General features: G+C 37.9%; 2 pseudogenes across 2 annotated transcripts; both read left to right on the top strand.

Annotated features, from left to right (window-relative positions):
- Positions 1-29,787: 29,787 nt before the first annotated feature.
- Positions 29,788-30,549, top strand: LOC311614970 (uridine-cytidine kinase 2-like; annotated as a pseudogene). Its single transcript has one exon. The product of its transcript is annotated as a uridine-cytidine kinase 2-like (transcript).
- Positions 30,550-44,936: 14,387 nt separating this feature from the next.
- LOC311615450 (ATP synthase subunit O, mitochondrial-like) lies at positions 44,937-47,330 on the top strand (annotated as a pseudogene). The gene is made up of 3 exons: positions 44,937-44,955; positions 46,538-46,961; positions 47,164-47,330. The product of its transcript is annotated as an ATP synthase subunit O, mitochondrial-like (transcript).
- The last annotated feature ends 24,759 nt before the right edge of the window (positions 47,331-72,089 follow it).

Here is a 72,089-nt window from a genome sequence, read left to right as displayed (position 1 = left end):
CTAGAAGAACATCACAAAGATCATACACCATGACCAAGTAGGATTTATTCCAGGAATGCAAGGATGGTACAATATCCGCAAATCAATAAACGTGATACATCACATAAACAAATTGAAAGATAAAAATCATATAGTCATATCAATTGACGCAGAAAAAGCATTTGACAAAATCCAACACCCTTTCCTGTTAAAAACTCTTAAAAAGGTGGGAGTACAAGGATCATACCTCAACATAATAAAAGCTATATATGATAAACCCACAGCCAACATTATACTCAATGGGCAAAAACTAAAACCATTCCCTCTAAGAACAGGAACAAGACAGGGATGCCCACTCTCGCCACTCCTGTTTGACATAGTTCTGGAAGTACTAGCCATTGCAATTAGACAAGAGGAGGAAATAAAAGGCATCCACATTGGAAAAGAAGAAGTAAAGTTATCCTTATTTGCAGATGACATGATATTGTACATAAAAAACCCAAAAGACTCCATTAAAAAACTAATTGACTTAATAAATGAATTTGGCAACGTAGCAGGATATAAAATTAATGCCAAGAAATCCATGGCATTTCTATACACCAACAGTGAAACTACAGAAACAGAGGCTAAAAAAGCAATTCCATTCACCATCGCACCAAAAAAATTAAGATACCTAGGAATAAATTTAACTAAAGAAATAAAGGACCTATTTGCGGAAAACTACACGACACTGAAAAAAGTGATAGAGGAAGATGTAAGGAGATGGAAGAACATACCATGTTCATGGATTGGTAGAATCAACATCATCAAAATGTCCATACTTCCTAAAGCAATCTATAGGTTCAATGCACTCCCCATTAAAATACCAACGACATATTTCACTGACCTAGAAAGAACTCTCCAAAAGTTCATTTGGAACAATAAAAGACCCCGAATAGCCACAGCAATTCTGAGAAAGAAGAGTAAAGTAGGAGGGATCTCAATACCAGACTTCAAACTATATTACAAAGCCACTGTTCTTAAAACAGCCTGGTACTGGCACAAGAACAGACAAATAGATCAATGGAATAGAATTGAGAACCCAGATATCAACCCAAATCACTATGCTCAATTAATATTTGACAAAGGAGGCACGAATATACAATGGAGTCAAGACAGTCTCTTCAATAAATGGTGTTGGGAAAATTGGACAGACACATGCAAAAGAATGAAACTAAATCACCAACTTACACCATTCACAAAGATAAACTCAAAATGGATACAGGACTTAAACATCAGACGGGAAACCATAAAAATACTAGAAGCATCCACAGGTAGCAAAATCTCAGACGTATGCCAAAAGAACTTCTTCACTGATACTGCCCCTAGGGCAATGGAAGCTAAAGAGAAAATAAACAAATGGGACTACTTCAAAATAAAAAGCTTTTTTACAGTAAAAGAAACCATCAATAAAACGACAAGAAAGCCCACGGTGTGGGAGATCATATTTGCAAATATTACCACTGATAAAGGTTTAATCTCCAACATTTACAGACAGCTTACACAACTAAATAAAAGGAAGATGAATGATCCAATTAAAAAATGGGCAATGGACCTAAACAGAATATTTTCAAAAGAAGACAGAAGGAAGGCCAAAAGGCACATGAAAACATGCTCAAAGTCACTAATTATCCGAGAGGTGCAAATCAAAACAACAATGCCGTACCATCTCACACCTGTCAGAATGGCCAACATCAACAAATCAACAAACGACAAGTGTTGGCGAGGTTGCGGAGAAAAAGGAACCCTCGTGCACTGCTGGTGGGAATGCAGACTGGTGCAACCACTGTGGAGAACAGTGTGGAGTTTCCTCAAAAAACTGAAAATGGAACTCCCATTTGACCCAGTAATCCCACTTCTAGGAATATATCCCAAGAAACTAGAAACACCAATCAGAAAGGATATATGCACCCCTATGTTCATAGCAGCACAATCTACAATAGCCAGAATTTGGAAACAGCCTAGGTGCCCGTCAGCAGATGATTGGATCCAAAAACTATGGTACATCTACACAATGGAATACTATGCTGCCATAAAGAAGAAGGAATTCTCATCATTTGCAGCAACCTGGATGGAATTGGAGAGCATCATGCTGAGTGAAATAAGCCAATCAATGAAAGAGAAACACCATATGATCTCACACATCGGTGAATGATAAAGGTCTTTATAAACTGATGAACCAAGAGACAGATATAGAGAAAGTAAACCAACAGGCAGACTGTCAAATTACAGTGGGGAGGGTAGGGATATCAGGGGGAGATAATAGATCAACCGAAGGACTTGTATAAATGCATATAAGTACAACCAATGGACATAAAACTATGGGGAGGGAGGGAATGTATGGGAGGGAGGGAGGGGGGCAATAAAAAAAAAAACAAGAAAATATGTAAAATAAATAAATAAATAAATAAAAAATAATAAAATAAAAAGTAAATCAAAAAAATAAAAATAAAAAAATAAAAAGAAAACAACACTGTATAATGGTTCCAGTATTTCCAAATCTTCACTAACACTTGTCTTCTTCATTACAGCCATCCTGGCTGGTATAAAGTGGAGTCTCATTGTGCTACTGATTTGCATTTCTTCTATAAATAATGATACTGAGCATCTTTTCATGTGTTTGTTTGTTATTTAAATATCTTCTTTGAAGAAATGTCTATTCAGCTTCTTTGCCAATTTTGAAATTGATTCATTTACCTTTATGTTTTTGAGTTGAAAGAGTTCTTATAACCTGGATACAATTCTCTTATCAGCTAAATGATATGTGAATATTTTCTCCCATTCATTTTTAAATTTTATTTATTTAATCAGTATTTTTGAGAATATTACAGATACCCCTTTTCCCTCATTACCCCCCCCCCCATTTGGTTCCAACTCCCACACCAGGTCTTCACCACCCTAATTTTTATGTTCATGGTTAATCTTTGCCAGTCCTTTCCACACTGTCCTCTGAGACTCATCAGTCTGTTTCATGTTCCCATGCCTCTGCTTCTATTTTATTCATCAGGTTTTGTTCATTAGATTCCTTATTTTTATTTTTAGATTCAATTGTTATGTATTTATTGCCATTTTATTATTCATTTTTAAATCTTTTTTTTTTTTCAAGAACACCCTTTACTATTTCATCTAATACTGGTTTGGTGATGCTGAACTCTTTTGCCTTTTGTCTGGGAAGCTCTTTAGCTGACCTTTAATTCAATTGTTGTTTCTTGTATGTGCCCTGACCAGGAATCCACCTGAAACATTAATGTATCTGGAAGATGTTCTAAACAACTGAGCAACCTGGCCAGGGCTACTTTTTCCTTTCTTTCTTTTTTTTTATGCAAATGATTTCCTCTTTTTTTTAAAAAAAATTAAAAATATATTTTGTTGATTTTTTTACAGAGAGGAAGGGAGAGGATAGAGAGTTATAAACATCAATGAGAGAGAAATATACATCAGCTGCCTTCTGCACACTCCCTACTGGGTATGTGCCTGCAACCAAGGTACATGCCCTTGACCAAAATCAAACCTGGGAACTTTGAGTCTGCAGGCTCTATCCACTGAGCCAAACAGGCTAGGGCTACATTTTCCTTTAGATGGGCTACATTTTCCTCCAAACATTTTGTTAACACATACCTAATGAGTTTAAATCATGTGCTCCAAATATATGTATATTTGTTGATAAGCTGAATAGAGGTTGTCAACCAATGGTCATTGGCACCAATTCAAACAGGAATCTCCAACTTGGGGTGCAGTGAAAAAGAAAACTTTAGTGCAAATAGCTCCATGATAATGCTGCATGGCCATGGAAATACCACTGCTGTGGAACAGCTCCACAGTGCTCAAGATGAGCTAGTGTGAAAACTGCATGGATGCACGGAGCAGAGTAACAGACCTCAGTGAGGTGGGATGGTTTGTGGGGAGGGGACAGGAAAAGATTAACCATAAAACATATATGCATAACACCTGGATACGGACAATAGCATGAAGACCTGGGATGGGGAGAGGGTGGGCTGGAAGGAGACTAAGAAAAAATAGGAGACCTGCACTACTTTCAACAACATAAAAATAGCAAGGCTGGTTTGGAAAACAAAACAAAACAAAAACAAACAAACAAACAAACAAACGAAAAACAGCATGGCTGTTCTCCTTGATCGCAGCTGCCATGAGGCTTGGAAAAGAAAAAAAAAAGAAAGAAAAAAAAAGTCCACCTTAGAGCTCCTTAGTGCTTGTGCATGGCTGCAGTGAAACCAGCATAGCTGGCCTGAGGATGCCAGGTGTCAGCCTGCTCCGCTGCTCCTCAGCTCCGCTGCTCCTCAGCTAGGCAGCTCTGATCTGATCTGGGTTGATCCTGTTCTACTCTGGAACATCTCCAGGACTTCATCTTCCGCTGGAAAAACCCAGTCTTTGAGAAAACTGCAGACAGAGGGGAACTGGCTTATATATACAAAAGTCCCCACCCCTGGTCCCTGATTGGTCAGAAAAGGACCACTCTGATTGGTCAGAGCTGTGTAGTTGTGATTGGATGGGGAAAGTCTCCATCCTATTGTTGAAATAGAATTCTAGGCACTCCTTTATAAGGTTTAGCACAGATGGAAGAAACACAGTGCAGTCAGGCAGTTAAGCAGTGCAGAAGCAGGCAGTGTAGCATGGAGGCTTCTCCATTAAATTAAATTTGTATGAGAGGCCCTTGTGCAGAAATGGCTGCTAGGCTCTGCTTTTTCTTTTTTCTTTTGAGCCCAGTTAGCCCCCAGGGACCCTCCTTGGCCTTCAGGGTTTACAAGGTACTACTTTATGTACATATAAAACACAAAAATCTACACTAATAAAATAGAAAAATGCTAATTGACTGTACCTTCACATTGCCCACAGCCAATCAGAGCGAGTATACAAATTAACCCAGAAAGATGGTGGTTAATTTGCATACACTGAGGGAGGGAGGAGTGAAGACTGAAAACAGCATAGAAGGGAAAGTGGAAAGGGAGGCGGCTGCTGGCTGGAAAGTGCGTGCAGCCACAGTGGTGTGTGGTGGTGGCTGGGTGGGCAGGTCGGGCAGGGCTCGCAACAGAAGGGGCAGTGCACACAGCTGTGGAGGCGGTGGCAGTGGTGGTGGCAGATGCAGCGGGGTGGGCAGGCAGGATGGGGCCCCCTCCCCTCCCTTGCCCCGCCAGCCACAGCAGGAGAGGTAGAGGGGCTGGAGAGGTGGCAGTGGCAGGAGTCTTCCTGCAACAGGTGCCTAGTAGAAATATAAAAAGATGAATGAAATATAAATGAAACTTCTAAGTCTTTTTCCTTGCAACCGAATGGATTCTTTTCCATAGCCCTTGCTGAAGCATGTGTACACCTCTTTGAACTAGCTTATAGTAATAATAATGATAATAAAATTAGTTTTAATGTATAAATTACATTAATTCAACAAATGTTAATAAATTCCAACTATACGTTATATACTTATCTAGACACTGGAGATACAGCAATGAGTAAGACATTCCTATTCTTGAACTTATATGCTAAGGTGGGGTAAATAAGACACTGGATAATAGTATAACTTGATTATAAACAACTTAAAGGGATGTACACAGTACAGTGATAAATAGCTAGGTTTTACAATTAGGCATACATGAATCAGATTCACAATTAAGTATTTACAAAGTCAGTGACCTGAGGCAAGTAATTTAACTCTAAACTTCTTTCCTGCAAAATGAGGATGTTTCATCTCAATAGCATGCTTTAATAATTAAAAATATATAATGGTTATACTTTCTGTCAGAAAGGCCTAATTGGTTGTACTTTTATAAAGCCTTTGCTGTCCCCAGCAACTCTGTTATGCTTCCTAGAATTTTAGAGTGGCCTTGTGTTCTAGGCGTCCTGTAGGGCCTAGTGGCACAACCTCCCCACTCACCTAAGCTGGGCACTCTAGGTGTGCCCCTTTGTGGGCTGTGTGCATTGTCCTGTAATTGAGCCTTGCTTGCTATTGGCATCACTGGGATGGATTGACCCCCTAGCCCACATGTGTCAAACACAAGGCCCGCGGGCCAAATCCAGCCCGCCAGGCCTTGCAATGTGGCCCGCACCGCGCTGTCATCACTGCACTCCGCTGTCAGTTTATGACATTGTCAGTTTATGACTGTTCAGTAAACCATTTGGCCCGCGATTTAGGCTGGATTTTAGATTTTGGCCCCTTCTCTGATTGAGTTCGACACCCCTACCCTAGCCCAATTGGCTGTGATGACCAGCTGTGACTACAGTGGAAGAGCTGCTGGGTAGGAGATACCCTTATGGAGCAGGACTTGCTTCAGTGGGCCTTTGGTGCTCTCTGAGTTGGCTCCTTGAATACGTCACTCATGGATGTGTTAGGGTAGTAATCTGGCATGGTCTGAAGCTGAACATTAAGTGCACTGGCTCTTGAGACTCCTGGTAGGTACAAAGTCAGCCACTGTCCAGGCCCTGCCTAGGATGAGCTATAAAGTGATCTGCAGATGGCTGCTACTTGTGTTGGGCTTGGAAAGACCAAGCTGTGAACCAAGGCCTGGTCCTAGTATTGAGCCTGGATCCTCTTATTGAGAGGTATGGGGCATACTGAAGCCAACTGTTGTTTGTTTTAGGGGTTTTAAAAATGTCTGAAGCCTGAGTCAGAATAGACTATTCATATGAAGAGACCACTGCAAATAGCTTAGGTGGGGCTACAAATTGGGTGAGGCAAGGTCTCAAGGAATCATCAGGGTAGAGCCAACAGTGTGAACCAGGTTGATGGAGACTCATATATGGCACCTGCCAGTCAGCTCTGTGACAGGGGAGGTCTCAGCATAGGAACAATGACCTCCACCAGCACTTTTGTTTGGGAGAAAGCTGACTCCCCTCCCCCCACTCCAGTTCTTGCCATGATGTCAGACAATTTAGCTCCTCCGAGTATGTCTCTAGATCTTTTCAAACTGCTCTCCTAGTGCTGGGGCTCAGAGGGAGAGAGTCTGAATAAGTCTATGCACCGGCCCTTTGTAGAGGAACATCTGGGACTCCAACAACCTCCATCTCACTCAGCCACAATTCATGCTGGTTTTTAGAGCCAGAAGTTGTGAAGGCTTCTCTTCCTGGCACTGGAAACCTGGTTTAAGGGGTCTGATATGGGGCTGGGACACCTTGCTCATTACTTAGTCCTCTGCAGCCAAGATATCCCTCCCAATTAAAAGACAAAACAAAACAAAAAAGCACATGTGAGTATCAGACAGCCCACTCTGAGCCTGTGCTCCTCCTACCAGTCTCAATGTGGCTGCTTTATCTCTCTACTTATAGGTTTTCCATTCAGCCAGATTTCAGGCAGTTCTTTTTTTTTTTTTTTAACAATTTTTATTTTTTTTATTTTTAAAATATAGTTTATTGATTTTTTACAGAGAGGAAGGGAGAGAGACAGAGAGCCAGAAACATCGATGAGAGAGAAACATCGACCAGCCGCCTCCTGCATATCCCCTACCGGGGATGTGCCCGCAGCCAAAGTACATGCCCTTTGCCGGAATCGAATCCAGGACCTTTCAGTCCGCAGACTGACGCTCTACCACTGAGCCAAACCGGTTTCGGCAGATTTCAGGCAGTTCTGAATGAAGGTTGTTATGTGGTTTAGTTGTAATTTTGATGTGGTTTTTGGAGGATATGAGTTCTGGGTTTACTTACACTGCCATCTTGACCAGAAGTCTGAAGTCTTTTTTGAGAGAAAATTTGAGAATTTTTCACTTGTATCTTGCTAAAACAGATTACATGTCAAATTACATCTGATTTTATATAAATCAGATTCCTCATGAAAGTTTAACACTTTCACTTTCTCAACTTTACTATTGACCTTTCCTGTTTCACTGACCTCAGTTTATACACCGAATTCTTTCTCTTTCAGAAATACAGGTCTTTCTCAATAATAAAATGCTTGTTCAGAGCATACTGGGTACTTGCTGATGGGCTGGAGGTAGCCCAGTACCAGCTCATAGAGAACTATAAATGTATGAGTTGATATCCTTCTTCCCTTGTTCTCCTGCTATTTCCTTTTGTGTTCCTGCCTTTTTCCTTCTTGTCATGTATTTTTGGTAGCATAAAACTAGGTATCTTCAAAAATGAAGTAAAAACTTAAAACAGTAGAAGAGTATTCCAAATACTTACATAATCAGCACCCTAATTGGTGGCCTGACGGCCAAGAGACCAGTAGCCTACTCTTAGGAGTTACTATTTTTTTTTGAGCACAGGGCAAATTGGGCCTCTGCTGATCCTGTTTAACAATCTCATTTCTTCAAAATATATGTTAGTTAGTGCTACCAAAAGAGTCCAGAAATATCTATAACAACATGATTTTAAATCATAACTGTCACAATATTAATCAGGTTCCCATTTTAGACCTTGGAGACTTCAACTTTTTTTACTTAACTTCTTATTTTGATATAATAGATTTAAATGCATTAGCAAGAAATAATACTGAGGAATTCCCTCCCTTTTATCAAATTTTCTCCAGTAGTACAACTTTTAAAATTGACAATATACCTTAAAACAAAACGTGGTTTAATAAAATTTCAAAGGAGAATCTTACACTTGATAACTTATTTTTGTTCCTTGTGAAAATTTAGCCACAATTTTTAAAGTGTATTCCATGAGAAGAATGAGAGCCCAATAATCTGGTCTTTCATCTGTATATTTACTTTCTTATCCCCTGACCATGCTTCATAGTGTCCCAACTTTATGTCATTGCTTATTTTGTCCCTATCATCATCTTTGTACCACCTCACAACTCTCTCAAATACCACATTCTTTTCAGGGTCTAGACTAAGTTCTTTCCCTTGACTTAACAGATCTTATTAATTATAACGCTGTTTTAGCCCATTCAAATCTCTTTGGGAGCAGGCAGAGTTAAATTTTATAAATGACTATAAAGCATGTTAAAATAACTAAAAGCATTTGTCTCAGACTGATCAGGCTGCCATAACAAAATACCATAAACTGGGTTTAGATTTAACCAATAGAAATGTATTTCGCACAGTTCTTGAAGCTAGATGCCTGATATCAGGGTGTCAGGATGGTCAGGTTCTGGTGAGGTCTTTCTTTCTTTTTTTTTTCTTTCTTTTTTTTTTTTTTTGAAATTATCATGTAAATTTTATTTTATTTATTTATTATTATTTTTTTATTATTTTATTATTTTTTTAAATCAATCTTTATTGTTCATATTATTACAAAGGTTCCTCATTTCCTCCCCCCTCCATCAGGTTCTCACCCCACCCTCTGCCCTTTCCCCACCCCCCATTGTCCACATCCATAGGTGCACAGTTTATGTTCAGTCTCTCCTGCATCCACCACTCCCCTTTTCCCGGAGAATTGTCAGCCCACAACTCTCCCGTATCTCTGATTCTATTATAATCAACAGTTAATATTGTTCATCAGGTTTTTTAATTTCCTTTTTTTATTAGTAAACTTTTATATTTTTAAGAATAAATTTTAAAATCTAATAATTTTATTTTATTTTATTATTTTTTATTTTTTTTAAATAAATTTTTATTGTTCATATTATTACAAGTGTTCCTTTCCCCCCCTTCCCACCCCACCCTCTGCCCTTTCCCCACTCCCCATTGTCCTCATCCATAGGTGCACAGTTTATGTTCAGTCTCTTCCCACATTCCTCTCTCCCCTTTTCCCCAAGAATCATCAGTTCACTCCCGTTCCATACCTCAGATTCTATTATATTCAACAGTTAATATTGTTCATCAGATTTTTTTTTTAAATTTCCTTGGTTTTTAGATTCACTTGTTGATAGTTACGTGTATTTGTTGTTCATAATTTTTATCTTTATTTACTTTCTCTTCTGAAAGAACCCCCTTCAGCAATTCATATAATTCTGGTTTGGTGGTGATGAACTCCTTTAGCTTTTTTTTATTAGTGAAGCTCTTTATCTGACCTTCGATTCTGAGTGATAGCTTTGCTGGGTAGAGTATTTTTGGCTGTAGGTTCTTGCTATTCATCACCTTGAATATTTCTTGCCATTCCCGTCTGGCCTGCATGGTTTCTGTTGAGAAATCAGCTGACAATCGTATAGGTGCTCCTTTATAGGTAACTACCTGCTTTGCTCTCGCTGCTTTTAATATTCTCTGTCTTTTGCTCTTGGAATTTTGATTATGATTTGTCTTGGTGTGGTCCTCTTTGGATTCCTTTTGTTTGGAGTTCTGTGAGCTTCCTGGACTTGTAAGTCCAATTCTTTCACCAGGTGGGGAAAGTTTTCTGTCACTATTTCTTTCAGTATGTTTTCGATATCTTGCTCTCTCTCATCTTCTGGGACCCCCATAATTCTGATGTTGGTTCGCTTGAAGTTGTCCCAGAGGTTTCTTACAATGTCTTCAATTTTTTGGATTCTCTTGCCTTCTTGCTTCTGCGAGGAGAGTCTTCTGGCTGTTTATGTTCCATATCTTTGACTTAATTCTTGTGATCTTCCATTCTGTTTTTAGGACTCTGTATAATATTTTTTTCAGACAATGTATTCTTTATTTCTTGTTGATCCCTTAACATTTCTTGTTGATCCCTTATCATTTCTTGTTGATCCCTTTTCATATCCTCATAGGTCTCATTTATTTTATCCGCCTTTTCTAGGAGTCTCTTGAAAAACCTTATAAGTGTGGTTTTGAACTCTATATCCAGTCGCTTTTTGTCCTCCATTTCTTTCGTTTGTGATCTATTTGGTTTAGGCATTTTCGCAGGCAGCTTTTCTGATGGGGCAGCGTTTCAGGGTGGAGCCTACAGCCTCGGCTTCCCTCAGCCCCGCCCTAAGCGACTCCTAAGACTCAGGGTCCTTCAGTACTTGTTGCAAGCACCTCTGAGAGAAAGGTGCCCTCAATTTTCGCCTGCTACCAAACAGTGTAAGCTCTCCCGCAATGGGCCCGAAACTGGGGTTCAGTTCAGTTGGAAGTGGAGTTGGAGGTGGCGTTCAGAGCAGTCTGGAGCCCCTGTCTCCTTCCTGCCAGGGCAGTCCTACGGCACAGCCGGCCGTCCCTTCTCTGCGCGCTGTGTGCGTGCCTCTGGGACCTCCTTTCGCCGCCTCCCCGGGTTCCGCCTTACAGCCCAGCTCCCTCTGGATGAGCCTGGGTCCCCGGGGTCTGGCCTAGAACGGGGGTTCAGAGCAGTAGGGGGCCCAGCACAGTCGGAGTGTTTATCTCCTTCCCGGAGGGAACGCCAGCCAGGCACTCGGCCTCCCTCCTCTCCGGCTCCGTCCTCTCCGTGCGCGCCGCGTGTACCTTGGGCTTTTACAGCTCCTCCGCGCTTCCTTCTGGTTTTCTCCTTGCTTCTCGTTGTAGAATTTCCAGTCAGTTGACTTTCCTGTAGTTCTGGGTAATGTCCATTTTATATTTTAGTTGTATTTTATTGAAATTGTTGCGTGCGGCTGCGGCTAGGTGTCTACCCGAGCAGCCATCTTGGATTCTCTAAAGAGGTCTTTCTTTCATATTTGCAGATGGCTACCTCATTACTATGTGCTCACATGACCTTTCCTCCATTAGTATGCCTTGTGAGAAAATCTCTATCTTATGAGGCCATCAATTCTATTAAATTAGGACCTCACCACTACTATTATAATATGACCACATTTAACCTTAATTACCTCCTAAAAACCCTATCTCCAAATACAATTACATTAGGTGTTAAGGCTTCAAGGTATAACTTTAGCCAGAGTTCCAATTCAGTCCATAGCAGTATGTTTCTGGTTTGAAAAGCAATCATGTACTACCTTGTAACATCTTTTTTTCTTAGGTGCAACTTTTAAAAATAAACCATCATTTTTCCCATTACAAGAAAACTTACGCTCCTAAATATTACTTACTTAAAAATAAGTAAAAGGAAGATAAGCTAAAAAAAGAAAACAAAAACAATAATAGTCTCATCACCCAAATAGATCAACTGCTAAGACTCTGTTGCACATATAAACATGGTATTATTTTAATGTATACATTCATAGTTTTAAAAATGGAAAATGTCATGTATGCTATGCCTGTTTTTATAACCTGACTTTTTATTGTTTGATATTCATAGTATATAACTTTTAAAGGTTGCATATAAAAACCATAACTTATTGAAAAACTTTCCTACATTTTACTTTTAATTTATAATTTTTATAAACATGAACATTTTGTACATTAATTTTACCCACTTATTCAATAATATCCTTAAGTTAAATTTATAATATTTAATTACTAAAAAAAAAGAGAATGCATTTTTGCAAAGTTTTTTTTTTCTTCATAGCATTGCCAAATTGACCTAATGAAGAAATGACTAATCTCTATAAACAATAGCTATGTAGGTGTCTAATCCAACCAATTCTAAAATTATTACTTTTAAATATTTGGTAATTTACTAGGACAACAAATATTTTCTCATTCTAATTTTCATAGTATTGATTTCTGGTATAAATAAACATTTTTTTTATATCCTACTGGGATTTCATTTATCTCTCTTTTTTTAATCCTCACCCAAGGATATGTTTTCATTGAATTTTAGAGAGAAAAGAAGGGAGAGGAAGAGAGAGAGAGAGAGAGAGAGAGAGAGAAACATCAATGTTATTGATTAGTTGCCTCTTATACATGCCCCAACTGGGTATGTGCCCTTACCAGGAATGGAACCCACCACCCTTTGGTGCATAGGACAATGATCCAAACAACTGAGCCACACCAGCCAGGGCTCTCTTGTTTTGAAATTCCTTGTTTATATGCTTTGTTTCTTTTATAAAAACCTAGAGGCCTGGTGCATGAAATTTATGCATGGTTGGGATCCCTAGGCCTGGTGGGTGATCAGGGCTGATCAGGACCTGAAGGTGCCAGCAGTGTTGGGAAAGGAGGTGACAGTGGCAGGTCTGGTGTGGAAGGAACAGATGATACTGCCCTTGGTGCCCCTCCACCCCACAGTTCCCTGCCTCCTCCCCCTTCCCTTAATGCTGTGCTGCCACCTGGGGGCCTGCTGGCTGGGGGAGTTGTGGGGGGAGGGGCCAGAGAAGGTTTCAATGATTCTCTATCATCATTGATGTTTCTATCTCTATTTCCCTCTCTGAAATCAATCAAATATATATATTTAAAATGCAAATGTGGAGAATTCCTGGATAAGCTGCAGATAGCATAGCCAAGCCTTCTTTTAGAGGAAGAAAGGTAGGGTAAGGGAGCTATTGACAGCGGGGCATTTGAGATCTTGCTCACATTTCAGAAAGGTTAACATAAGGTGGTCCTCAGGGGGTGACAGGTGAGGAGTGGCAGTGGGTGGAGCAGGGTACTGTGGGCTGAGCAACGGGCTGTAATGACTGGGAATACTTGTGACAGTGACACCGAGCCTGTGTTGGGGCCATCACTGGGATCATTCAGCCCCAAGAGGTTTTGATTCTGCATGGGAGGAAAAACACGGAAGATCAGTGGGCCTTTAGCCTAGAAGGTGATGCGAGCAACAGGAGCGGGCTGCCCTGATTCCCTACAAATGTAAACATACAGTGTAACTGCACATGGACATCAGTCAGCGGCCAAATCAATGCCAAGCCAGCGCTGGTGGCGGTGTCTTGCTACTTTCTAGCTGTGCTGTGGCGCTATTGGTTGCGGGGGAGGTGGGGGAGGGTGATGCCACGCCCCCAAGCGCACTTATTGGGTCGGCAGCTAAGTAATTGCGGGTTTCACACATATATGGCTTCAGTTGAATTTTTAGGTTTGCAGACGTAGTACAAATGTAAAACACATTTTGTTATTGATAGTTGGCTATTCAGCTGTTAATCAGTAAAAAAAGTTTTTTGATCTGTTTTGTAGTTTTCGTTTGGCGTTCGTTGAAAAATGGAAAATCAAAAGGAACATTTTCGTCATATTTTGCTTTTTTATTTCCGCAAAGGGAAAACGCATCGCAAGCTCATAAAAAGTTATGTGCTGTTTATGGTGACGAAGCCTTAAAAGAACGGCAGTGTCAAAATTGGTTTGCCAAATTTCGTTCTGGTGATTTTTCACTCAAAGATGAAAAACGCTCTGGTCGTCCAGTTGAAGTTGATGACGCCCTAATCAAAGCAATAATCAATTCAGACTGTCACAGTACAACACGTGAGATTGCAGAGAAGCTTCATGTATCACATACATGCATTGAAAATCACTTAAAACAACTTGGCTATGTTCAAAAACTCGATACATGGGTTCCTCACGAACTGAAAGAATCACAGTTAACGCAACGCATTAGCAGCTGCGATTTGCTAAAGAAACGTAATGAAAATGATCCATTTTTAAAACGACTGATAACTGGCGATGAAAAATGGGTTGTTTACAACAATATCAAGCGGAAAAGATCGTGGAGCAGGCCAGGTGAACCAACTCAAACAACATCAAAAGCTGATATTCATCAAAAGAAGGTTTTGTTATCAGTTTGGTGGGATTACAAAGGAATTGTCTACTTTGAACTCTTACCACCCAACCGAACGATCAATTCTGATGTCTACATTGAACAACTAACGAAATTAAACAATGCAGTTGAAGAAAAGCGGCCCGAATTGACAAATCGAAAAGGTGTTGTATTCCATCATGACAATGCAAGGCCACACACATCTTTGGTCACTCGGCAAAAATTAAGGGAGCTTGGTTGGGATGTTTTGCCACATCCACCATATAGTCCTGACCTTGCACCATCTGATTACTTTTTGTTTCGATCTTTACAAAACTCCTTGAATGGTAAAAATTTCAATAATGATGATGATGTCAAATCGTACCTGATTCAGTTTTTTGCTAATAAAAACCAGAAGTTTTTTGAACGTGGGATTATGATGCTGCCTGAAAGATGGCAAAAGGTCATTGATCAAAATGGGCAATATATTACAGAATAAAGTTATTTAGTTCCATGAAAAAATTGTCTTTGATTTTCTTTAAAAAATCCGCAATTACTTAGCTGCCGACCCAATAGTATGTGAATGGGTGGGCAGGAAGCCAAAGGCTGGAAGCCAGAGCTGATGTGGCACTATGGGCCAGAGAAGCTGAAGCCATGTCCCCAAGAGCATATACTATAGGAAGGGACTGCCAGGAAGCCAGAATCTGGAAGATGGAGCTGAGGCGGCCTGGCAGTGCTGCGTCTGCAATGGAGCTGGACTGGGAGCAGCTATTGGTGTGTCCAGCTTTGGAATCAGAATGGCTGTGTTTCCTGCATGTCACCGGTGAGTCCCTGTGAGCCTGCAGTGCACCAGCCAAGCAACAGGAGACCTGGGGAGGCCTTTCCCTCCTGGAGCTGTTCTTCCCAGGGTGGCAGCATCAGCTGCTAGTTATTATTTATTTATTTATTTATTTACTTATTGCAATTTATTTTTTTATTGGAAAGCAAGCTCTGGGATTGTGGTTCCTGGGATTCATGAGTCATAGCATGTGCCTCCAGGCCTCACTGCATCCCCTCCTCCTCCTCCTGCATTGAACGTCTGCCCCCTGGTGGTCAATGTCCATCATAGTGATTGGTCCACTGGTCGTTCTGATCCTTCCACAGTTATGGTCACTAGGGTTTTATTATATAGGATGGCATATTTGTTCTTCCTTTTTGCTTTGTTAAACATTGAGTAATTTCTTGAATTGCTACTAGTATTTTTATTGAGCATTTTGGGGGAACTAAAGCCTTCCTTTTCTGACAATATGGTAAAGTCACTAATATATGTCCTTTGATTCTAAATGATAGCTTTGTTGGGTAATCTTGGTTGTTGGCCCTTGTTTTTCATCTATTTGAATATTTCATACCTCTCTCTTCTGGTCTGCAAAGTTTCTGTTGAGATATTAGCTGACAGTATAATGGGAGCTCCTTTGCAATTAAAAAGTGATTTTCTCTTTCTACTTTTAAGATTCTCTCTATGTTTTTAGCCTTTTCCATTTTAATTATGTGTCTTCGTGTAAGATTCTTTGTTTCAGACTCTCTGCACTTCATGGACTTGTATGTCTATTTACTTCACCAGATTGGGGAAGTTTTCTGTCATTTATTTCAAATTAGTTTTCAATTCCTTGATCTCTCTCTATATCATTTGGCACCCCCATTATGTGAATATTGGTAGACTTAAAGTTATCCCAGAGGTTCCTTAAGCTATCCTCATTTGTCTGGACTCTTTTTTTTTTTTTTTTTGCAGTTCTGATTGGGTGTTTTTGCTTCCTTATATTTCAAATCATGGATTTCATACTCTCATATACTCTACTGTTGATTCCATGTAAATTATTCTTCATTTCAGTTCTTGTATTTTTTGTTTCTGACAGGTTCTTTTTTTCTATCTCCATTTTAATTTTTTCTTTCTCTTTGTTGAAGTTCTCACTGAGTTTACTGAGCATCCTTATAACCAGTGTTTTGAACTCTGCATCAGATAGATTTCATTTAGTTTTCTTTTTCTGGATTTTTGCTTTACTCTTTCATTTGCAATATGTTTCTTTGTCTCTTTATTTTGGCTACCTCCCTATGTTTGTTCCCACGAATTAGGTAAAATAGCTATGTCTCCTGGTCATGGTAGAGTGGCCTTATGTAATAGGTGTTCTGTAGGGTCTAATGGTACAGCCTTCCTGGTCATTGGATCTGGGTGCTCCAGGTGTGCTCTCCATGTGGACTGTGTGCATGTCAATGGGATTGATATGCATGCAGGCCAATAGGGAATGAGGGCTAGCTGAGACCACCATGGAGGATCTGTTGTGCAGGAGCTGACCCCAGGGAGCAGGGCTTGCTTCAGTAGGGCTCTGGAACCTGGGTTATCCCTTGACTGTGTCACTTATGGAGATGGTTGAGTGGTGCTTTGGCATAGTCTGAAGTTGTCCATCCAGTGCACTGGTTCTGTGACCTTATGGAAAGCTAAGGTTATCAGTTGCCTTTGCCCAGCCCAGGGCCACCTGGAATGAGCTACAAAGTAATCTGCCAGTAGATTCTACTTGTACTAGGCTTAGAGGTGTTGTGGGGAAGGAAAACTAAACCAAAGCTGACTGCTGCTAGTGCTGGGCCTGAGGCCACTTAAGAGATGGGGGCACACTGAACTCAATGCTGGTTATTTGAAAGATTTTAGCAAAGTTGAAACATAGGGCAAGACAGACCATTTGTATGAAAAACAAGCAAACAAACAAAAAACAACCTATTAGAAAATTGGGTTGGCCAGCAAGTTGGGTGAGACAGGGTCTCAGGGAATTGCCAGAGCAGGGTGAACAGTGTTAGACAGCTTGATAGAAACTTAGATATAGTGCCTGCCTGATGAATCTGTGGGGTGAGGGCATAACAAAGGAACAATGGCCTCTGCCAGCACTTCTGTCTAGGATAAAGTTGTCCCATCAGCCCTCATCATGATGCCAGACAATTCAGTTTCTCCCCATATGTCTCTGGTACCTTTCATGCTGCTAGAGATCAGAGTGAGTGAGTCTGAGTAAGTTGTGGGCCCTTTAAGAAAACTGTCTGAAACTCCAGAAGCCTTCCCTCTCACTCAGCCACAATCCCTGCTGCGTTTCACAGCTAGAAATTATGGGGAATTCTCTTCTTCCTGGCACTGAAATTTTGGGCTTGGGGCCTGGTGTGGGGCTGGAACCCCTCACTTCTCAGGGAAGACCTCTGTAGCCAAGAAAACCTTTTCAATTTTTAACTGACAAATGTAGGTGTGGGACCAGCTCATTTTACATCTCCGTCCCTCCTACCAGTCTTAATGTGGCTAGTTGTAAGACTTCGGTCCAGCTAGATTTCAGGTGATTCCAAATGATGGTTGTTCTATAGTTCATTCATAATTTTTATGTAGTTGTGGTAGGATGCAGGTATCACATTTACCTACTTCACCATCTTGATCAGAAGCCCTTTTACAAAAATTTTGAAGAATTATTTCTAACAGCTTTGTTGTTAAAAGTAAATTTAGCTCTGAGGGAAGATATCAAAATGATAGCACTGGACACTGGAGTTCTCTATCAGTGGCTATCTAGTGAGGTAAGACAAGAGACTGCACATATCTCATGCAAGGTACTGCACAGTTATAGATCTCTAAGTATTTAAAACATTCTGAAAAATGATGTATTAGTCATTGTTTAGTATAGCATGTCTGACTCAATATTAATATACTAATAATATTACAGAATGTGGTCAAACTCACATCCCATAAAAGGCATATTAACTATGCCAATTTTTATAATGTGTAGAAACATATAATTACCATGTTAGTAGCAATCAAGTCAGTACAATAGAATAGTACAATTAGTAGAGTAGTTAGTACAGGAGCACAAAATATACTTTGATAATATAATGTACATTCCTCTCTGTAGCTTCCACAAATGAGAAAAAAAAAGAATGACTGGAAAACCCCTTTCTGTCAGAGAGTATCTTATTTTCTATTAAAGGTGTTAAAGACAGCTTTCCAAGGACTATCAGGAGCACAACAGTAATCAAATTCAGGTATATTAGGCTGTTCAGCAAGAGAGAGTACATAAAAGGGGACCATGGATGTCTTGAAAGAAAGGGTTTAGTAAGGCTGAAGTTAGGAAAAGGATGATTTTGGCAAGAATTGGACCAAATCTATGAACTATAAAGAGTAGTTACAACAGTCAGTAAACTTATCTTTAGAGCATACACATCTGTTCATGTTACATTGGTTTATCTGTGGTCTCCCCTAGAAAATATGGGTTTGAAAGAGCTCTTGTTAATGCTTCACTAGTTTGTGATTATGGTTTGGTTGGGAAGAGTTTGTTTTGTGAGTCATTGTATAGTTTTTCAGATGTGTTTTCTGTCTTTTATTTTTCAGTTACCCCTCATAGCCTAGCAGCTAGCAGACCCATTTTTCATTTTAATGTCCTCCTCTTCCCACCCCTCCTTGTTCATTCTTCAACCTAAACTGAAGGACAAAGCATTATCTTCTGGGGACCTGATCAATCCAGATCTGTACCACTATTTGTCGGATCATGATGATGTAACGTGCTTCTGATGGTGGTTGTTTTGATCTCTATAGGCGTCAGGCCTTTTTCTTATTTTTTGAGTTGGATGATCAATTGTTGTATCATCAGGCATGACAGCAGAAACACAATAGCATTTAAAACTCTGGATTTCACATATCTGGCCACTGCACACAGACAAACACTAAGACAAGGATTATTATTAAAGTTCCAAAGGCACTTCAATGCCACAATCCTAAATGTCCAAATACAGGCCATGGAAATATGTCCAGAATCTATTTGAATTTTTATTAGAAAAACAAGTGCCTTATTTTTCTTTGATTTTGCTATGTATTGCTCAACTTTTCCAGTTCATTTATCCAGAATTACTATATATGAACAAAACTGTGATGCTGAATTAGGACATGTCAAATTTGAAGAGAACCAACTATGAAACTTAATCTAAAAACTTCTGGCTGAATATTTTTAGTGCCCAATTTCTAATTCTTATTTTGATGTTAGTTTTAAATTTTTGTTGTTTTATTTTGTGAGTGATCCAATGTCACTGAGTACAGATTTATTAGAGGGCCAAACAATACTGGAACAATTTAGATCTCATAGAATGCTTGTTGAAAAAAGAAGTAAATACAGACTGGGGTTTCTTAGACCTGGTTTAACAGCTATGTGAACTAGGGCAAGTTTTTATTTATTTTTTTTAATCTTATTATTATTATTATTTTTTTTGTTTGTTTAAGCATCTCTATGACTCAGCTTCCTTCTCTGTAAAATGGAAAGATAAATAGTACCTACTTCAAAGTATTGAAGATACGTGAGTTTATAAAGTATTTTGTCAATGACTAGTACAAGGTAAGCAAATTAGGAATACTTGCTATTATAAATACGTTTAAAAAAAAATACACTGAATATGTTTTTCTGCCATAAGTCTTTTTTATCAGGTCCCTAAGTTAAAAAAAAGAAAATAAATAAATAAAAGGGAAAACTGATGGTTTTCAATTTTAATGGCAATAAAATTACTTGAGAAAATGTTAAAATATTCTTAAACATCAATCAGGCCCAGTACATCAGACTCTCTTGGAGTGGAGCCTAGCATCTTAAGCAAGTATCTCAGGTGGTCTCTGAACCATCTAGGGTAAGCACTACAGGACAGCCTTGTCTGGCTAAAGGGAACCATATAAGATTATCACAAATACATAGATATCTGGATACTAGAGGCCTAGTGCATGAAATTCATTCATGGGGGAGGGAGTGTGTGTGTGTCCCTCAGCCTGGACTACACTCTCTCCAATCTGGAACCCCTTGGAGGATGTCCAACTGTTAGACATCCCTCTCATAATCTGGAACTAATGGTTCCTAACCACTCACCTGCCTGCTTGCCTGCCTGATTGCCCCTAACCGCTTCTACCTGTCAACCTGGTTGCCACCTAACCACTCCCTTGCTGACCCGATCGCCTCCAACTGCCCTCCCCTGCTGGCCTTATGGCCCCCACCTGACTCCCTGCCAGCCTGATACCCCCCCACCCCCCAAATTCCCTCCTGATTGCTCCCAACTTCCCTCCCTTGCAGGCCTGGTCGCCCCCAACTGCCCTCCCCTGCCAGCCATCTTGTGATGGCCATCTTGTGACATGATGTGGCCAGCTTGTGGTAGCCATCTTGTGATGACGTGAGGGTGCGAGGGCAACCTAGGCTTTTATTAGTATAGACTAGAAATCATGCAATACCCAGGCCCCCTTGCCATGGGACCCCTCCTTGAGTCCCAGAGTCCCACCACACATTGCCAGCATACCACAGGACATCCCCTAGTCCTGGAGTGCTAGCCAAATGATACACCTCTAGGACACATGCAGTGGCTGCCGGGCCCCACCCCCACCCCCACGGTGTACACATGGGACTGCAGAAACCCCAGTAGAAGTTGCACAAACTGGTAGCCAGGACCTTTATGGCTTGCACAAACCCTTCCATAAGCTATGTGGAGTGGCCGCTGGCCCCACCCCAGCTGCCCCACCCTGCTATGCTCACAGCCATCTTGTGATGGTTTCTACGGCATGAGGGTCAATTTGCATATTACCTCTTTATTGTATAGGATTTGAACTCTGCAAGACCCCTTATATATGGATTTTTTTCAATAAATACATACAGTACTATAAATGATTTTCCCTTATGATTTTAGTAATGTTTTCTTTTCTCTAGCTTACTTTATTGTAAGAATGCAATATATAATATATATAACATACAAAACATGGATTAATTGACCATATATGTCATTGCTAAAGCTTCTGGTCCACAGTTGGTGATTAGTAGTTAAGTTTTGAGAGAGTAAAAAATTCTACCTATATTTTCAACTGTGCAGGAGCCTCCTCTAACCTTAGCATTGATCAAGGGTCAACTCTACATATAATGTCAAGAAAATATGAGCAAAGTTATTTATAAAACCAAAAATAAAAGTTGTGCCTTTAAAAGAAAAGGTATATATTATGTCATATAATAACTATAACTATAACTTAAGTTTCATAGGTACATTCCATAGATACTTATTGAGTGCTTAGTATGTGCTAGGCATTGTGATGATCTCGATGAATTAAATGGAGATGAAGACAGGACATGGTCCTAGCCTTCATAGAAGGCACTCATAGTGATAGCTATAAATAATGAAAATTTCTACCTATGATAGTTCATTTTATTGTCAGCTTGACTGGACTAAAAAATATCCAAACAGTGGGTAAAACATTATTTCTGGATCTGTTTGTGAGGATGTCTCCAGAAAAGATTAATTATCATTTAAATCTGTGGGCTGGGAAGATCACCCTCACCAGTGCTTGTGGGCATCATTTAATCCCTTTAGGGCTTGAATAGAACAAAAAGGCAGAGGATGAGAGAATTTGCTCTATTGAGTGAGCTGGAACATCCATCTCCTGCCCTCATAAATAAAAGCTTTGGATTCTAAGACCTTTCAGCTTGGACTTGGACTTAGACCCTCGGCTCCATTTATTGGGCCTTCAGATTCTGATTATGACTTACATCATTGGCTCCCTGGTCCTCAGGCCTTTGGGTTTGGACTGAAGCTACACCATTGGTTTCCTGGGCTTCTAACTGGCACATGATATGGAGCTTCTCAGCCTTTGTATCATGTGAGCCAATCCCTCATAATAAATGCCTTTCTCTATATTGAGTTATATCCTACTGGTTGTATATCTCTAGAGAACCCTATGACTAATATACTATTGTCCAGTAGATATATCATAAATGAAGATGATGCAATGTACTATATTTAAAGTCTTTCCAACTTTTAAGTTGTATCTTTCACTAAATGAACACTTTTTTAATTTACTAAAGTGCTCCCTAAAATCCTCTCATAATCTTTCTGTAATTGATTCCAGTCAAACCTGACATTGATCCCCTTCTAAATACTATAAAAGGTATACACTTAAAATAAACAATAAAGCTCTCTTTTATTTATCTGATCTTTCCCCTCTCCTTTATTGTGTCCTTTCAGATGTGTTCTATACATACACCTGCATGTATATTTCTGTGCATATGTGCCTTTCACAAAATAGTAATACAATGTACAGACTACTCTGTACCTCTTTTCCATTTAATTCTATATTTTTCTATTCTTTTAATACTATATCTTAGCCAATCTCTATTCAGTCCTGACAGATGTTTTACTTAATGATGGTGTCACAGTGTCCCATTACATGGATGAATAATAAATTAATTAATTTTCTACTAAAATTAAAACATTCAGTTTGTTTTAAGTTATTTTGCTATTGAAAATAATGATATAATAAATAATTTAGTGTTTATATGAACAAGTGTGTATGAGGAGTAAATTTTTCAAAGTAGAACTGCATTTGAAATTTGGATATAGTCAAATGGCATTGTAAAAAATTCATACCAATTTACCCTTATACCAAATATATGAGTGTCATACACAATACTATGCCAATCTGAGGTAAAAATTTATATCTCTTTGAAGTTTAAATTTGCATTTATTTGTAATGAATGAAGTTGAGTATATTTTCACATCTTTAAAAGACATTTTTATTCCTCTTCTGTGATGTCTGCCTTTATAATCTTTGCCTGCTTTCTATTGCATTGTTGTTATTTTTTCTTTAGATTTGTTCTTTATATATTAATATAAATTCTCTTTTTTCATGTCACAAATATTTAATTACCAGCATATTTATTTGCTTTATACATTATTTGAATGCTTTATCTTTTAGAAAATTTTTATTGTTTCCATTCAAGTTTGCATGTTTTATTTCCTGTGGTTTTATATTCTGTGTTGTGTTTCTAAAGTCCTTCCTTATACCAAGATTATTTAAAAAATTATAGCATATTCTATCCTAGTACTTTTATGGCTTTATTTTATTTTTTAAAGTATTGTTTTATTTTAATGTTAAATTTTTTTTATCTATAATTTGCAATGTCACCTTGTTGTATACTAAATTTCCCTGTGTAGTTGGGTCTATTTGAGCTTCTCTATTCTATTTCATTAATCTGTCTCTTGAGATTTATGTATATCTCATTCTGTAATTACTGTAACTATTTAATATGTAGTATTATTTGATAGTGCTAGATTCCACTCATTCATCATAATTTTTAGAATTTACCTGCCTCTTCTTTTTTAAAATTTTATTGATTTTTTTACAGAGAGGAAGGGAGAGGGATAGAGAGCCATAAACATTGAGGAGAGAGAAACATCAATTAGCTGTCTCCTGCACAACCCTAAGGGTATGCCCGCAACCAAGGTACATGCCCTTGACCAGAATCGAACCTGGAACCATTGAGTTTGCAGGCCGATGCTTTATTCACTGAGCCAAACAGGCCTGGGATTACCTGCCTCTTCTTACACATTTATTTCTCCATATATAGTTTTGAGTCAGCATATCTAGTTTGAAAAAATTATCTTGGAATTTTATTGGGAATTTATAGATTGATTTTTAGAGCACTGATATCTTTAAAATGTTGAGATTTCTTAGCCAAGAATATGGTGCCTTCCATTTATTAAATTCTTCTTTTAAGTCTGTCAGTGGCAAAGTGACCAACAACAAAAGTTTACTGAGATGAAGATGTCGGGCTAAATCAGTAGGTAAATGACTTATTTCAACATAGAACCAACTCAGCATTATGTGTATTTCATATCTGAGCTTTAGCAAAATTTTAAATGACTCTAGATAATGGACATGTTAAATTTGTAAATGCTAAGGCTTTATTCTAAAATCAGTCATACACTTTCCTTTTTAGCCAGGAAAGTTACTAAATCATAAATACCTTAAATCATAATAATAAATAATTACAGTAAAATGATTCACATTGCTTGTGAACATTATTTCAAATTTCATTGTCAAATACTACCAATGAAGGCTTTTCAAATTAGCTTTATAGGTGTGTTTGCAGTTAATTACTAATTATTAATGAATTATATTAACAGTAGGTTGCTGATGTAAGAAACATACAAACCTATAGAGAATTTTTGTAAGAATTTATTTGAGTCGAACTGACAATTATTGGGATACAGGATATCAAATTCTCCTAAGAATGAGTTTTGCAGTTTCTTTCATACATTTGGAATTAAGGATGGAGTGTAAGGAAGATTATATGAATGTGGGTAAAAGCAAGATACGGACAATTAACAAGATTAATGATCCCTTAAGGGTGATTATAATAAGCAGCTAGATAGATATGACTAGAGTAGGAACACTAGGCCGAGTATGGAATATCACCAGTGCAGAAAACTCTGGGTACCTAGAAGCAGGAAAAACAAGAACCTCACCATTAGGGTGACCTTTCCCTTGACCTTTCATATGGCTGGCCATGCTGTTGTGCCCTTCCTTGAAATTTGCTCCCCTGGTATGTCACTAATATGTGGTAGACCCCCTTAGAAGACAAACAAGAGGGCTGGAGAATAGCCTAAGACGACTCTCATACAAGCCCTTGCATGACCACTCCCTTAAGTATTAAGTCCTCAAGGCAATGAGGATTTGAGCCAAATAAAGTACCCACTGGAGCAAAACCTCAGGTCTGTTGACCACAGAGACAGAGTTTTGGTCAAACTAGAGATAACATCTAGGCCTCAGTTGTGTTTCAGCTTCAAGCCCAGAGAAGCAGCAAGGTCAAGTGGGATGACACATGGCTGATATTTAGATCAGCTTTGATGACTAGTGAATCCCTGCCCTGCCTTAGACAAATGAGTATAGACCATGACCCTAAAAGTTGATGAATATTCTATTGAGATCCTCCCCTTGGACCACCCCTAAGATTCCCCACCTTTAGAGAGGAGATAATACTTCTTAAGAAAAGAACTCAGATCTTTCTCTCTCACAACCCAAATTTTCTTCCTTTAAGTGTGTCTCTGTTTTCTTTCTCCTAAGATCCAAGGGCCCTTTATTTGTCTCTGCAATTGTTTCATCAGCCTATACAACCCAGCTGGCTCATTTCTTCCACACCCCACTTCTTCCACCTCTGTGATTTTTAAATAAACTTTTGCTTGTATCTATGAGTTTTGAATCTGAATTCTTTCTTAGCCAGAACTCATGTACCCAAATTGCTAAACTGAGGTTCAATCATTGGTAATATTCTGATGCCATTTCAGCACTAACAGTTACACCTTCCATGGATCTGGAAAAAAAAAAAAGAAAAAAAAAAAAGACTACTCTGACACTTCAAAAGTGGGTAACCTGGATGTACATGAGAAATGGACATGGCTTGGTTAAGGCAAAGATAAAGCTCTTACCAAAAAAAAAAGTTATAAGCAGAAAAAGATGGCGACCAGCAGGAAGGTAGGGAGGGAGAATGTATGAGAGAGTCAGGGAGTGATAGAGGATTGTGTGGACATGTGGTGTGTGTGTGTGTGTGTGTGTGTGTGTGTGTGTGTGTGTGTGTAAGTATGTGAGCTAGGGACAGTTAGATCCTGCAGGTCTTCCAGGGGGCTGCCAAACTGAGCAGTCTTAGATGGCAAAACCCTAATGCCACCACAAACACCCCAGGGTGGTCAGCACTGGCAGAGAAACCACACCATCTTGAAGAAAAGAACTGCTTAAGACTAGGATCCTAGCCTTACCACCACCTAATCTGGTCTCAGATGCAAACCAGGACACTACAACCACTCAAGACAAAGACCTATGACTACAGCTGCAGACCCACAGACACCAAGACTCTAGATCTCGCTGAAACTGATTTGACTCAGTGGATAGAGCATCGGCCTGTGGACTGAAAGGTTCCAGGGCATGTACCTTGGTTGCAGGCACATCCTCAGTAGGAGGTGTGCAAGAGGCATGCAAGAGGCAGCTGATTGATGTTTCTCTCTCATCTGTATTTCTAACTCTCTATCCCTCTCTCTTCCTCTCTGTAAAAAAATCTATTAATATATATATATATATATATATATATATATATATATATATATATAGTATTATATATAAAGAATCTAGATATCTCAGCTGCAGATTTTGTAAGTCACAGAGCCCTCTTCCCTCCCTGCAGGCCCGATGCAGTGGTATAGGAACTGCTAGATCTGCTCTGTGCAAGCAGTCCTCCTGCCCACACAGGGCAGCTGCACTACCTGACTTTGAGCCTGGGTGTGTGGACACTGGTATTCTGTTTCTTGCAGTGAGCACTCGTGCATCCAGACCCCATGCCCACACAGGGCAGCTGTGCCACCTGACTTTGATTCTGGGCTAGCACACATGAAAGCCTGTTCCCTGTAACACAGGAGTGGACTTCCCGCCAACACGGGGCAGCTGTGCAGTTGATCCCCGAAGCAGACTGGGGACCCTGATTCTCCATGCGAGAGGCAGCACTGAGCACCAGTGACTTGACTGTTTCTCATCACAAGCACATGGGATCCTTGACTCCCAGTGCATGCACACTAAGAACCAGAGACTCCAATTCTAGGCACATGCACACACAGAGACCATGATTCTCTATGAGAGGCTGCACTAAGCAACAGAAACTCTGATACTTGATTCTCAGTGCAGGTTCAGGGGGACTCTTACTCCTGGCATTTGCTAGGGGATTCTGATTTTTGGCAAACATCAAGGAATCTCTTTTTCAGCACAGCACAGGCAGGGTTCCTGATTCTGGGTGTGCACACTAGGCCACAATAAGCACCAGTGACTCTGATTCTGGGTGAGCATGGCTACCACCAACCCATGGAAGCCACACATATTAGTGTTGGAGCTCTTCAGTGACACTTGGTTGGTGTGAAGCTCTCACTGCACACAGCCCAGGCCCCCACAACTCAGCATTTTGACCTTCTGGTGATAGTTAGAATGTGAAGACAATGAAATAATTCGCAGAGGAAAGAAAAAGATGAATCACCAAGAAAGGAAATAAAAGAAACGGAGGCATGCAACATGACAGAAAAAAAATCAGAGTAATGGTTATACAGTTCATAAACCATATGGATGAGAAAATCAATAACCTATGCAAAAATCAGGAAGAAATCCGGAGTGAAATAGCTACAATGCTATGGAAGGTTTCAGCAGTAGACTAGAAGAAGCAGAGGACCAAATTAGTGAGTTAGAAGATAAGGTAGAGAAACAAGCCCAATCTGAAAAGCAACTGGAGAAAAAAATTAAAAAGCAGGAGGAGAGCCTAAGGAAGCTTTGGGACAACATGAAATTAAGTAACATACTTATAATAGGGGTACCAGAAGGACAAGAAGAGAAGTAAGGATTCCGGTAGGGGTGTCGAATTCAATCAGAGAAGGGGCCAAAATCTAAAATCCAGCCTAAATCACGGGCCAAATGGTTTACTGAACAGTCATAAACTGACAATGTCATAAACTGACAGCGGAGTGCAGTGATGACAGCGCGGTGCGGGCCACATTGCAAGGCCTGGCGGGCTGGATTTGGCCCGCGGGCCTTGTGTTTGACACATGTGGATTAGAGAATCTATTTTAAGGAATAATGACAGAAAACTTCCCTGATATGAGGAAGAAAAAAGTTACATAAGTACAGAGTCCTAAGCAAGATGAATCCCAAAATACCTACACCAGACACATCTAATGACAATGCCAAATGTTAACAACAAAGAGAGAATCTTAAAGGCTGCAAGAGAGAGACAGAGAGTTACCTACAAAGGATTCCCTATCAGATTATCAAATGATTTCTCAAAAGAAACACATCAAGCTAGAAGGGAATGGAATGAAGTATATAAAGTGATGCAAAGTAAAGGACTAAATCCAAGAATACCCTATCCAGCAGATTATCAATCAAAATTAAAGGGGAAATGAGGAGCTTCCCAGACCAAAAAAAAAAAAAAAAAAAAAAAAGGCTAAGGGAGTTTATCACTACCAAGTCAGCAATGCAAGAAATGCTAAAAGGAATTCTGTAAAAAGAAGAAATAGAAAGGGAGGAACACAGAGATAATGTATGGAAATGGCTACAAACAAGTACCTATTAATAATAACATTAAATGTAAAATGGATTAAATGCTCCAATCAAAAGACATAAAGTGAATGAATGGATAATAAAACATGACCCATGTACAGTATATGCTATCTACAGGAGATCCACCTCAGAACAAGGGTCACACACAGACTGAAAGTGAAGGGATAGAAAAATATCTATCTGGCAAATGGAAATGAAAAAAAAAAAAAAAAAAAAAAAGCTAGGGTAGCAATATTTATATCTGACAAAATAGACCTCAAAGTGAAAAACATAACAACAGACAAGAAAGGCCAATTCATACTTCTAAAGGTATAGATACAACAAGAGGATATATTGTAACTCTAGTAAACATTTATGCACCCAATGCAGTAGCACCCAAATACATTAAAAACAACAACAATAACAACAACAACAACTAACTTCTGGATGATATCAGGGGAGAGATAGATAGCAAGACAATCATAGTAGAAGACTTTATTACCTCATTAACATCACTGGATAAATACTCTAGAAAAAAAATTAGCCAAGAAACATCAATCCTAAAGGACTCACTAGATCAGATGGACTTAATTGAAATCTTTGGAATATTCCACTCCAAAACTACAGAATATACATTCTTCTCAAGTGCACATGAGACATTTTCAAAGATAGATCATATATTGGACACAGGCAAAGTCTCTCCAAATTCAAGAGGATTGAAATTATATCATGCATCTTCTCAGATCATAATGACATAAAATTAGAAATTGACTACAGTAAAGACAATCACAAAAATTCAAACAATACTTGGAGGATGAATAGCATACTATTAAACAATGAGTGGGTCACAAAAGAGATCAAAGAAGAAATAAAAAAAAATCCTGGAAACAAATGACAATGAAAATGCAACATTCCAAAATCTTTGGGACACAGTGAAGCAGTCCTGAGAAGGAAGTTCATAGCATTGCAGGCCAACCTCAAAAAATAAGAAAAACTGGTAATAAACCATCTAACTCTACAACTTGAAGGATTAGAAAAAGAGCAATAAAAAAAAGTCCAGTGTGAGCAGAAGGAAGGAAATAATAAAGATCAGAGTGGAAATAAATGACATAGAGACAAAAAACAAAAACAAAAGATCAATGAAATAGCTGATTCTTTGAGAGGATAAACAAGGTTGATGAACCTCTGGCCATGCTCACCAAGAAGCAAAGAGAGAGGACCCAAATAAAAAATATCATAAACAAAAGAGGTGAAATGACAACAGACCCCACAGAAATATGAAAAATCATAAAAAATATTATGAGCAACTCTACTCCAACAAACTGGTCAACCTAGAAGAAATGGACATATTCCTAGAAAATATTATCTTCTAGAGCAGCATCATACTGCCCGCCGCCAGGGATGTAAGGGCCACTGTGCATGCACAGGTAGGTGCTCGCTCTTCTGGGACTATAGCCCACAAAGTTTCAGAGAGACTGGTGGGAGCGGGGTGGAGGGAGCAAGGGCTTGCTTCTAGGTGCACACGCCATGGAGGAGGAGCTGCATGACTCATGGCTGGGGACAGTGAGCAAACTTTACAGAACCAGCAGCGCAATGACGGTGAGCCCTTCCAGATTGGCCTCAGCGGGGGCACGCCCATCGGAAAGTCCTTCCTCTGTTTGAAGATTGTGCAGGAACAAGGTGGACTACCACCACAAGTAGATGGTCATCCTGAACCAGGATATCTTCTACGATGTCCTCACCTCCAAGCAGAAGGCCAAGGCCCTGAGGGGCCAGTTCAAGTTCGATCATCCAGATACCTTTGACAATGAACTCATATTCAAAACAAAGAAACCATTGAGGAGAAAACTGTGCAGCTTCCCATGTACAACTTTGTTTCCCATTCCCGGAAGGAGGAGACTATCTACACGATGGACTTGGTGTTCTTCAAATGCATCTTGGCCTTCTACTCCCAGGAGGTGCGTGACCTGTTCCAGATGAAGCTCTATGTGGACACATACGTGGACACCTGGATCTCCTACAGAGTGTTAAGAGACATCAGCAAGAGGGGGACGGACCTGGAGCAGACCTTGTCCCAGTACATCACCTTTGTCAAGCCTGCCTTCAAGGAGTTCTGCTTGCTGACAAAGAAATACATGGACATGATCATTCCTAGAGGTGTAGAAAGTCTAGTGGCCATCAACCTCATAGTATAGCACATCCAGGATGTTCTCAACTAAGGGCTATCCAAGCGGCAGACCATTGACTATCTCAATGGCTACCTGACAGCATGCAAGAGGCACGCTTCTGAATCCAGCAGCCAGCCACACTGACCCACACCTCAGACCCTGTCCCGCTCCTGGACACAGGCAACAGCAGGGGCTTGGCCACCTATACATAAGGCCCTTACATCCCTCTGCTTATTTAAGAAGTGACTTTGATTTTGAAATGAAACTTGACCCTGAGTTTCCACAATGAACTGTGCCAACTACCATTGGTGATGCCTAATCATGCCAACCTGTAACAGTTACAAATACACACACATAGAAGAAGAAAGAAAAGAAAAGAAAAGAAAAAAAGAAAAGAAAAGAAAAGGAAAAGGAAAGAAAAGAAAAGAAAAGAAAAGAAAAGAAAAGAAAAGAAAAGAAAAGAAAAGAAAAGAAAAGAAAAGAAAAAAGAAAAGAAAAGATGACCTTCCAAAACTCAGCCAGAGGAATAAAAACATCTGAATAGATGGATAACTATGGAGAAAATTGAAGCAGTAATCAAAAAAACTTCCAACAAGCAAAAGCTTGTTGGATCAGACTTCTTCACAGGGTTTGTTTTTGTTTTGTTTTTTATCAAACATTCAAAGAAGAACTAAAATCTATCTTCCTCAGACTATTCAAAAAAATTCAAGAGAAAGGAACACTTCCAAGCTCTTTCTACAAAGCCAGCATTACCCTAATCCCAAAGCCAGATAAAGACAATACAAAGAAAGAATTACAGGCCAATATCCCTGATGAATATAGATGCTAAAATCATCAACAAAATTCTAGCAAATCGGATCCAACATTACATTAGAAAGATCATATAAAGAACTTAAAGGTAAGATGGAAAACCATAAAGATCTTAGAAGAAACCATAAGCAGCAAAATAGCAGACATTTGTCATAGCAATATCTTTACTGATACAGCTCCTAGGGCAATGGAAACTAAGAAGGAAATAAACAAATGAGACTACATCAAAATAAAAAGCTTCTGCACAGCAAAAGAAACCAACAAAATAACAAGAAAGCCCACTGCATGGGAGAACATATTTGCCAATGTTATCTCTGATAAGGGTTTAATCTCCAACATTTACAGGGAACTCATACAATTTAACAAAAGGAAAATAATCCAATCAAAAATTGGCAAAAGACCTAAATAGACACTTTTTGAAAGAGGGCATACAGAAAGTCAAGAGATATATGAAAACATGCTCAGTCAATAATCATCAGAAAGATGCAAATCAAAACAACAATGAGGTATCATCTCACACCTGCCAGAAATGGCTATCATCAACAAATCAACAAATGACAAGTGCTAGAGAGGATGGAGAGCAAAAGGAACCCTCATGATCTGTTGGTAGGAATGCAGACTGGTGCAGCCTCTATGGAGAACAGTATGGAGTCTCCTCAAAAAACTAAAAATGGAACTCTCATTTGACCCAGTGATTCCACTTCTAGGAATGTAACCCAAGGAAAAAGAAACACCAATAGGATAGGATATATGTTCATAGTGGCACAATTTACCATAACTAAGATTTGGAAATAGCCTAAGTGCCCATGAGCAGATAAGTGGATTAAAAACTGTGATACATGTACAAAATGGAATACTACACTACTTATAAAAAAGAAGAAATTCTTACCATTTGTCACAGCATGAATGGAACTGGAGAGCATTATGCTAAGTGGATAAGGCAGTCAGTGAAAGATTTACCACATGATCTCACTCATTTGTGGAATATAAAGAACATTATCAATTCTTGGAACAAAAATAGATACAGAGGCAAAGAAGCATGGAACAGACTGTCAATCTACAGCGGGAAGGCTGGGAGGATTGGAAGAAGGGGAGTTAAGAGAGCAACTGAAGGACTTATATTTATGCATATAAGCATAACCAATGGACACAAGACATTAGGGGTTGGTGAGGGCAAGTGCCGGGGGATTAGGGGAGGTTGGGGGGAGGTCACTGCTGGGGAAAAAAGGGAGACATATGTACTACTATTTGTAATACCTTAAACAAGCAAAGTTATAAGCCCTGGGATGATTACCCACCTTGATCTGCCCAGCTAAGAATTCATGAGCAGCTTACCATGTAAAGTTATTGATACTTACTCTTAATGGACTTGTCAGTTTTATTACAGAACCCCTTTTTTTCCACACACAAGGTGAATGAATGATGTTTTGGCTGGCCTCAATGTGCAAACTGATATTGTGGTTAATGTGTAGAGGGTTAAAAAAATAATTTCCCTTTTACTCTTCTGCTTTCTTAGCTGAGAAATCCCTATAATAAAAGATTGATAGAAGAAAAACAAACCAAAATTCAATAACATGTATACTTCCTTTATAAATGGGAGAAAGCTAGGAAAACTGAGTAACTCTTCAAAATGGCTAAAGCCAGAGCCTTAAATGCCATCCTCATCTAAAATCAGATGTTGGAGGTAAAGAAAATCATTTATGGGAGGTTACCAGGAAAAAGTCATAAATAAGGATAAGGTTGGCCGAAACCGATTTGGCTCAATGGATAGAGTGTTGGCCTGCGGACTGAAAGGTCCTGGGTTTGATTCTGGTCAAGGGCATGTACCTTGGTTGCGGGCATATCCCCAGTAGGGGGTGTGCAAGAGGCAGCTGATCAATGATTCTCTCTCATCGATGTTTCTAACTCTCTATCCCTCTCTTTTCCTCTCTGTAAAAAATCAATTATATATATATATATATATATATATATATATATATATATATATATATATATGGATAAGGTTGTTATGCAGATTTACCTCATGGCCTTCTTCTTTGTTGAGGTTTCTAGAGATACACACTTACAAATAAAGATTTCACCCAATGTAAATATATGTTACCAGGGTAACTTCTACTTGGTTTTCAGAGCTTCTCCCTGGTCTGCTGTTTATTAAAAATAACCAACTTAAATTAATCTTTATGTCTAAAACATATTTTGAGGTGAAAAATTCTGTTCTCCTACAAGTGCAACATAACTTCCATTTATGTTTTTTGTCTTACATTTGAAAGCAGATGAAATAGTTGCCATGACCTATTTTATCTTCTTTTCTCACCTGTTAGAGCACACACTCTCATAATATGCTATGGTAGGAAATCTGACTGCAATGTACTCTTGTCATATTGACAAAACTTTCTCTATATTTTTCAAATAACTGGATGTCCTTCATTTTGTTTCTGAGAAAGTACACATGGTATTTGTCCAGTATATTCTTCATAATACTATCACATTTTGCATTTAAAAATAAAAACACAATAAAGACTTTCTCTCTTTAAAATTCTTCATTTCTTTCCCTTCCTCGTCCTAACAAATTCAAAATTCCTTATCATGGATTACAAAGTGCTTTAAGATCTGGCTCCTACTTACTTTTCCAACGTCATTTTTTTGCCACTCCAGCAATGCAGACTATTTTCAGTCCCTTAATTTACTATGCTGTTACTCACTTCCTGTAAAGTGCTAGTAAATTAGCTGGGAGGAGGGGGTAGAGATATAGGAGAGAAAGGCCCTTATTTGTAGCATTTTCTGATTTCTGCAGGATAACTACTACCATGGACTGCACTATGCTACAAATGGCTTAACAATTGGTTTGCAAAATTCCCTCAGCACACTACTATTTTTCTGCTTAGAATAACCCCCCTTGGACCCAATATCTCATAATTATTCTTCAGGTCTCAGTTTTTTTTTAAATAAATCTTTATTATTCATATTATTACAGGCGTTCCTCTCCCCCCCCCCACTATAGCTCCCCTCCATCTGATTCCCAACCCCACCCCATGCCCTTACCCCGTGCCACTGTCTTCATCCATAGGTGTAAGATTTTTGTCCAATCTTTTCCTGCACCTCTCACACCCCCATCCCCCTGAGAATTGTCATTCCACTCCATTTCTATGTCCCTGATTCTATTATATTCATCAATCCATTATGTTCTTCAGATTTTTTATCCACTTGATTTTTAAATTCATTTGCCGGTAGATATGTATTGTCATTCTGTTGTTAATAATTTTTATCTTTACGTTTTTCTTCTTCTTCCTCTTCTTAAAGAATACCCTTCAGCATTTCATATATTCCTCATTTGGTGGTGATGAACTCCTTTCGCTTTTTCTTGTCTGTGAAGCTCTTTATCTGACCTTCCATTCTGAATGATAGCTTTGCTGGGTAGAGTAATCTTGGTTGAAGGTTCTTGCTGTTCATCACTTTGAATATTTCTTGCCAGTCCCTTCTGGCCTGCATAGTTTCTGTTGAGAAATCAGCTGACAAAAGTATGGGTACTCCCTTGTAGATAATTAACTGTTTTTCTCTTGCTGCTTTCAAGATTCTCTTTGTCTTTTGCCCTTGGCATTTTAATTATTATGTTTCTTGGTGTGTTCCTCTCTAGATTCTTCTTGTTTGGGGTTCTCTGTGCTTCTTGGACTTGTAAGTCTAATTCTTTCACCAGGTAGGGAAAGTTTTCTTTCATTATTTCTTCAAATACGTTTTCAATATTTTTCTCTTTCTCTTCTTCTGGCACCCCAGTAATTTGGATGTTGGTATGCTTGAAATTGTTCCAGAGGCTCCTTACACTATCTTCATATCTTTGGATTCTTTTTTCTTTTTGTTTTTTCTGGTTGGATGTTTTTTGTTTCCTCATATTTCAGATATTTGGTTTGATTCTTGGGGTCATTTGATCTACAGTTGAATTTCTATATATTCTTTATTTCAGACAGTGTATGTTTAATTTCTGACTGGTTCTTTTTCATTTTGTTGGCATTCTCATAAAGGTCCTTGAAGGACTCACTAAGCTTCTCGGAAGTCTCATCAAGTTTTTTGGCAGTTTTTGGAACATTCTTGAGTAACCTTATAAATGTGGTTTTGAACTCTATGTTCTATAGTTTGCTTTCCTCCATTTCTTTCATTTGTGACATATTTCTTTGAGTCTGCATTTTGCTGCTTCCCTGTGTTGATGGAGTGTTTTTCTATGGTAGGTGACCAGTGGTTCAGCCTATCACCTAAGGTAGACACTCTTGGTGCACACCTTTGTGGGCTGAGTGCAAAGTCTTGGTGTAGTTAAGCCTTAATTGCTATTGGTACACAGGGAGGGATTGACCTCTAGGCTAATTGGCTGTGAAGACCCGCTATGTCTATAATGGATGAACAGCTGTGCTAGAGTCATGCTTATGGAGCTGGACTTGCTTCAGTGGGGCTTTGGTGCTCACTGAGTTTTCCTCTTGAATGTGTCACTTATGGATATGAGTAGTTGAAATCTGGTGTAGTCTCACATTGACCACTAGATACAGTAGCTTCTGGATCTCCAATGGGGTGCAGGTCAGCTACTATCTGAGGCCACCCAGCAGGAGCTACAGAGAGGATTACAGTTTTCTCCTCTTTGTTTGGGGTTTAGAGGGTTTGGAGCTGTCTAACCAGAGGGCAGTTTGTTAGGCTAAGCTGCTTACGGCAGGCTACTTAAATGCAAAACCCACTGTGTGGAGCTTGGGTGGGTTTGTAGATTGTGCAGGGTGCGGTCTCAGGGAGTCACTCAGCTAGGGCGTGGCTGCCAGACAGCCATCTCTGTGTCTCTGCGTCTCTGCATCTCCACGTTCCCAAGTTCCCACGTCCCCGCTCCAGCGCAGTAAACAATGATTGATGCACACACCTCTGCAAGTAAGCCACCCTCACTCTCCAACCTGATGGCAAACAGTCCAGCTTCTCCCTGTAGGAGTTTGGGTCCCCAGCATCTCCCCCAGAAACTGGAGTTCAGAGTAATCTGGAGATTGTTTCCCTTAGAGTTGAAAGAAGCAGCACACCTAGCCCGATTCTCATGCCTCTGTACCTTAACTTTTCAGCACTTGTGCACATCTCAATGCTCTTTTCTCTTTCCTTCTAGTTGTAGAACTTCCACTCAGCCAGCTTTCCTGTGATTCTTGGTGATAGATATTTTGTCTTTTAGTTGTAGTTTTGAAATTGTTGTGCGAGGCAGCAGTTTAGGTCTTTACCTATGCTGCCATCTTGATTTCTCTCCAGGTCTCAGTTTTTTATTCATTTAGATTCCTGTAGAAAATCATCTCTGACTGTCTTGTGGGTAGGTGAGAGGTCCACCCTGTGTACTCTTATAGAGCCTTTTCCCCTCTTTATGGACTTGATTATGTTGCAACTATCTGTTTTCTGCATTCCTCAATACCTAAAAGCTCAAACAGGGCAGGAAATACTATATTACTAATACTGTATTCAATATGTTTCTGGTATATGGTATGTCAATAAATACTTGTTCAATTAATAAGGGAGAAATTTTTAATAAATTGATTTCATTATCTTAAATTCATATTATTTCATTACACTATAACAAATCAGTAACAGTAACAAAAAGGAACTTAATATTACAATTGCTAAAAATCAAATAATATAAGAACAAACATGTTATCAAAGAATGAGTGTTTTCATTAAAAAAAAAAGATAGTCATAGGTTTGTTATTTAAAACCTAATTTAAAAATTTGCTAGAACTAAGTGAACCCTACATACTGAATATGTTAGCTAATATTAGCAGGTTATCCTAAGGTTACTAAATACATAGTGGCACTTGAGAAATTTGTGGCAAGCTGAATAACTAAACCAGCAGAATGAATACTTCCTTCAAGTGAACAGGATGTTGGACTATGGTATTCTTTCTCTAAGATGTGGCAATGAAGCAGTTTGGCTTTATTGTATAAAATCCAGACATGAGTTACTAAAATGAGAAGAATCAAAAGAAATACTAGCTAAGAAGTTACAACCGCTCACAGGCCAACTCAAAAGTCATTTCATGTGAGAATTGGACAGAAATCAAGGGCTAGTATTGGGAAGAGGCCAGTGAACTTCAGCAGCCCAGTGTGTTTTCTCTTAGTTACAGCAATGCAGATGGAAAAAAAATGTGACTCCGATAAAATAAAAGTTCTGCTTTATTAGGAAAATGCAGAAGTTCTGCCATTGGGGCCTACTTAAACCTGGGTGATCTGGAGCAGGATGATGGCCGTGACTAAAAGCAGTATTATTAGACTTTGAAAGATACTCAGAAAATGTGTGTAATTTTCTTGCTAATATTCTATTGTGGATGGAAAATCAAGCCACTTTTATTTTATTCTTTATATCTTGAGCTAGGCCTCTGATGATTTATAATAAATAATAGAGAATCATTGATCTGTGGACCTTTGAACTAGAACATGATGTGTAGGTCCATATGGAATACTGGTTGATAGAGTAAACTGAGAGAAATATCACTAGGCCTTTAACATGTATTTTAGGATCCAGCCAGCACAGTGTTCTTAAAGTGAAACTATGACATTTGCATCTTTGACTTTTCATCACACAGGAAGTAAAATTCTTTAGTCTCTGGGTCCACACCCCTTGAAGAAGTAATATTGAGATATACATTATTGTGCACCACCACTTCATTGCTGTTTCATGAGCTTATGTGCAAAAATCTAAAGCAGTAACAGAAATTTAGGAGATCAGGTGGAGAATCACAGAAAGATCAGGCCCCTCCCACCACTAGAAAGCCTTCTCCAGGACCCACATGCCTCCCAAAGTAGGGTGAACCTGGTGGAGATGATAATGAATCCTCTGCCAGCTTCTCCAGGGAGCATCTAAGAAAAGTGGGACACTCGTAATTAAAGACATGGATATCTCAAGCAGGTTTACTCCTTCTTATGCATTTTAAAGTCCCCCGGGTCATCTGTGGGCAGCAATGAGTCAAACAAAATTTTCCTGGATCTTCCCCTAAACCCCTGAGGCAGCTACAGCCAGCATTGGGTATGAATTGATATGCAATATCCTATAAGCAGCTTACTGATACATTGCATGGCCCACCTCAGGAAATTTAACAGCACTGCCTCTAAGACAGCACAAATGGAAGCAAAAGAACTCAACCTCTGCCTCTTTGTGCTGGCCCATGAAATCTCATAGCAGGATCCCAGGAAAAATAACAAAAGGTTCTAAGTTCTCTCTTTAGATATCAAAAACCTATTGTGTGATGCATTAATAGTGGTATTTCTTACCTTGGGATCGTTTCTCCTCTGTGTAGGTTCCATATAAGGGCTATATGCAGTGCCACATCTTTTTTCTTGGTCATATCTTGATGGACCCAGTTAAAAGGTAAACTATTTGAAGATTAATGAATGCTACCGCTTCCTCATTGCCCTTTCCCATTCATATTTCTATTTTGTTTATACATTAACTGTACCCAATGCCCCAGCCACAACTAAACCCCAAATATCTACTTATTTGCAAGCCATTTGTTTATTTGTGACTCAGAAAAATGTGCTTTCATAAACTTGTTGCTGAATTAGCCAGATGGTAGGATGAAAAGGAGAGAATGAAAAGAATACATGAAGTAGCAAGGATAAGAAACAATGTGGGAGATGGATGAAAGCAAAATACAGTAGTGCTCCCTTTTCCATGGTTTCAGTTTACCTGTGGTCCAAAAATATTAAAGGGAAAATTTCTGACATAAACAATTCATAAAGTTTAAATTGCACACCATTTTGAGTAGTGTGATGAAATCTCACACCATCTCACTCTGCCCCACCAGGTATGTGAATCATCTCTTTGTCTAGCACATCCATGCTGTAAATGCACTACATGAGAGTTACCGACTTAGTAGCTGTCTCAGTTGTCAGTTCAACTATTGCTGTATTGCAGTGTTTGTGTTCAATAACCCTCATTTTACTAAATAATGATCCCAAAAAACAAGAGTAGTGATTCTCGCAATTGGGGTGTGCCTAAGAGAAGCTGTAAGTGCTTCCTTAAGTTAAAGGTTGAGTCTATACAATATGATAGAGCACACATAACTTTCTAACAGTATATTCTTATAATTATTCTATTTTATTATTAGTTATTCTTGTTAATCTGTTACTGTACCTACTTTATAACTTAAACTTTATTATATATATGCATGGATAGGAAAAAACATAGTATATGAAGGGTTTATACTATCTGAGATTAGAGACTTCCACTTAAAGGTCTTGGAACATATCCACCATGAAGAAGGTATGACTACTGTAAAAGATAAACCAAGTACTTCACAGTTAAATGGTACAATCATGAAAATAATAATTATATACATAAATAATTTTATACTTTTTAGAAAAAAGAAAGCTTTCCTTTTACATAGGTAATTTAGGTTACTTCAGTGAAGGGGGACAAAAAGGGATTAAAGATTCAATGTTTTCTAGGCATAAGTACTTGATAGTAAAGTGGATTTTTTTTGTTTGTTTGTTTGTTGCATTTTGTTGTTGTCTTTTTTTTTTTTTTTTTTTTTTTTTAGAGAAAAGAAAATCAAAAGGATGATGCAGAAAAAAAATAAGTGAGTTTTATGTGGGGTTTAAAAGGCCAAACTCTATGTCCAACTTGCTTGAAGCATCAATTGAAAGTCATTTATGTAAGATTCAAAATAGATTTCTTAGTCCCCAATTTTTCCATTTGTTCTTAATCATCAGCATTATTACAAAAACCAAACTTAATTAATCGTCAGAAAAATATGGTATTTTTAAAAATGACTCTGTTTTTTTAAGTAAATTATTCCAAACCACAATATATTGTGTCAAAATAAGCATCCTGTGAAACAGAAGAAAACATTTTAATTATTTTGATATTTAAAAAAAACCACCACAAATGATCTTGGCAAGAAACTGCTATTTCAGGTTATTTTTCTTTACGCTTAATTTTTAAAATCTAGCAGATGGAAGAATTTTGAAGGTTAAGCTTTAATGTACTACCATCTTCAAACATAAAACTCTGCTTTTAGGAACAAACTTAATTTCACATCTTGATTTTACACAAATCTTCCCTTTCTAATCTCAAAAAAAATGCTTGCATTTTTTTATCTTTTGGAATTGTTTATGATCACTGATATTGAGCTACCATGTTATTAGAAGGAAGTCATATGTCCCAAATTACCTTGAAAAATTTTACAACTAGAATTTTAAAAATAAAATACCTTGTAAAAAAATATGAGTTATTGCTTGAGTTTTACTGTTTACATAAATATATTGTCCCATTCTGTGTTGGAATAATCACCTGGAAAGTTGAAGAAACTGGCAGTAATTACTTGGTCAGAGGGTATAAAATAGAGGCTTGCTAGAGAAGGGAGTCTCTTCCCCTTCCTTAGGGAATGAAAAATGGGTGAACTACTGATTGAAGAAACGGAATTAAACACTTGATAGTTGGTACGTTAACATTTGCAAATGTAGAGCCCCTGATCCAGGGAGTGTGAGGAATAAGATTTCTTACTAATATCTAAGGGCCCTGTGGATAGTGCAGTTGGTGTAGATAGTGTAATGCTTGACAAAGCCTGAAAAATTTACTGCTACACAGTTCCTTGACCTGCATTTTAAGGGCAGTCCAGGCAGACACATGCATAAGGAATGAAGGTGACCAGAAAGAATTGTGCTTTCCCCAATCTGTGTTTTAAAATAATTTGGCCTCAGTTTCCAATGACAGCTCATCAAACTCAATTTCAGTATCATTCAATTTCTAGAAAAATAATCACTCTGTTTGGTTACATTACAAGATGAAAAAATTAGCTATCCATTTTTAAAGGGAGTAGATCACATTGGGGAATTGGTAATGGAGGTTTGTCATTATTTTATTCCAATAAACATGGTCTGTTTGCCACCATTGGAGAGCTGTGCAATGACAATTCAGAATGAATCCCTAGTCTCAAGTCTAGAACCTAATGGACAGGTGTTCATTTCAGTATAAAGAAGTAAATTAGAGTTTCAATTCAAATTCTAACAGATGGTATTGTCACAGATACTAAATTACACTATCAATGGTAGATATAATTCTCATATTAAACCAGAGATTAGCATTAAGGCAAAATGTAGTAGGGCATGGTAAGAGCATATGCACTAAAGAAGAAAAATTCTAATTTTTGAAATGAGGTTGGGAGGATAAAGGGCCATGAGTGTGTTTTAGAATCACTCAAAGAAAATTACTTTATAAAATCAATGTGAACTGGGACAAGATAATTATCCTAATTTTTAAAAGATATATTTTTATTGATTTCAGGGAGGGAGAAGGGAAAGAGAGATAGAATTATCAATGATGAGAGAGAATCATTCATTGGCTGCCTCCTGCACAAACCCTACTGGGGGTTGAGCTCACAACCCAGGCATGTGCCCTTGACTGGAATCAATCCGCAGGCTGACCCTCTATCCACTGAGGCAAACCAGCTAGGGCAATTTTCCTAATTTAAAAAAAAAATTATATCTGGTCTACTTATATATTGTATAAGCATAATTAATACCTTGTTAATTATGAAACATAAATATTAAAATCGAAAAAGAAATTATACAAATTTTAATAAGCAGAAAATAATTCACATTAAATTTACATAGTAGAATTTACCACTTAATAAATTGTCAAACAATTTATTGTTTATCATCACAACAATATTGTTTTTTCCATATGTGTTATATTAGCAATACAGTTGTGATGTCTATTTTATGGATGCTATTGAGGAATTTAATGATTTTTAGGAATAGTTAATTATTTTCACCATGAATCTCTTTGCTAAACCTTTTAATTTCCTATTTACTTTTCAGCCATTGAACACACAGAGAACTGTGATTTGGGTACTAATGTAGAAAATCTAAGCCATTTCCATTCATAGCAAAGTTTAAGTTATGCCCAAACTCAAGATACTGTAAAAGCAACTTAGCATATAATGTTTAGTCCCTTCAAATGACCTTTTATTTACTCAAAGCAAAGGAATTTTGCAATAAATATCAGCAAGATTTATTCTATATTAAGAAACACTGCCATGCAAGTGAGATGTGAGGAAATCATATGGCTTCAACATTTCTCTCAGATAGCTGTACACAAAACAGATATGGAATGTCCTATGACAGCTCTGTGTGCTGTGGAGACTTTTCCTTGTCAAGATACAGGAACGTTTCTCTATTCTCAAAACTACTGTAAGTGATTTTCAGAGAAGATGCTTTGTTGCTACTTCCAGGTTATTTCCATTTGCTTGTATGTAGAAGCACAGAGTAGTGGATATATCATTTAGCTCTCAGCCTCTGAAGAATTGTGTTACTCAAGTGCCATTCCCTCTAATGCTGAACTGCTGTAATGATCAAGAATCTAGAAGCACACTTCTGTGTTTGGGTCAACAAACTTGGATATGCTCTCTCAGTAAGGAAATTTATTTAATTTGCATAGTGTGAGACTTTAGGGACTAATTCATAGATTTAAATGGTGTTTTCATTTACTGCACTGCGTGAAGTTCTTCCTAAATTTGATTTTATATCATCTTCACATATGGCACTTCAGCATTATCAGTATTGGCCTTTCCCCATAGGAGCTGTGTATTCATTCTCCATGGCTCCTGATGTGACAGGGTGCACAGAGACTGGCACTTGAGAACTGAGCCTGTCAAGTAAGGATGAATAGAGAATAAAGTGGATGTGCCATTCCTTTGTCAGTCAGCTGCACCATGAAGCTATTCTAAAAAATGGGAGTGGTTATTTGGTTAAGGTGAGATTTTCAGAATGAATTTCTCTGAATGATACAGTGGCATTTCAATCCTATATAAACATGAGTATACACTTGATTCTTAGTAATATGCCACTGCCTCATCTAGGCGCAGAATCTCAGGCTACCAACATTCATGTGAAGAGACAAACAGCTCAAGGCCCAGCTTGGAGACATGAGTTTATGATCATCATCCTAATTATGTCACATATACTGTATTTATTACTGTTGACACTATTTATTGATACTTTCCATGTTCTAGGCACAGAATTATGCTCTGTTCCAAATATAATCTCATCTAATCTTTGCAACAGCTCTGTAGTTATACTCTATTATTACTGATAGAGGAAAACGAAGGGTCAGAGAAGTTAAGTAACTTCCAAAACGTTCATGACAGAATGATAGAGCCAGAATTAGAACCATAATCCAGACCCCACTCTATGTAGTGCTATTACCTATGGCTATGCATTTTATTTTTTACGTATCTTTTAATTGTATCACAAAGATAGAAATAAATGATTTTTTAAAAACCATCTACATGTCCTCTATCCATTCTTTTCATAAGCATAACTATTTCAGGACTTTGTCTTGAAAGATGGTATATAAAATTTTATACTCCGATAAAGGTAGCTGAAGTAGTAAGCATGGGATGTAAGTAGTAAGCACTGAAGTAGTGCCAATGGGATGAATTTGTCTACTGTGAATTGTAGCTTATCCCAACACTGTGGTTAGAATGACTATATTTATTAAGTGGACTAGGGTGGCAATAAGGAGTGGGTAATTTTGCTCCGGCACTAAAAATCCATTACAAAATTTGCCCAAGAATTCATCATGTAGTTTCCAAAAGATTATGCAGTTACATTCACATTCCTGACTATTACTAGGTTCTTCATTTATTTAAGCACCCTATTTTAAAGCTATATGTGATGCTGATGCGTTATGCTCTATGTATTGTTTGACATATGGCCAATTGTGTATAACACTTACAAATCTGCCAGCTGTGTTTAAGGAATAACAATACTTTGTTTTCAGACAGCTTGATAGAAATCCTAAAGTTTGTGAGAAAACAGAACTTAAAAATGGGAGTTTTCTTTGAAGCACTGGTAAATTGAGGTGATATTCACAAAGGAAGAGTTCCTAATTTTACCATAATAGAAGCTTTGTTGATTTTCAATAATACTAATGTGTTGCCAACTTGCATTGAGCTCATTTTCCCTTATGACTTCTAGTTAGTAGTCCCTTCACTTTGTGTTTCAGGATTTGACAGAATATAGAATGTTTCTCCAATCCAGCACAAACTGTGCTTTGTTGTGTTTATCACAAAAATAAAATTTTAGAATCCACAGAGACTGGTTAAAGTGATCTAAACCCTAAGAAATGTAATGTCTCAAATGTAACTAAATGTAATTTTCAGTGTTTTCTTCCCTCTGCTTTGAGCTGCTGTTTGGGGCAGATGGCTGGGAGGGGAGGAGCTGTTGCCCTGACTCTGGGTCTTGGAGCTCTGGCTCTTCAGGTTCCATCTGAAGATGGAGGGAGTTCTGCCCCCTTTTATTACCCCTAATAACAAAGAGGCTGGGGACCTATGATGACATAGACTTCAAACTTTTGCCAAGGGAATAATCCTATTAAACTAGTACTTTGCAAGTTATGGATTGCAACCTATTGGTGGGTTCTGAAATCAATTTAATGAGTTTGGCCACCATTTAAAAAAATTAAAATAAAGTATATTGTACATTTTCAAACTTTGTTTCAGTTGTATGTACATCTGTGTGCTGTGTTACTATATAAAGTGATGAACTTCTGCCCTTAACATATCAATTATGACATTCATTGGCTTTATTTCTAAAGTAAAGGAGCCTTTCATTTCCTGGAGTAAATTGAGGAGATCAAAAATTAGTGGGATTTCTAAGCGAGGAGCTTCAGGCAGCCAGTCTGCATATCCTGCTTATTCTTAGCACAGATATGCATTTATGGTAGCATGCAGTCACCTCTGCATCGTAATAAAAAAGCATGTTTTACATAAGAAAAGCAGACAAGATCAATTAATAGACTCTGTTTACATAAGGGGAAATCTAATTGTACTGACAGTCAAGAGATTCAGATCTATTCCCACCAATCCTTGCAACTGAACAACACCTATAATGTGCAAGCACAGTATTGACAGGGGAAGGAGGTCAGAAATACAAAACGGTATGATACTCTGGCTCTATTGTCAAGGATATTTATAGTCTAGTGAGAAAGATGATTTGTAAAGCAATAAGTCAAGGGAACAAGCAATGTGGGATCGCTAGAGTCCTTGATCCATTGGCTCTGAAATCCATTCCTTACACTTCCCTGCTCTGCTCTGTATTGCCAGGGGGTGACCCCTACAGGTGACATTTCTAAGGCTCTTTTGTCAAATAGCTTTTACATGGGTTTGGTAAGATATTGGAGGATAGGAAAGGAAAGCCAAAATATTATTTCCCTCCTTGGTGTCCGTGGCTCTAGGTCCAGTTGCAGAATCCTGCCATGGTTCCAGGCTCCTCTCAGTGGCCCTGAACCGTGGTTCTGATTCTGGTTACATCTGCTCTTCCCGTTGGCCTTATACTCCAGCACTGTTGAAAATTCCTGGTTTTGCTAAAACTCTTGATTACTTCCCCATTCCCTTTGTCCTCTCAGAGACTTTCCATAACCTGTGCAACACTTTTCTGCATTAAATTCCCTGTGCTTTAAGTACTGAGTTGTTTCTGTCTTCCCGATCAGACTCTGGTTAATACAAGAGTTTAGAATGAGATATTTATGCTGCATCATCATAATAACTGTTATCAATGTAATGCTTATCTATGTCAAATATTATTATAAGTGCCTTTCATGTATTAACAGCTCTATTTCGCAGATGAAGAAACTGAAGCATAGAGAGGTTACTTGCCCTATATGACTATATATCTCTCTATATAAAAGCCTAAGTGACCATTACTACTGGTGGACTGAACAACCAGCTGATCAGTCACTATGACGTGCACTAACCACCAGAGGGCAGACACTGAGTGCAGGAGCTGCCCCTTGGTAGTCAGTGCGCTCCCACAGCCAACTTTCCCCAGGCTGGCAGGCCAACCTCCCACAGTTCTTCCTCCTGGCTGGCCTGCCCTAATCAGCCCCCATTGCCCGCCAGGTCAAGGGACCTCACCTGTGCAAAAATTCTTGCACTAGGCCTCTAGTTATATTATAATCCTCTAACTATAATACTAAAGCACTGTCTTGCCTTGATTTTCAATTTGTGGGATTTTTGTTTGTTTTTAGTTTTTGTTTAATTACCCAGTGCTTTACCTGTAGAATTCTTCTGCTAGGTGTAACCATTCCTCAAAGTCATTGTGTGTTTTGTAAACCCCAGTATCTTCTGATATTGATGAATTGCTTGATTAATAAAAATGAATAATCCTTGATCTTCTACTCTATATCAAACTCTATGATAGGAGCTAGGTTGAAAAGTCAAAATTTCCGAGCTCTATAAATAAACAGCTCCTCTCGTAACCTGCTACTTAAGTATGATGTGACTGCTAAAATCAAGGGCTACTCTCTCCTAACTTGGGTTTGACCTAGAGCGCCCAGGGGGAGATTGCCTCCCCAGCAATGTTGGGCTCTCCCAGCAGGTGCGCTGACTGAGCACATCAATAGCCAGGCCACTTGCTGAGCTTGTGCGGCCACCTGTTCAGGTATATGGTATAAAGGTCACTGTGCCACTGCTCTTTATTTTGCTGCATCTAAACAGAATAAACTGGAACAAGTAGAAAAGGAATTGATGACAGTAGCATAAATCTTGAAGGAATCCAAAATTGTTGCTTGATTTTTAATCCCTTTGCAAAACGTTCTGTTAAAGTGAAAAGCCTGAATGGCATGACTTTGAAAGAGAGGTCTTTTCCCCTCACATACAACCCGATCAGTGATCAATTTGCTTGCTGAAGATGGTCGCTGAACCAATACAAACTGCATCATTTTTGCCTTTCCTACCATGATGAGTGCTCACGTGGAGAAAGCCCATGCATGGTGACCACTGCATCTCCTTTAGATGAAGCCACTCTTTCTGAATTAAAAATGGTCCTGATAGCTTAAGAATTTTCACTGACATAAAAATCAACACTTCCAGAAAACCTCTCACATAACTTTGATGGTCGCTGAACCAATACCAACTGCATCATTTTTGCCTTTCCTACCATGATGAGTGCTCACGTGGAGAAAGCCCATGCATGGTGACCACTGCATCTCCTTTAGATGAAGCCACTCTTTCTGAATTAAAAATGGTCCTGATAGCTTCCTAAATAATAGCCAAATATTGAAATTAGAAGTTAAGAGTGACCAGTCAGCCCTGTCTGGTTTGGCTCAGTGCATAGAGTGATGGCCTATGGAATAAAGGGTCCCAGGTTCAATTTCCGGTCAAGGGCATGTACCTTGATTGCAGGCCTGATTCCCCCATCCTGGTCAGGATGGGTATAGGAGGTAAGCAATTGATACACATTGATGTTTCTCTTTCTCTGTCTATCCCCCTCCCTTCCACTCTCTCCAAAAATCAATGGGGGGAAAATAACCTTGGGTGAAAATTAACAACAACAATAGAAAAAATGGTCAATCAAGGGTGGAATGATTGTATTGGGGAAAAATACATTGATATGTCTGCAAAAACCAAGATTCAGAACCTGAGCAAAGTTATGTGAGAGGTTTTCTGGAAGTGTTGATTTTTATGTCAGTGAAAATTCTTAAACTTGGAGCAACAATAAAATGTTTCCTTAACAGGAAAAAAAAAATCAAGGGCTAAATTAAGTACAATAGACTTCCAAACTTTCGATTCCACTGAGATCAAGATGGCAGCTCAGAAATACCAGTTTACTTTAGAAATAAAGTTGCATTCAGAAATATTTCCCTCTGATCCTCAAAGAAATAATTTGTAGCTTTATCCTAAAACCTTATTTTGTCCATTTGAAATAAACATACATCTTAGTACCAGGGTAAATCAGGTTTGGGAAGTCATATTTCTTTTGTAGCTAAATAATCACTGATGTACAACATCATGGTTGTTTCTCATTACTGTAGTTTGGAGAGCTACTTTTCTCAAACTTTCTCAATCAATAAAATATAAATCTATCAGCTACCATCCAAACAACCCTCTGGGTATGGATTACTCAGTATGCATACAAGGCTACTCATATTACGGACTGAAATGTACAATCAAGCAGAATGATGTGCACACAGCTGTTTTATATTTAGCTGGCTTTGTAATGTGAGCTAATTTGTCGGAGGGACTGAGGGCATTACTAAGATTTATTTCAAGTTTAGGATGAGATAAAATTATTGTTTGAAGGTGAAACTTTAATCTCCACTCAATTTTAGGAGACATTACTTTTGTGTGTGTGTGTGTGTGTGTGTGTGTGTGTGTGTGTGTGTGTGTGTGTGTGTTTTGTTTTGTTTTTTGTTTTTTGGTTTTTTTTTTACATTTCGGATGAAGGAAAGTGATATATTAGCATATATAAAGATAATAAGGCTTCACAACACCTCCTCCCTCCCTGAAACCAACATCTTTAAACCACTACTTTCCTTTTATAATGATAAATGTGAATAAAAGCAAAGGTGATATGAATATTACTTAGACTTGAAAACTGTCTATGTGGAAATTAGATGGCGACTGCATAACAAAATACAGTATTCACCTTGCTCTTAGATTTACATCTTAGCTAAATGCTCTGACAGAAGGTAGGGCTGTTCAATAAATACCTAATGTGTGGAAGTTGCTCTCATTTATGCATGTTTTTCCCTTGGGCAAAGATGAAGCACAGAAGAGGGAGAAAAAGACCTTGAGAAGAGTAAAATGTCATCCTCTGGTTTCAGTATAAATTGGTGTTATCTTCTGAAACTATAGAACAGCAGAAAACCTCCTAAGAGAACCGACAGAAACCATTATGCAGAACACCACACTATAACTACTCAAAGCAATGAAGTTAGTGACTCCAAATGGAAATTGTATTGTTGTGGTTATGAAGCCTAAATATACTTCATCAGGAGGTTAACAGGATGCAGAATGTTAATTGTAACAGCCATGGAAAATAGTGCACCAGAACCATTGAATTTTATCCATGAATATTGTTAACTTATTGAGAAGTTGAAACTTTAGAAGAATTCTAATTGTTGGCTCATTAATAAACCCTGAATGTTCTATTTAATTGAAAATACTAACAAGTAGAGTACATACTTGTTTTGTGCTTCTAAGTAAGCAAGAAGCAATACATTAGCCATATTATGCAATAAGATTTTATTTTAAGCACCTACTACATTAGTGACCCCTTCACTGTGTAATGATACAAATTTTATAATTGAACAAGGCAATGTTTCTTGAAAATAGGAAACCACCTGTACAGTTCAAATATGAGTTTAAGTCTGAAATAAATCAAGATGCAAGCAAGCTCAAGTTGTAACCCAAAATTAATATTTTAACTTCCATTATTACCCTTTGATTTACTTACCCACTCATGTTCATTGAATCCTAACAGTTCCTAAGTCCCGAATAGCTTTCTAATTTTGTGCATTGCCCTCCATTATCTTAGTCACTACATTGAATCCAAGCCACCTCTTGCTTAAATCATAACAAGAGAATTCCAAACAATACTACTGCTTTCATATTTGCACTTCTTTAATCTCTTCTAATTCATTCTCTAGTCTTCAGTCAATGTGGTATTTCTAGTACATACATTTCATCATATAAATTTTCTACTCAAAACATTCCAATGTTTTCCCTTTCCCCTCAGGGTAAAGTTCACATTTCTTAATATACTTTATCAGCACCTGCCTGGTCTGACTTTGTTTTATTACCTCTGAGGTTTAAGCACAATAATGCAGGTACCTGTGTTAGATTGAAATGGGCATTTTTTAGGTCTTCCTAATAAAAAGTGGAATCTATTTCCCTATCCTGTGAATATGAGTTGGTCTTGCAACTTTTCTCATCACTAGTATATTAGAGATATCAGAGTGTGTGAATTCTGAGCCTAGTCCACCAGAAGCCTCACAACTCCTCTGCTCTTGCTTTCTGGGAAGCCTGCCTCTGCTATATGAAGAAAAGCCTGCTCTAGGCCCTGGTTTTAGGTTCGATTTCCAGTCAGGGAACAAACAAGAATCCACCAATGAATGTATAAATAAATGGAACAATCAATCTCTGTTCTCTCTCTCTTCTCAATCTCTCTCTCTCTCTCTCTCTCTCTCTCTCTCTCTCTCTCTCTCTCTCTCTCTTCTCTCTCTCCTTTTTCTGTCTATCACTAAAATCAATAACATTGTTTTTTAAAAAAGAAGCCTACTCTAGCCATCTTGCAGATGAATGGCTACATAAAAAGAGAAACCTAGCATTGACCAGCTAGACCAGCTAAGTCCAGTCCAAATTTTTGACCCACAGAAGTATAAGCCACTAAGTTTCAGGATAGCTTGTTATACAGCAAAACCTAATACCATCTTTTTATTTTATGCTTTCCATTTCCATTTTGATAAAAAATATATGATTTTTCATCCCATCATAAAACAAAGAGAATCATGACTCATGCTCCACAAATTATATACCTCTGTAATAGTCTGTCACATTTTTATAGTTCACCAACCCTTCATGTTCTGGGAGGTTGCAGGGATAATTGTGACTTGGGGGTATTAGACAGGGGGAGGAATGTTCCCTAGTGTTACACCTAGTCAGTGCTAGTACATATGTATGAAAATCTTTGAGTGGGATGGCCTGTGAAATAGGGACAGAGCAATCCTGGCTCCCACAACTACAGTGTAATTATGAGTGAGCCCAAACCCATGAAGTCACATTTAACAATAAATCCAAAAGTAATTGAGGGTACAGACATGAAGTAATACCTGTATTCCCTTTTCTTATTACAAAGCATTATTTTACATTTATTTTTACTCTAAGTGGAAATTAAATGAAACTGGGAACATTTCAGTTATGCACAAATCTATAAACACAAAAAGTATAGCATTGCTTTAAAAATAAATTGTCTAAAGTTAAGAAAAAAATAAAAACATATTCTCAGTCTGTTAAAAACCACACTACATTACACTAAATACTCAAATATTAGGCACTCTGAAGGTCATGAAAAAAGAGCAGAATTCAGGTTTCATACCTTGTAGGTGCACTGCTTTTTCTCTCTGGAAATGTATTTTTTTAATATGTATTTTATTGATTTTTTACAGAGAGGAAGAGAGAGGGATAGAGAGTCAGAAACATTGATGAGAGAGAGACATCCACCAGCTGCCTCCTGCACACCCCCCATTGTGGATGTGCCCGCAACCAAGGTACATGCCCTTGACCGGAATCGAACCCGGGACCTTTCAGTCAGCAGGCTGATGCTCTATCCACTGAGCCAAACCGGTTTCGGCTGGAAATGTATTGAATTGATTCTTTCACTCTTGAATATCAAATTCTCTCTCATTTTTATATGTTCATGAGTACCTCATTATTTTAAAACATTTAGTGATTATTATTATTAAATGATTAATAAATCCTAAATATTGTTCAAATAATAAATAATTTGCCATTTATCCTTTTATCATTGAAAACAAAAATGAGGCCCAGCTACTGTTGCTCAGTGGTTGAGCCTTGACTTATAAACCAGGAGGTCATGGTTTGTTTCTCAGTCATGGCACATGCTGGGATTGCAGGCTTGATCCCCAATGTGGGGTGAGCAAGAGGCAGCTGATTAATCATTCTCTCTCATCATTGATGTTTCTATTTCCCTATCCATTCTTCTCTGAAATCAATAAAAATATATCCTACCTAATAAAAGAGTAATATGCAAATTACCCATCACTCTGATCCTGAGCCACGCCCACAAGCCACACTGCCACAGCCAATCAGTGAGTGTATGCAAATTAACCCCCACCAAGATGGCTGCTGCCACATAGGCTTGGGTTTCTCTGGCAACAGAAGAAGCCAAGCTTTTTGCCTGCCCTAGCAGGCCTAAGCCTCCACTCCAGGTATAAAGTTTCAAATATAAAAGGTAAACAAGAAAAGGCTATCTCCAAGGAGCCAACAGGACGCTTGACTCTGCTCTAGGCTACAAAGTTTTAATTGTAGGAAGTAAATATATCCCAGATACCAGGGCCTCAGCTTGGGTCGCTGCGGGGCATGGCCAGCCTGCAAACCATCACAGGCCCCTCACTCAGGCCGCCCCATGCTCCAAGGGAACCCCCACCCTGATCCTGGACACACTTCAAGGCAAACCAGCTGGCCCCCACCCATGCACCAGGCCTCTATCCTATCTAACAAAAGAGTAATATGCAGATTGACCATCACTCCAACACATAAGCTGGCTGACCCCATGTGATCAAAGATCCTGCCCTCATGTGGACACAAGATGGCCACCACAAGATGGCCAGCAGGGGAAGACAGTTGGGAGGCATCAGGCCTGCAAGGGAGGGCAGTTGAGAGGGACTAGGCCTGCAAGGGAGGGCAGTTGGAAGTGATCAACCCTGCAGGGGAGGGCAGTTAGGGGTGACCAGGCCAGCAGAGGAGGGAAGTTGGGGGTAAATGGGCTGGCAGGGAAGCAGTTAGACATCAATCAGGCTGGTATGGAAGTGGTTAGGGGGTGATCAGGCTGGCAGGCAGAAGCAGTTAGGGGCAATCAGGAAGGCAGTCAGTTGAGCAGTTGGGAGCCAGCAGTCCTGGATTGTGAGAGGGATGTCCCACTGCCCATTTAGGCCTGATCCTGCACCCTCTCCAATCTGGGACCCCTCGGGGGATATCCAACTGCTGGGATTGGGCCTAAACTGGCAGTTGGATATCCCTATTACAATTTGGGACTGCTAGCTCCTAACTGCTTGCCTGCCTGCCTGCCTGATTGCCCCTAACCACTTCTGCTTGTCAGCCTGATCATCCCCCAACCACTCCCCTCCCAGCCCGATTGCCCACAACTGCCCTCTCCTGCTGGCCTGATTGGCCTCCTCCACACAAGGCAGCAGAGATGGTGGGACTTGCCTCCTCCACTTTGTGCAGAGCTGTGGGATCCCCAGGCCTCACCATACAGAGTGGCCACTGGGCCCCTCCTCCACTGCTCATGTGGCCATCTTGTGGCCATCATCTTGTGGTGGCCATCTTTGTGGTGGCCATCTTGTGATTATGTAGCACTTGAGGACCAAGGCTTTTATTAGTATAGATTACTAACAGTATTATAGATATATCCCACTTTCTCCCTTTTTGCCTTCCTCTTCCTAACCCCTGCCTCACCCCAGACCTTCCACATACTATTGTCTGCGTCAATGGGTTATATATATATATGTTCTTTGGTTAATTTCTTCCTGTCTTATCCCCTCCAACCTCCACCTGCCATTGAGATCTGTTATTCTGTTCCATACATTTATACCACTGGATGTATTTTAAATTCAATATTATTTCATATTAGTTTTAAATATACAGCATAATAATTAGATAACCATATACTTTATAAAGGGTTCCCCCTGACATTTCCAGTTCCCACTTGGCACCATACATACTATTATAATATTATTTACTATATTCCATATACTGTACTTTAAATCTCAATGAGTATTTTGAAACTACCAATTTGTAGCTATTAATTCTTTCACCTTTTTCACCCATTCCCTCAACATCCCTTTCCTCTGGTAATCATCAGTCTATTCTCTGTATCTCTGAGTTTGCTTTTATTTTGATGGTTCATTTATTTTGTTCTTTGGATTCCACATATAAGTGAAATAATAGATTTGTCTTTTTTGGCTGGTATTTCTTTTTTAAATTTCATTATTAATTAAGGTATTATATATGTGTCCTTATTTCCCCTTTACCCCCTACATCCCATTCATGTCCCCTTCCCCCTATTGTCTGTGTCCATTGATTAGGCTTATATGCATGAATACAAGTCCTTTGGTTGATCTCTTCCCCTTACCCCACTGTCCCCTACCTTCCCTGAGGTTTGACATTCTGATTGATGTTTCTCTGTTTCTGGATCTATTTTTTTTTTTTTTTATCAATTTATAGTGTTCATTATATTCCACAAATGAGTAAGATCATGTGATATTTATCTTTCTTTGCCTGGCTTATTTTACTTAGCATAATGCTCTCCATCTCCATCCATGCTGCTACAAATGGTAAGAACTCCTTTTTTACTGCAGTGTACTATTCCATTGTGTAGATGTACCACAGTTTTTTAATCTACTCATCTGCTGATGGGCACTTAGGCTGTTTCCAAATCTTAGCTATGGTGAATTCTGCTGCTATGAACATAGGGGTGCATATATCCTTTCTGATTGATATTTCTAGTTTCTTGGGATATATTCCTAGAAGTGGGATCACTGGATTAAAAGGGAGTTCCGGTTTTTAGTTTTTTCAGGAAACTCCATACTGGCTGATATTTCACTTAGCGTAATACTCTCTAGGTTCATCCATGCTGTCAAAAATGCCAAGTAATATTAAATTGTGTGTGTGTGTGTATGTGTATATATATATATATATATATATATATATATATATATATATATATATATATCTTGACTTTTTTATCCACTTGTCTATTGATGGGGACTTTGATTTCTTCCATAACTTGGCTATTGTAAATAATGCTGCAGTGATCAGAGGGGATGCACATATTCTTTCAAATTATTGTTTTGGATTTCTTCATATATAAACTCCCTGAAGTGGAATTGCTAGGTCATAAGGCAGTTCTTAATTTTTTTAAGAATCTTCATATTGTTTTCCATCATGGCTTCACCAATGTGCATTTTCACCAGCAGTGCACAAGGGCATCCTTTTCTCTCCATCCTCACCAACATTTAGTTTGTTGATTTATTTGACAGGTGTGAAGTGATAACTCATTTTAATTTTAATTTTATTTCTCTGATGATTAGTGAAGTTGAGCATATTTTCATATGTTTATTAGCCATCTGTATGTTCTCTTTGGAGAAATGTCTATTCAGATCCCTCTGTCCATTTTAAATGAAATTATTTGCATTTTTGGTGTTGAGTTGTCTGAGTTCTTTGTAAACTTTGGCTATTAACCCCTTACAAATGTATCATTGCTGAATATCTTCCTCCACTCAGTGGGTTGACTTTTCATTTCATTGATGGTTTCCTTTATTTTACAAAAATATTTTAGTTTGATGTAGAGTCATTTTTTAACTTTTTAAAAAATATATTTTATTGATTTTTTCACAGAGAGAAAGGGAGAAGGATAGAGAGCTAGAAACATCAATGAGAGAGAAACATAGACCAGCTGCCTCCTGCACACCCCCTACCGGGGACATGCCCGCAACCAATGTACATGCTCTTGACCAGAATCAAACCTGGAACCTTCCAGTCCTCAGACCAACACTCTATCCACTGAGCTAAACCGGTTTTTGCTTAACTTTTTCTTTTATTTTTTTTCCTACCTGGGGTGTTATATTAGAAAAAACATTGCTGAGAGATGTGTTAGATATTTTACTGCCTATGTTTCCTTCTAGGAGATTTATGGTTTTGAGTCTTATATATAAGACTAGTCCATTTTGAATTTATTCTTGTATATGAGGTAAGAAGATGGTCTAGTTTATTTCTCTCCCCCCCCCACCATGTATTTCAAATTTTCCCAGCATCATTTATTGAATAGACTGTCTTTACCCCTTCCCATGTATAAATTTCTCATTTATAAATTGACCATAGAGATGTGGGTTTATTTTGGGCCCCCCTATTCTGTTCCATTGGTCTTTATGTCTGTTTTTATGCCAGTACCTTGTTATTTTGAATACTGTGGCCTTATGGTATACTTTGATATCAGGTAGCATGATACTTCCAACTTTTTTCTTCTTTCTCAAGATTGTTGTGGCTAATTTGGGGTCTTTTGTGGTTCCATTAGCATTTTTGGATTAATTCTTCTACTTCTGTGAAAAACTCCATTGGTGTTTTGATAGAAATTGCATTGAATCTATAAATTGAGTTGAGTAATATAGACATTTTAATGATGTTAGTTTTTCCTATCTATGAGCATGTTATATGCTTCATTTATTTTTATCTTCTTCAGCTTTTTTTCTCCAGTGTCATAATTTTGTGAATATAGGTTTTTTTCTTATTGTTGTTGTTGTTGTGTTTGTTTGTTTGTTTTTTGGTGTGTGTGTGTGTGTGTGTGTGTGTGTGTGTGTGTGTGTTTTAACCTTCTTACTTACATTTATTTCTAGGTGTTTTATTTTTAATGTAATTGTAAATGACATCATTTTCTTAGTTTCTTTTTCTTTCTTTTTTAAAAATATGTTTTCATTGGATCTGTATGTGGTAGATTGCTTGCCTATATTTAATTTGTTTATTTTTTTCTGGGAATTTCTCTTATTCTTCCATTTAATGCATATTTCTTTGTCACTCAATTTTGGCTGCCTTTCTGTATTTGTGTGGGTGCATTGGGTGGATCTTCTATGTCTCCCAGTCTTCGTAAGGTGGCCTTATGTATTAAGTGTCCTGGGGGGCTCAGGTGTGCAATCTCTCTGACCACCTAAGCAAGATGCTCCAGGAATGAGTCTTGTCTGTGTTATGTGAGCCCTCCTGTTGTAGTTGAGTCTTGAGTGTTATTGGCCCCTTATGCTTAGGGTCAACCCTCAGGCTGGTTGACTGCAAGGATCAAACTTGACCACAGTGTATGTGCTGCTGTGTGGGGGCTGACCCCACAATGTGGAATTTACCCCACTAGGATCTGGTACCTGCCAAGATCTTCCTTTGATTGTGCCACTTATGGAATTAATTGGGTCATGGTCTGAATCCTGTTACTGAGTCTGTTGGTTCTGAAGTTTTTAAATTTTTTTTAAAAAAACATTTATTATTGAAAGTATTACAGATGTCCACCATTTTTGGCTCCATTGCTGCCTTCCACCCTGTTCCCATCCCGCCCCAGGCCTTCACCACACTACTGTCTGTGTCCATAGTTAAGATCTTTGTTTAATCTCTTCCTGACCTCCCCTAACCCCTTCCCTCTGAGATTCATCAATTTGTTCAATACTTCCATGCTTCTGATTCTATTTTGCTCCCCAGTTCATTATGCTCATTAGATTTCATGTTCATTTATTTTTATTTTTAAATTCAATTGTTGATAGATATGTATTTGTTGCCATTTTTTGCTCACATTTTTATCTCTTTTTCTTCTGTCCAATTTTTGGACATATTATATAGGGTTTTAAGCTGGAATCTCTCTACAAAAGCTACAGAAATAAAAAACCCAAGACAGTTTTTTTTTTCCCTAAGAAAAATGGTGGATTTGACCAAAAGAAAAGAAATTTAAGCTAGTTCCAGCAACAGGATTGGCATTTCCATAATAAAGAATAGTTTTTAAAATGCTAATAAAGGGTGTTAAAAAGCTAACTTTTAAGGCCCTCAAGAAAATCAGTGAATTGTTTTTGTTACAAAAATTGCCAATGAAAATGCTTTAAAATAATTAGACTTGGATTTGAATCTCAAAAATTGTTGAAAAAATATGTTATAAAAATCTAAATAACCCAAGTAAAAGCTGGCTATGCCCTTTGTTAATGGAGGAAGGGGTAGACACCCTTTCCCTGAGGAGGCTAAAAGGTATAATTTCAATGGAACCCTCATATTTGGATCTGAATCCAAGCCAGTAAGCTCAGTGTACATTCCTGATAACCTATAATAAAGTCTCTCTCTCCTTTCCAGATACTGGTCTTGCAGAACCAATTAGAGAGGCCATTGGACTATGGACAGTACACTGCCCAAAGGTAGGGCTGTTAACTCTGAGCCAGGCCAGACCATCAGATATGGCCTGGAGACCCGCAACACCTGGGGGCCTCTTGCAAAGCCCGCAAAAAGGACCGGAAGCATAATCCATGTCTGTGGGACAAGGACCACAGGGAGGGAGATATAAGGGAGGCCCCATGCGTGTTTCTTCACTCAGATTTGGGAGGTTGTTTCCTGAGTCCGCGGGTGTATTAAACAGTGTCCCTCCTACTTCCTCAGAAATGTCCTTGGTCTTCTTGGTCTTCTTGGTCTTCTACAACACCCCCAGCAGACAGGTAAATCAGTTTCCTTCAGTGGCAAACTCTTAGAAAAAATGTGGCTCCTTTGAAATCAGTTTCCCTGCCAGCAGCCATCTTTAAAGAATGTGACAATTTTTGCATTTGAATACCTACAGGCTTGCTACTCAACTTCCTCTGGCAGAGAAAAAAACATGGTTAGTTTAAAGTCAATTGATTCTACACTTAATCTTAGCCAAAGGCCGAGAAGCATTGAAATGGGGACTCACAAGAACTGTTGGCCCAGAAAGGAACTCACTACAGACTGATTCATTTGCCTCTCAGCATAACCATTAATGGCTTGTCTCAGTTTCGGTACTTATAAGGGAATTCCTTGTATCACATGATCTAACGCATCTAGGGGAAATAATGAACAACATACATAGATGAACAGAAACAGACCTGGAGACAGAGAAGCAGCTATCAGGCTGTCAGGCCTCAGAGGGAAGGTAAGGGAGGGTGGGGGCAAAGGGGAGATATCAACCAGAGGACTTGTATGCATGCATATAAGCCTAACCAGTGGTCATGGACAACAGGGGTGGGCATACAGGGGGAGAGGTTTGGGATGGGAATGGGGGGATGAGGACAATTATGTGATACCATAATCAATAAAGAAATTTTAAAAAATGAAAAAACAAAATAAAAAATAAAGACAATTGATTAATCCCTTGTGGAACCTATTTTGCCATCCGGAAATGTGGGTTATGTCAGCTTAAAATTTTGGAAGTTTGCTTCCTTATGAGAAAAATCTAGAGGACAGACTAGAAGTTATTGATTGATTATGTCTTGTATTTTTGAAAATTATTCTTAGAAATGTAAAGTGTTATTAATCTAGGAACAGCTAAATATTTGACTTGCCAGCTCTAAAAGTTTAAAAATTCAGATTAAATTAAATTGGGAGAAATATAGTTGTGGGAACTAAATGCCTAAAGTATAAACATCTATTTTTTAGAAAATAAAATGTTGTGTTTTCAAAAATAATTAGGAATTCAAAATATGTTTATTGGTCTAATTAAATAAGAGGATTAATTCTGTGATCCCAAATGACATTTTTAATATAAAGATCAGTTAAAATTTAATTGACATCTTAAGATAATTATAAAAAATATTATAATATTTAAATCATATATATATATATATATATATATATATATATATATATATATATATATTTGATGTTTTTTCCCCCCCAAATTTAAATTTCAAGGCTGTAATTGAGGGATAAATGTGAGGACATTTTCATGGGCCCTGAAATGTTTTTAAGAAGTTGTTCTCGCTTCTTAAAGGAAATGTTTTTTAATTTAACCAATTTAATATACTTAAAATTTCATGGAAAACTTTATCAAATAAAAATTAATAATTATGTTTTACTTATAAATGTTAAGTAAAAAAATTTCTAAATAAAAATTTCTAAATAAAGCTAAATTTTTAACAGCAGAATTTTAAAACAATTTAAAATAATAACAAGCATATAGCCCCCAGCATTTTTAATTAGACTGAGGCTGCTTTTGCGCCTTGTGAATCAGACATAAACATTTACTAAGTTTAATTTGCTTTTTTATTAAAGATACCTACTTAAATTATAAACAATTAAATTCTAATAAAGCCACGAGAAACAGCTGGTGAGATTTCTGTTTGTCTGCAATGTAGTTTTGGCTTTAACAATTTAGACAGTCACCATTTTTGGACTGCCTGACTTGGTAGCTGCCATGTTGGCCATATGGCTTTCCGCTCCCCTGGGGGATGCCATCTTAAAACAGCAAAGGCCAACCCCTATCTTTGAATAAAGTTACTGAGACCTCCCATGATCCCTCTGTGTAGGCTAATTAGCCAAAGGGGATACTCTTAAAAAATAAAATTCTAACTTAATAAAAAGGAGAAATTTAAAAATTTTGAAATCTCTTCCACTAGTATTTACAGAGTAAACTAAAATTGTTGTTAAAGTATGAAATCTAACAGTAAAATAACAGTCAAGTGTACTGTAATGAGATTTCTTGTGACATGGCTATTTGGATGCAGGAGCAAATATTAACTGCAGTCTTGTAGGCTGCTTAATAAAAAGGAAGATAAAAATTTTTAAGTGAATCCCTCTGTAGCCTGAAAATTATTTTGGAAGGAAATAAAGAGAAGTTTTCTTTAAACATCTAAAGAACTATAATTAAAAGTCAATATGTTTGGCCTCATAAACTGAAGTAAATTATTTGTTTTTGCCTCCCTGACAAAGTTTATGTAAAGTTATTCAAAGACTAATTGCATAACTCTAATTAATGTCATTTATTACCCATAACCTATGACAAATGAAGTTAAAAAATAAACTATTTCAAAATATTTAAATATCAATAAATATAAAAACTTAATTGTACTGTACAAAAACTATCCCTCAAGTATTAACTAAGTTTTTTATTGATAGTTCATCTCATGGTAAAATTGTCAAACAAGCAATGAATCCAAAGCAGTCATATTTTTGTGCAAAAAATAAAATTAAAAGCTATCAAGACTGCATTATAAAATTTCCAAAAGACTTCTATGAAATAAAAAATGGGGGGATAGTGGAAAAATATTCTGTAAGAATAATTTCCTGTAAGTAAATTACATCAAGAAAATTTTTTACTTTAGAAAATTAATTTTCATTTGCTATAACTATAGCAAGACACCCATGAAAAATCACATGGTGTCAAAATAAGTCAAAGGAAAATTGTTAGGGCAAAAATGAAAACGGATCCCAAGTCAAATTTATAAAAAAGAATTCTTTATTAACCTTTGGTCAAGAATATGTTTGTGTATTTCCAGAAAACTATGTGGATTCCTGTAACAACAGATCCCAGAGAGGAATTGGCATGACTGCTCCAGCCACAAACACAAGAGGAGAAAACAGTCCAGAAATGGAAGATGGTGAATATGTGTTGCTCTAGGTTGCCTAAGTTCAAACCAGAGAAGGTCAGACCTGCATTGCCACCGTTTGTCCACCATCCAGAATTGAAATATTATTGCTGACATATACACATAAGGAACTGTGGGACATTGAAATTGAGACTCAAAAAACTGTTGGCCAAGAAAGAAACTTACTACAGACTGATTCATTTGCCTCTCAGCATAACCACTATTGCTTGTCTCATTTTTGTTCTTATATGTTTATTTTTAGTCTACAGATGCAAGATTTTTTAAGGAAAAAAAGGGGGAGATGTTGGAAGCTGCCCATTCCTTCACTAGCAGAGAGGTGTAGACAAAGAACCTGGAAAGCTGGTCAACCTTGAAGCTCTGAAAGGTCAGAGCCAACACCCACTGTTTAGTTGAAACAATGGTAGCTAAAGCAACTTCCACCTTTTAGTTTTATGTAAATTCTTGCTGATTGGCTATTACTGGAATTGCCTGCCTAAAAGCTATGGGTGTATCCCATAGTCTTAATAAAAGGGATAGCAAGGCCAGAGGGGATGGAGTCCTTCCCCTTGAGTTGGGCTCCTGCCTGGCCCCCAATATTTCCAAATTAATATTTTCTAATCTCTTTAATTTGTATGCGGCTTCCTCCAGAGCCTAAACCCTGAACCACGTGGTATGAGAAAGGGGTTCACTACATTGGTTTTGGAAGGAGGTGATTGTAACTTATACCTATTCTACCACCATCTTGGATCCAAAGAGAGCCATAATCCATTTTAATGGCCTTCCAAATTAAGTACAATACTTCATACCTGACTCTTCAAGCAAAAACACAAGCCCCAGCCCAAGAAGTGTATGTTTGAAGCTCCAAAGACTTGTAGGTGTTTTAATCAGAAAACAAATGCTTTATACCTCAAATGTGAGAGCAAATTATTCTTTGTTGTATCAATCTAAGAAGAATTATCATTTATTTGGTTCTAAAAGTCATTACTAAAGGAAATCCTTGGGAAAAGGAGGTTAAAAAGCACCTTAATATATTTATCATTTGAGTTAACCCAAAGAATTGGTTTTCTAGGCTACATATCTTGACTTCAGAAAAGAAAGAAAATTTGACATTTAGTTATCTTCTTTCTCAAGAACATGCTGGGACCAAGAAGGATTTAGCCATTGACCAGGTCTTCTCATGCTTTATAGATGTTTAAGGAAAAAATAGTATTTATTAGTATTTGTGATTCCTTGTTTTAGAATTTTCTATTTCAAAGTCAGCCTAAAATTATTACAGCAATATTTTAAAATTGTTTTCTACTTGCTGTAGGGAAGGTCTCTATTTCATTCTCTGACTACTCTTCAAAACTTGTTTATTCATTGTTTCTCCACAAAATTCTTCCTGGCCTTTGTTTTAGTCAGCATAAGACCTTTGAACACCTTTGTCCTTTTTATGAAAATGATCTTCCACCACAATGATATATAAAATAGGTATATTATTATGTAATATGATAGGATAATTAAATTAGTATAAATATGGAATATTTTTTCTGTAAGTTATATGACTGAGCTTAGTACCTAAAGACTCCAACTTCACCATCAACTAATTTGATAAAAATTAGAAAATGAAAACAATATTTTGGCCTAGACTCTGTATAAAGTAAGGAAAGTTTGATTTTTTTTTCATTATATAGAGGCCCATTGCACAAAAATTTGTGCACTCGTGGGGTGGAGGGAGGGTCTCTCAGCCCGGTGTGCACCCTCTTGCAGTCTAGGACCCTGGGGATTCAGGCCTAAGTTGGCAGTCAGACATCCCTCTGGCAGCCTGGGAACCCTCAGGGGATGTCCACTTGCCTAAGTCTCAGTCGGACATTCTTAGTGCTGCTGAGGAGGCGTGAGAGAGTCACACCACTGCCGCTGGCCTCGCAGCCATCAGCCCAGCTTGTGGCTGAGCAGAGCTCCCCCTCTGGGAGCACACTGACCACCAGGGGGCAGCTCCTGCATTGAGCACCTGCTCCCTGGTTGTCAGTGTAGGTCATAGTGACTGGTTGTCCCTGGTTGTTCCAGGGTTAGGGTCAATTTGCATATTACCCTTTTATTATATAGGATTAGCTTTATTCCCCCTTACATTGATTAACTACTTACTTCATATACTAGAGAATCATATAACACAAGTTTATAATGAGGCTTTATATTATGGTATGCAATTAAGTACCAAATTATTTGGGGATCCAAAATAAACCCACCTATTTCTTAAAATTCTAATAAGCTATTACTGTGCATTTCCCCTATATTAGTCATCTACTATATTAATTATTGTAGATATGACCCCATGAGAATAAATACTATAAAGTAGAAAAGTCTTGATTGAGAATAAATAAATTGAATAATTCTTATAGAAATATTAACTCTTTCAGACCTTTGGAATCCTTATTAAGATATTATAGACCTAAAAAAAAACAACAAAAAACAACAACAACAAAAGACACCAACTCCAGGAAATCTTCCCCCGTATCTATGTTGAATTTGTTTTCCTCCCCCAGGTTCCTTCAACACTTGTGAATATAATTCACTCTGCTACTTTGTCTTGTATAATACCTTTTGTTATCTTTCAATTTATCTTATGGCAGCTGAAAATTTGAGTAAATGATTCACCCCTTAAATTTTATTTTAAGATTTTGTATATATTATTCATTTGTCATGAAACTCATACTCCAGCATGTGTGTCATATAGTGTTATGGCTGAATAGTGTATCCCCCAAATTCATATGTTGAAGTCCTAACCAGCAGTGATTCAAAATGTGACTGCATATGCACATAAGATCTTTAAAGCAGCAATTATGTTAATGGGAAGACATTAGAGAAGACCCTACTCCAATGTGACTTGTGTCATTATAAAAAGAGGAGATTAGGATAAATACATGTGTAGAGGGATAAGCATGTGAAGAAATAGGGAAAAAAAAGGCAATGTATAAAGCAAGGCAAGAGGCCCAAGAAGAAACCCACTCTGCTGACACCTTGATCTTAAACTTCTAGCCTTCATAACTGTGCAGAAATAATTTCCTTTTGGTTAAGCCACCTAGTCTGTGATACTTTGTTACAGCAGCCCTGGTAACCTAATACTTATTGATAATCATGTTTATTAGTTTGTGTGTAAAGTATAATTATCATATGTTAGGGTTTAGAAATATAGTACTTTGTGAAGTATTTGTAGACCAAGATATGTGTCATTTTTATCTCAGTGTCTTTCAAAGTATTTCCTTTAACATTGACCTGTTTCAGAGTTGAATCACCACTGTTCATTTTATTTGGTTGTCAAGTCTAGATGTATACCTCCATTCAGCACCTACTGGTTGTGTGTTTATGATGTGGGAGGTTTCCTCTAGATGTTGAGGCTACCGTGGTAAATACCACAACCTTCTGGTGGAGGTTGCATTCAAGTCGTGGCAATAGTCAATAAATACCAGTGATTCATTTCTTATCTTCACAAGACTAGATTTTCTGCCTTAATGGCTTCAAAATAATAGTCAACTATTTTATAACTAGAGGCCCAGTGCACGAATTTGTGCACAGGTGGGTTCCAGCTGGCCCACCCTGATTGGGGTCGATTGTGCTGGGCTGCCCAGGGGAGGGCCCCAGGTGGTTGGCTGGCCAGCCCCGCCCCCTGGTTTAACACGCATTGAACTCCTGGCTGAGGGGATAATTTTCATATTAGCCTTTTATTATATAGGATTGATTAATACTGATACTTTAATGCATTTTTAGTTGCAATCTTTGTAAAGGCCCAAATATTTTGAACTGCTACATTTTAATGATATTTAATAGTGCATAGTATATTGTATATATTGGTTCAATAAATGCTTGATAAATTATTAAAATTGATCCTTAAATTTGCTGTGGTAGAAAATGTTAGGCACCATTTTCCACAATGTTAATCATAGTAATTGCCACTGTTTTCTTTTACCACACTGAGTTGTTACTTGGTTTGTGTATTTACTACCATCATATATAATAAAGAGATAATATGCTAATTAGACCAAACAGCAGAATGACCATCAGGATGACCTTCCAGTCAAAGCCGGGGCTACGAGGGCTGGCTGAGGCTGCAAGGGCTGAGCCCCTTGCACAAATTTTGTGCATTGGGTGTCTAGTCTATAATAATTTCTGCCTTATTTTTATATTTATTTGTAAGATCGTAGACCATAGACAGACTTGATTTTGAATATTTAAAAAAAAAATTATTTTAGACTCTGATGTTAGCCTGCCTTCCATATAGTACAAGCATCACTAGAGAAATATTGTCTGACAATGTATTGTTAAAAACAAAATCTCCTAATGATATGGCTCATGTTTAGTAAACTGTCTTCTGAATTATGAAAACATGATGCATCTTCTAGATTAATGAAATATCTAAGCCGTTCTTATGAGAAAATGAATACTCAAATAACTAACATTATTTTTATATCTGTTAGTTTTAACTTTTTTTTTGCCACTCTCTGAAGAATCCTTGTAGTTGCCCTTTGTTTTTAAATTGTTTTCTTTTGTATTTATTCATTTGTTTTGGGGGAATAGGAAAAAAGTTTTATCTTTGCTAAGTTAACTTCCATCTGATTAACAAACATAGCAAGAAGTTCCATTGCTTTGTTCCATGCATTAATTTTTTTACTATACTTGTTCTGATGTGGATTTGAATATGATGCTGCTTATACATTTCAAAAGGGAGACAAGAAGAGTAAATATTCACTGCTTTCTGACTGTGTTAATGATAAGGATTTTTGAGGATGATACAGATACACACTGAAAATTCAACAGATGACCTTAAAGTGCACTAACATTTCAACTGACATTTTCCTACATGATTTATACTTTGCCCAGTGGTCAGACAGTGAATTAGTCAAGCTGACTTATCCTGATTCATGAAAAGGTGAATAGGTGTGTTCGATGTGATTCGAAGCCTTCCCTGGAGAGATTTTGGAAACAATTTTCAAAGACTTATTCTAACATTTTTAGCTGACTCTGAACTTCAAAGCCCTGAAAACAAAGAAGTCAAAACTACAAAATGATAAATAATATTTGGATATTATATATATTTGTATAACAAGACTCCTTTAAGATTGGATTTTTAAAAAATTCATTACCTCTTTTTATTCAACAAATATTTACATTTTTTATTTATTGTAAAAACTGCTCCAGTGACATTTTTGTTTCATATTTTAGATATGGGCTGGGGAATTATGAACATATTTAAAAATCAGGAGATACTTATAATTTCCACGAAGATACTCAAAAAAAAAAAAAAATGGGTCCAGAAAAATTTGACATTGGAAAACAAAGCAATGTATTCCTAAGAAGAGATAGAGAGCACAAAAAGCATGACAACCTAAATAGATTTAACTATAAAGAACATATCTTATTTTTTACTTTTACAAAAAAAACAAATTGAATTCAGACAGATTGACCTTCACCTAAGGTCATTTCCTTAGGTGAGGGAGCCTATTTTTATTTATTTATTTTATTTTTTAGTAAGCACATGTGTGCAGATACTCTTGCCAAGTGCCAAAGTTTTGGGCAGTGGATGCAGAAAGAAGACATAGGCTACCCTTGCCAATAAGAACCAGCAGAGTCACAAGTTCCACAGGTCTCATAGCAATGGAAATGTTTTTGCTGTCTTGAAGAGTATATAGGTTTAATTATAGAAGTAAATTACTCAAAACCAGGTAAATTCCTTCCAAACTGATGGAAAGAAGACTGTAAATACAATGATTGTCAAAGACCAACAAAAAGCAAAGAAATAACTGTGTTCCATTAACCTCTCCTTATGTCAAACAAAGTCAATAGTGAAAGGAAAAGATAAAGCTGAAAAAGAATGAAAAAAATTTCTAATTCTATAAACAACATATCTAACAGAACTGCTAAAAACATAAAAGAAAAAAAACAATTAATTCTTTCCCCACATCATCTGAATGAGCCTAGGACTGGAAAGCAAAGTAACATATAGCACTTGCTTACTTTATACATTGAAAAAATATTAATAGTGTTTCAAATGACAGTGAACATTTATTGTAATTAATCACTCCATCAGTAGGTAAGGCCTGCAACTTTGTGTCCTGGTTATAAAAGTCAGTCTTTTGTTTACAACAGAAATGGAAGCCACAGCAATGCTTTATGAAAGAAGAAATGTTAATGGCCTTTTCACTGTGCAGCAGGTTCATAATTTCAAACTATAGAGTATATTTCTGGTTGTTAACACAAATCTTTAGTAGACAGTCACTTTGAGCTATGGGCGACTTGGGTTAGAAAAGAGATAGGGGCGAGAGATATCAATCAAATCTCCAATTAGTAAGACATTGCAGAAATTACTGTATATACTTCAGAAACATGTCATCATTGACCATAAAATTAATACCTATCAAATTACCAGTTCTTAAAAATTACAATTCTGGGTTTATTATGTGTAAAATAATACTTTGTATTTGGCATGGGAGAAATACCACTATTAAAATATTACATGTTTCTGAAAACCTCAATTATTATAGATACCTATAAAAGCAATTAATGCTGCTATTCAATTATTCCAATTTCATCATCAGATCTCAAACAGTTGAATAAACCAAAAGAAGACAAGTTTGGAATAATTTCTTCTCAGTTTAGGAATACAAAAGCTAAAGACAGAAACATTCACTTTAATAATAATTGAAGTAAGCTTAAATCTTGGGAATCATTGAAGTCATGATGTTTTTAAGTTAAAACCTATTATAGATTGTCTTGACCTGGTTCATATACAAAATGGTGTATGAAATGACACACATGGAAAAGATTAGATGCAGCCAAAAAATAAACATAAGCCCAAGAAAGAAAACTCAGAAACCAAATAACAACAGTGTAAGTTGGCAAAACCAAGGTTAAATTTTATATTAAAGTTGTATGCTCGATATATGTCACATGAAATGTAAATTGCAAGGGCATAATCTTCAACTATCAATAATTTAGGTCTTGATAATGCATTTTGAATCATCCATAAAATATGCCCTTTTTATTCTCTCCTTATAACTCTTTATGGATTCTGGAGACAGACTGCCTGGGTTTGAAACCCAGCTCCACTACTTATTGGCTATGCCATCCTGAACAAGTCACATAATCTCTCTGTGCCTTGATTTCTGAAGAATGGGAATGCAAAGTTTGTTCTGAGTATTAACTGAGTTGACATATTATAAAACACTTAAAATAGTTCCTGACCTGTAGCAGGTAATTATTGATAGATGAAAGTGATAGAGATGATAGATAGATGTAGATAGATAGATAGATAGATAGATAGATAGATAGATAGATAGATCGATGCTAGATAGATATATGATATAGATGTAGATATTTGTGTTATTATTATTACTAGTAACAACTCCATTAAATGATAGATAGTAGAAAAAAATTATCTTAACATACAAATTTATTTTCTTAAATTTAAAAAATTCTCTGTTGTTAAGAGTATTACAGATATCCCCATTTTTACCCCCATGACCCTCCTCCCCCTGGCTCCCACCTTGCAAAAGCTTTCACCCCCTATTATCTATATTCATGGATAATGCACATATCCATGTAAGTTCTTTGGCTAATCTCTTCCCACCCACCTTCCCCCATCCCTCTGAGATTTGGTAATATGTTCCATGTTTCTATGCCTCTGGTTCTATTTTATTCATCAGTATCATTTATTTTGATTTCTAGATTCAATTGTTGATAGATATGTATTTATTGCCATTTTATTGTTCATTCTCCTCCTTCTCCTCTTCCTCCTCCTCCTCCTTGTCCTCCTCCTTCTTCTTCCCACCTACTTTTCTCCTATGCTTTTAAGATTCTCTCTTTGTCTTTAAGCTTTAGCATTTTAATTATGATGTGTCTTAGTGTGGGCCTCTTGAGATTCCTCTTGTTTGGGAGTCTGTGCTTCCTGGACTTTTAAGTCTATTTTTCTTCATAAGATAGGAGAAGTTTTCTATCATTTCTTCAAATATGGTTTCAATTTCTTGCTCTCTCTCTTTTCCTTCTGGCACCCCCAAAATAGAAATGTTGGTATGCTTGAGATTCTCCTATCCTAGAGACTCCTTACACTCTCTTCTCTTTTTTGGATTTCTTTTTTGTTTTTTTACTCTTTTGATTGGATGTTTTTGCTTACTCATATTACAAATCAGTGATTTGATTCTTGGAATCCTCTACTTTACTGTTGAGTCCCTGTAAATTATTCTTCATTTCAATTAGTGTCTACTTCATTTCTGACTGGTCCTTTTTCATGTCTTTGAAATTCTCACTAAGATCCTAGAGAGTCTCAATAAGCTCCTTAAAGCTCTGATTAAGATCCTTAAGCAACCTTATAACCATTGTTTTGAACTATGTATCCAGTAGTTTGCTTGCTTCCATTTCTTTAATTTGTGACATGTTTCTTTGTCTCCACATTTTGGCTGCTTTCCTGTGTTTGTTTCTATGTATTAGGTAGAGCTGTTATGTCTCCTAGAATTGGTAGAGTAGCCTTGTGTGCTAGGTATCCTTTAGGGTCCAGTGGCTCAGACCCCCCAGTCACTTGAACTGGACACTCTGCATGCACCCCTGTGTGGGCTGTGTTCACAGTCTTGTTGTAGTTGAGTCTTGATTGCTATTGGCATCACTGGGAGGAATTGACCTCCAGGCTAATTGGCTGTGAAGACCAGCTGCAACTACATTGGAAGAACTGCTGTGCAGGAGACACCCTTGTGGATCAGGACTTGCTTCAGTGGCACTTTGGAGCTTACTCAATCTGCCTCTTGAGTGTGTTGCTCATGGATGTGTAAAGATGTAATCAGGTATGATCTGAAACTGTCCACCATGTACACTGGCTCTGGGGCCTCCCAGGATGTACAAAGTCATCCAATGCCTGGGGCAACCTGGCAGGAACTATTATACATAGTGATCTGCAGGTGGCTGCTACTTGTTTTGGACTTGAAAGTGCCCAGGCGAGGCCAAGCTGTCTTGGGCCTTTATTTTTTTTAATATTTTAAAAAATATATTCTTTATAAATATCAGAGAGGAAGGGAGAACGAGAAGGAGAGAGAAGCATCAATGATGAGAAAAAAATCATTTATTGAATGCCTCCTACATGCCCCACACTGGAGACTGAGCTGAAAACCAGGCATGTGCCCTGATCTGGAATCAAACTATGTGTCCTGACTTGGAATCAAATCCTGGTTCATAGGTCAATGCCCAACCACTGGGCCACACCATCCGGGCTGTCTTGGGCCTCTTATTGATAGGTATGGGGCACACTGATTCCAACTGCTGCTTGTTTGAGAGATTTTAGAAAAGTCTGAAGCCTGAGCCAGAGCAGGCCATTCATATGGAAAAGCCACAGCAAATACCTTTAGTGGGGCTGCAAATTGGAAGTGGTGGGGTCTCAGGGAATCACCAGGGCTGTGTGAACAGTGTGGTTCAAGCTGATGGAAACTCAGACATGGCTATCAGTCAGCTCTGTGATGGAAGAGGTCTCAGATAAGAATAATAACCACTGTGAAACCCTTGTCTTGGAGAAAGCCACCCCCAAATTCTTGCTCCAATGCCAGACAATCCAGTTCCTCCCCAAATGTCCCTGGATATCCCTGAGCTGTTGTCCCAGTGCTGGAGCTCAGAGTGAGTCCATGTAAGTTCATGAACTGGTCCTTTAAGAGGAACTGCCTGGGTCTCCAGCATTCTTCTGTTACTCATCCACAATCTCTGCTGGTTTTCACAGCCTAAAGTTATGGGGACTTCTCTTCCTAGACCTGGAATTCTCAACTGGGAATCTGGTGTGGAGCTGGGACCCCTTGCTCCTCATGGGAGACCTCTGTAATAAAACATCCCCCCTGATTGAAAAAATGCCAAATGTGGGTGTTGGACCAGTCTGTTCTGCACTTCCACCCCTCCTACCAGTCTTGGTGTACTTTTTTCTTTATTTCTCTAGTTGTAGAATTTCCATTCAGCCAAATTTTAAGTGGTTCTGAATTATGGCTGTTCTGTATTTTAGTTGTAATTTTGATGTGGTTGTGGGAGGCAGTGAATACAGATGTTTACCTATGCCACCATCATGGTTCTCTCAACATTTATTTATATTCATTCATTTAACATGTATTGAGGTCCTAGTGTGTGCTAAACATGACATGATTGCTAAGGATACCTAAATAACATAAGGTCTGTAATTATGAGCAATTATGAAATAGTCTGATGAGTGCTCCATAATAGTGGCACCTAATAGAAGCTAGTGAACCAGTGAATGCTGCATAAGTGCAAGTGCTCATTCTGAGAATTGAAAATAGTTCAGTGTGGCTGGATTATAGAGTATAAAGGGAATGTGTTGAGATAGGAGTATGAAAAAAAAAAATCAGCAGAGACTTTGAATGCCATACTAAACAGAATAGGTTTTATCCTGAGAGTGATAAGAAGATACCAATGAATTTTAAATATTAAAAATGTCATTACCTGATGTAATTTTTAAGATAAAATTGTCAGGAGGTTGGAGGATGGATTGAAGGTAGAGTATAGGGGAGTTAAATTAAAACCTGAGGTTGGAGATGAGGCCATCTCCATAATATGGGCATAAAATTATAAGGATCTAAATTAAGTAATTGTCAGAGATGGAAAGGAAAAGAATGATTCAAGAACTGTTTAGGAGACATATTCTACAGGATTTGGAGGTCAGCTTGGGTTGGTGGGCAGTGTGAGGGAAAAGGTTTAGTGAAGGATATGTCAAGAATTCTACCTCAGAGAAATGAAATAGAAAACATGGGAAGAAGAGTAAATTCTGGAGAGGGAAACTGTGCCTTCAGTTTAGCTCATGTGAGTTTAAGTTGCCTGTTGGACCTCCACATAGGCAATTTTATATGTGAGTTTAAATGTCAGAAAAGAAACCCGAGTTGGCAATAAAGACTTAAAAACTGGCAGCATGTGGTGCTAGCTGAAGATAAGGGAATGTGTGGGTTTAGCTAGAAAGAGAGAATAATTATTTGGAAACAACAATACTTAATGGATACATTTAAAAAGAGAAAATCTGGAAAGAGAGGAGGAGTATACAGAGATATAAAAGGAAATTACCCTGTGTTATGTTAACTTTGCTAACAGAAGCAAGAACATAGGAAATTTTATAGTGAGAATGGCAAATGATCTTTGATGTTAAGTAAGATTAATTCACTTTACAAACATGTTCTGAGTGCAAATTATCTGCCAAATCCTGCTGTAGGGATATAGAGGATAGAAAGAATCCTTTGAATTTAGCAACAGTGTG

Source organism: Pipistrellus hanaki (genome assembly GCF_964339955.1).
Source record: "Pipistrellus hanaki genome assembly, chromosome: X".
NCBI classification, from domain to species: domain Eukaryota; kingdom Metazoa; phylum Chordata; class Mammalia; order Chiroptera; family Vespertilionidae; genus Pipistrellus; species Pipistrellus hanaki.
The sequence above is the reverse complement of the archived record's forward strand: the minus strand, read 5'-3'. Positions and strand labels throughout refer to the sequence as shown.